General features: G+C 45.2%; 2 protein-coding genes across 2 annotated transcripts; both read left to right on the top strand.

Annotated features, from left to right (window-relative positions):
- Positions 1 to 7,397: 7,397 nt before the first annotated feature.
- On the top strand, positions 7,398 to 8,258 carry LOC309551682 (taste receptor type 1 member 3-like; the record flags this gene model as incomplete). The annotated part of the gene is made up of 1 exon (XM_082252358.1): positions 7,398 to 8,258. One exon carries the CDS (start codon positions 7,398 to 7,400, stop codon positions 8,256 to 8,258), a length of 861 nt encoding a protein of 286 aa, XP_082108484.1.
- A 7,695-nt stretch (positions 8,259 to 15,953) lies between these two features.
- LOC309551598 (vomeronasal type-2 receptor 26-like) lies at positions 15,954 to 63,813 on the top strand (the record flags this gene model as incomplete). Its single annotated transcript, XM_082252247.1, has 5 exons — positions 15,954 to 16,153; positions 30,469 to 30,580; positions 47,632 to 47,856; positions 62,112 to 62,235; positions 62,906 to 63,813. The coding sequence occupies 5 exons, from the start codon at positions 15,954 to 15,956 to the stop codon at positions 63,811 to 63,813; spliced, it is 1,569 nt and encodes a 522-aa protein (XP_082108373.1).
- Positions 63,814 to 72,089: the final 8,276 nt, after the last annotated feature.

Below are 72,089 nucleotides of genomic sequence, written 5' to 3'. Positions count from 1 at the left end.
GTGCAAGCCACAGCATTGCCCCCAATGCCCAATGATTGCAGAGTGCCAGCCACAGCATTGCCCCCAATGATTGCAGAGTGCCAGCCACAGCATTGCCCTCAATGATTGCAGAGTGCCAGCCACAGCATTGCCCCTAATGATTGCAGAGTGCCAGCCACAGCATTGCCCCAATGATTGCAGAGTGCCAGCCACAGCATTGCTCCTAATGATTGCAGAGTTCCAGCCACAGCATTGCCCCTAATGATTGCAGAGTGCCAGCCACAGCATTGCCCCTAATGATTGCAGAGTGCCAGCCACAACATTGCCCCCAATGCCCAATGATTGCAGAGTGCCAGCCACAGCATTGCCCCCAATTATTGCAGAGTGCCAGCCACAGCATTGCCCCTAATGATTGCAGAGTGCCAGCCACAGCATTGCCCCCAATCATTGCAGAGTGCCAGCCACAGCATTGCCCTCAATGATTGCAAAGTGCCATCCACAGCATTGCCCCTAATGATTGCAGAGTGCCAGCCACAGCATTGCCCCCAATTATTGCAGAATGCCAGCCACAGCATTGCCCCTAATGATTGCAGAGTGCCAGCCACAGCATTGCCCCCAATGATTTCAGAGTGCCAGAACACAGCATTGCCCTCAATGATTGCAGAGTGCCAGAACACAGCATTGCCCCCAATGATTGCAGAGTGCCAGCCAAAGCATTGCCCCTAATGATTGCAGAGTGCCAGCCACAGCATTGCCCCCAATGATTGCAGAGTGCCAGCCACAGCATTGCCCCTAATGATTGCAGAGTGCCAGCCACAGCATTGCCCCCAATGCCCAATGATTGCAGAGTGCCAGCCACAGCATTGCCCTCAATGATTGCAAAGTGCCAGCCACCGCATTGCCCCCAATGATTGCAGAGTGCCAGCCACAGCATTGCCCCCAATGCCCAATGATTGCAGAGTGCCAGGCACACATTGCCCTCAATGATTGCAGAGTGCCAGCCACAGCATTGCCCCCAATGATTGCAGAGTGCAAGCCACAACATTGCCCTCAATGATTGCAGAGTGCCAGAACACAGCATTGCCCCCAATGATTGCAGAGTGCCAGCCACAACATTGCCCCCAATGCCCAATGATTGCAGAGTGCCAGCCACAGCATTGCCCCCAATTATTGCAGAGTGCCAGCCACAGCATTGCCCCTAATGATTGCAGAGTGCCAGCCACAGCATTGCCCCCAATCATTGCAGAGTGCCAGCCACAGCATTGCCCTCAATGATTGCAAAGTGCCATCCACAGCATTGCCCCTAATGATTGCAGAGTGCCAGCCACAGCATTGCCCCCAATTATTGCAGAATGCCAGCCACAGCATTGCCCCTAATGATTGCAGAGTGCCAGCCACAGCATTGCCCCCAATGATTTCAGAGTGCCAGAACACAGCATTGCCCTCAATGATTGCAGAGTGCCAGAACACAGCATTGCCCCCAATGATTGCAGAGTGCCAGCCAAAGCATTGCCCCTAATGATTGCAGAGTGCCAGCCACAGCATTGCCCCCAATGATTGCAGAGTGCCAGCCACAGCATTGCCCCTAATGATTGCAGAGTGCCAGCCACAGCATTGCCCCCAATGCCCAATGATTGCAGAGTGCCAGCCACAGCATTGCCCTCAATGATTGCAAAGTGCCAGCCACCGCATTGCCCCCAATGATTGCAGAGTGCCAGCCACAGCATTGCCCCCAATGCCCAATGATTGCAGAGTGCCAGGCACACATTGCCCTCAATGATTGCAGAGTGCCAGCCACAGCATTGCCCCCAATGATTGCAGAGTGCAAGCCACAACATTGCCCTCAATGATTGCAGAGTGCCAGAACACAGCATTGCCCCCAATGATTGCAGAGTGCCAGCCACAGCATTGCCCCCAATGCCCAATGATTGTAGAGTGCCAGCCACACATTGCCCTCAATGATTGCAGAGTGCCAGCCACAGCATTGCCCCCAATGATTGCAGAGTGCAAGCCACAACATTGCCCTCAATGATTGCAGAGTGCCAGAACACAGCATTGCCCCAATGATTGCAGAGTGCCAGCCACAGCATTGCCCCCAATGCCCAATGATTGTAGAGTGCCAGCCACACATTGCCCTCAATGATTGCAGAGTGCCAGCCACAGCATTGTCCCCAAGGATTGCAGAGTGCCAGAACACAGCATTGCCCCTAATGATTGCAGAGTGCCAGCCACAGCATTGCCCCTAATGATTGCAGAGTGCCAGCCACAGCATTGCCCCCAATGCCCAATGATTGCAGAGTGCCAGCCACAGCATTGCCCTCAATGATTGCAGAGTGCCAGCCACAGCATTGCCCCCAATGATTGCAGAGTGCCAGCCACAGCATTGCCCCTAATGATTGCAGAGTGCCAGCCACAGCAATGCCCCCAATCATTGCAGAGTGCCAGCCACAGCATTGCCCTCAATGATTGCAAAGTGCCAGCCACAGAATTGCCCCTAATGATTGCAGAGTGCCAGCCACAGCATTGCCCCTAATGATTGCAGAGTGCCAGCCACAGCATTGCCCCCAATTATTGCAGAATGCCAGCCACAGCATTGCCCCTAATGATTGCAGAGTGCCAGCCACAGCATTGCCCCCAATGATTTCAGAGTGCCAGAACACAGCATTGCCCCCAATGATTGCAGAGTGCCAGCCACAGCATTGCCCCCAATGATTGCAGAGTGCCAGCCACAGCATTGCCCCCAATGATTGCAGAGTGCCAGCCAAAGCATTGCCCCTAATGATTGCAGAGTGCCAGCCACAGCATTGCCCCCAATGATTGCAGAGTGCCAGAGTGCCTGTTTAATTTATTCATAAATGATCTGGAGGAGGGGATATCTAGTACAATCTCAGTATTTGCAGATGATACTAAATTAGGCATGCCAATATCTTCTATGCAGGATTTGGAAACCTTGCAAGCGGACCTGAACAAAATAACGGGGTGGGCAACTACATGGCAGATGAGATTTAATGTTGAAAAATGTAAAGTAATGCACTTGGGGGCCAGAAACCAGAAAGCAAGCTACTCACTAGGGGGGGAACTTCTGGGCGAGTCTAGGATTCAAAAGGACTTGGGGATACTGGTAGACAACAGGCTTGGCAGTGGCATGCAATGCCAAGCAGCTGCAAGTAAAGCCAACAGAATACTGGGATGTATAAAAAAGGGGATTCACTCCAGAAATAAAGAGATTATACTCCCGCTCTACAAGACTCTGGTCCGGCCACATCTGGAGTATGCTGTCCAGTTCTGGGCACCGGTCCTCAGAAAGGATGTGCTGGAACTGGAGAAAGTCCAGAGAAGGGCAACAAAAATAATTAGGGGAATGGAGGACATCAGCTATGAGGAAAGACTACAAGCACTGAACCTATTCTCTCTGGAGAAGAGACGATTGAGGGGGGATATGATATCAATGTACAAATACTGTACTGGCGACCCGAGCATAAGGAACAAACTATTCAGGGAAAGGAGATACAATAAGACACGTGGCCACTCACTAAAACTTGAGGAAAGGCGGTTTAACCTTAAAGTGCGTAAGGGGTTCTTCACTGTAAGAGTGGTAAGGATGTGGAATTCTCTTCCACAAGCAGTCGTATCAGCAGGGAGCATTGATAGTTTCAAAAAACTATTAGATGGACACCTTAAAGACCACAACATACAGGGGTATACAATGTACAACATACAGGGGTATACAATGTACAACATACAGGGGTATACAATGTACGGTTAAAAGCAAACACACACACACATCATAGGTTGAACTGGATGGACTGATGTCTTTTTTCAACCTCACTAACTATGTAACTATGTAACTATGTAACAGATTATTGCCCCCAATGATTGCAGAGTGCCAGCCATAGCATTGCCCCCAATGATTGCAGAGTGCCAGCCACAGTATTGACCCCAATGATTGCAGAGTGCCAGCCACAGCATTGCCCCCAATGCCCAATGATTGCAGAGTGCCAGCCACAGCATTGCCCCCAATGATTGCAGAGTGCCAGCCACAGCATTGCCCTCAATGATTGCAGAGTGCCAGCCACAGCATTGCCCCTAATGATTGCAGAGTGCCAGCCACAGCATTGCCTCAATGATTGCAGAGTGCCAGCCACAGCATTGCCCCTAATGATTGCAGAGTGCCAGCCACAGCATTGCCCCTAATGATTGCAGAGTGCCAGCCACAGCATTGCCCCTAATGATTGAAGAGTGCCAGCCACAGCATTGCCCCTAATGATTGAAGAGTGCCAGCCACAGCATTGACCCAATGATTGTAGAGTGCCAGCCACAGCATTGCCCTCCTCAATGATTGCAGAGTGCCAGCCACAGCATTGCCCTCAATGATTGCAGAGTGCCAGCCACAGCATTGCCCCCAATGATTGCAGAGTGCCAGCCACAGCATTGCCCCTAATGATTGCAGAGTGCCAGCCACAGCATTGCCCCCAATGATTGCAGAATGCCAGCCACAGCATTGCCCCTAATGATTGCAGAGTGCCAGCCACAGCATTGCCCCCAATGATTGCAGAGTGCCAGCCACAGCATTGCCCCCAATGATTGCAGAGTGCCAGCCAAAGCATTGCCCCTAATGATTGCAGAGTGCCAGCCACAGCATTGCCCCCAATGCCTAATGATTGCAGAGTGCCAGCCACAGCATTGCCCTCAATGATTGCAAAGTGCCAGCCACCGCATTGCCCCCAATGACTGCAGAGTGCCAGCCACAGCATTGTCCCCAATGCCCAATGATTGCAGAGTGCCAGCCACACATTGCCCTCAATGATTGCAGAGTGCCAGCCACAGCATTGCCCCCAATGATTGCAGAGTGCCAGCCACAACATTGCCCTCAATGATTGCCGAGTGCCAGAACACAGCATTGCCCCCAATGATTGCAGAGTGCCAGAACACAGCATTGCCCCCAATGATTGCAGAGTGCCAGCCACAGCATTGCCCCCATTGATTGCAAAGTGCCAGCCACAGCATTGCCCCCAATGCCCAATGATTGCAGAGTGCCAGCCACAACATTGCCCCCAATGATTGCAGAGTGCCAGCCACAGCATTGCCCTCAATGATTGCAGAGTGCCAGCCACAGCATTGCCCCTAATGATTGCAGAGTGCCAGCCACAGCATTACCCCAATGATTGCAGAGTGCCAGCCACGGCATTGCCCCTAATGATTGCAGAGTGCCAGCCACAACATTGCCCCTAATGATTGCAGAGTGCCAGCCACAGCATTGCCCCCAATGATTGCAGAGTGCCAGCCACAGCATTGTCCCTAATGATTGCAGAGTGCCAGACACAGCATTGCCCCTAATGATTGCAGAGTGCCAGCCACAGCATTGCCCCCAATCATTGCAGAGTGCCAGCCACAGCATTGCCCTCAATGATTGCAGAGTGCCAGCCACAGCATTGCCGCTAATGATTGCAGAGTGCCAGCAACAGCATTGCCCCAATGATTGCAGAGTGCCAGCCACAGCATTGCCCCTAATGATTGCAGAGTGCCAGCCACAGCATTGCCCCTAATGATTGCAGAGTGCCAGCCACAGCATTGCCCCTAATGATTGCAGAGTGCCAGCCACAGCATTGCCCTCAATGATTGCAGAGTGCCAGCCACAGCATTGCCCCCAATGATTGCAGAGTGCCAGCCACAGCATTGCCCCTAATGATTGCAGAGTGCCAGCCACAGCATTGCCCTCAATGATTGCAGAGTGCCAGCCACAGCATTGCCCCTAATGATTGCAGAGTGCCAGCCACAGCATTGCCCCTAATGATTGCAGAGTGCCAGCCACAGCATTGTCCCCAATGATTGCAGAGTGCCAGACACAGCATTGCCCCTAATGATTGCAGAGTGCCAGCCACAGCATTGCCCCCAATCATTGCAGAGTGCCAGCCACAGCATTGCCCTCAATGATTGCAGAGTGCCAGCCACAGCATTGCCGCTAATGATTGCAGAGTGCCAGCAACAGCATTGCCCCTATGATTGCAGAGTGCCAGCCACAGCATTGCCCCTAATGATTGCAGAGTGCCAGCCACAGCATTGCCCCTAATGATTGCAGAGTGCCAGCCACAGCATTGCCCCTAATGATTGCAGAGTGCCAGCCACAGCATTGCCCTCAATGATTGCAGAGTGCCAGCCACAGCATTGCCCCCAATGATTGCAGAGTGCCAGCCACAGCATTGCCCCTAATGATTGCAGAGTGCCAGCCACAGCATTGCCCTCAATGATTGCAGAGTGCCAGCCACAGCATTGCCCCTAATGATTGCAGAGTGCCAGCCACAGCATTGCCCCCCATGATTGCAGAGTGCCAGCCACAGCATTGCCCCTAATGATTGCAGAGTGCCAGCCACAGCATTGCCCCCAATGATTGCAGAGTGCCAGCCATAGCTTTGCCCCCAATGATTGCAGAGTTCCAGCCACAGCATTGCCCCCAATGATTGCAGAGTGCAAGCCAAAGCATTGCCCCTAATGATTGCAGTGTGCCAGCTATAGCATTGCCCCTAATGATTGCAGAGTGCCAGCCACAGCATTGCCCCTAATTATTGCAGAGTGCCAGCCACAGCATTGCCCCCAATGATTGCAGAGTGCCAGCCACAGCATTGCCCCTAATGATTGCAGAGTGCCAGCCACAGCATTGCCCCCAATGATTGCAGAGTGCCAGCCACAGCATTGCCCCCAATGATTGCAGAGTGCCAGCCACACATTGCCCTCAATGATTGCAGAGTGCCAGCGATCCCCCCGCACTTCCCTCTCTCGCAGCTTCTCTTCAGTCCCCGGCTCCCGACGTCTCCGAGTCTTCAGTCCTCCCGCGGCGCCTCCTCCTCGTCCAATGGCACGGTGTTTGCCTTTCAGCCAATCAGGAAGCGGGAGGACCCGCTCCCTGATTGGCCAAGAGGAGGATCGGTGTGACAATAGCAAATTCTTATTCGCTATTGTCACAGAATGGGCAGGTCGGGGCGCACTGCTCCGCTCCCTGGCCGCCACGTCGGCGGCTGCGCGGTCCGAGCGCGGGACATTCAATTGTACTGCGCTCGGACGCGCAGAGGGATTCAGCTGGTTCTGCGAACTTGCAGAAAGTTAGTAACCGGTTCTATGGAACCGGTGCGAACCGGCTGAATCCCACCACTGGTGTATGGCTGAATTCGCATTCGCACATCCGATCACATGTGCGAATCCGAATTACTTGCGATCGCCGCACTCGCAATAATGTGAACCGGCCCTAATAGAAAGCTCAGATGACAACTTCTGATTGTTACTCTCCAAAAAACATGAAGACTTTTTCTAAGGTTTTCTTCTGTTCATTTAGATGTTAGGATTTACACATTATTTATACAGATGGCTTTCTTTCTTCCTAGATTAGTTTTGGAGCCAGAGACACTTTACTGAGTGATAGAAAGATGTATCCAAACTTTTTCCGGACAGTTCCGGATGATGAGATGCAATATGTGGCCATAGCAAAGTTACTGGAAAGGATGAAGTGGAACTGGGTCGGGATCCTTACATCTGATGATGAATACGGAGAGAGGGAGATCCGACAACTCAGCAAACATTTATCTAATCATGGAATTTGTATTGAATTCAAGATTCTGGTGTCTGTAAAGAATTATGATAAAATTCCTCCAGAGCTGCAAACCTCAACTACAGAAGTTCTTATTATTTGTGGCTCAGTTAGTATGACTTATTACAAGTTTTTGTATAATAATGTCCCTTATTACACGGAGAAAACATTTATTCTACCAGATTCTTGGTCAGTAAGTGATGCGCTTTTTGATTTCACTAACTGCAGCTTGGTATTTAGGTATTCCTTTTTCTCCATTAGGGGATTGCAAGAATATTTTGATAGTGTTAATCCATCCAGCCGTCCAAATGACCCCCTGATGGAGGATATTCTCATAACTCAATATGGATGCTTTTCAAAAAACCAAATGAAAAATTTCCTTATTCCACTCACATCTGGAAATTCTCTTAGGAACTGCAATTTGGAGACACTTCCATTTGATTTAGATTCTCCAGAGGAGAAAACATCCTTTAGAGTGTTTAACGCAGTCTACATTTTGGCTCAAGCATTACATGACATGGATTTCTCTTTAAAAATAAATAACAAAAAAACTGAAATAAATCCACACACACTAAAGTATAAGGTGAGAGGGTTCAATAAGGATGGCCGAGGGGGTCACTGCCTCCTTCTGAGGTCACATGTCCAGCATGCACCAATCTGTGATGTCATGAGGGGTGGTGCCACCGGGCGATGTAGCTAGGTGGCCCTGCCCCTTAACTATATAAGAAATGTCAAAGTGCAGAGGAGGCATTTGGAGGGAGACCTCCCAGGAGGTGGGAGCAAGTTTTCATTTTTTTATTTTTAGGGTCCAGCTGGCAATGTGATTGATGATGGATTTACATTGAGGAACACTTTTTATTTTTTATTTTTTTAATAAAGGAATTGTCAAAAAGGGTCTTGTGTGTTTATTACTGTTTGACATTTTTTTGGTGAATGGGTATACTCATTCACATTAGGGGGCAGGATCTGGTGCCCCCCTTGTTAAAGGGGGCTTCCAGATTCTGATAAGTCCCCCACCCGCAGACCCCGACAGCTACAGCTCAGGGTTGTTAGAAAGAGCCCACCTCCCCCATGTTGAGTGCATGTGGCCTGGTATGGGTCAGGAGGGGGGTCAATCACTCTACCCCCCCTTTCCTGACCTGCCAGGCTGCATGCCTGAATAAGTGTCTCTTATGAAATGGGCGGAGGACCCCACAACATTTTTTCCTTTATTTTTAATAGCGCCAGCAATTGTAACTGCGAGTCATTTTAAATTCAATTTGACATGTTTTTTTTTTTTTCTTTAGAAATGTTGTTTTGCTGCAGCATGTTTTTTTTTTTTAAATGTTTATTGGAATTTTAACATACAGAATCCATACCAAAATAAGCAAGTACAAAACGACAGTGGTAGTGCAAGCAAATACAAGGGGGAACGCCCCAAGGTAATGTATAAGTAATTCAACAATGAACAAAGAATAGGTTAGAGTAGGGGGGTCTGGGAAAATAGAAGAGGGGATGGAATGGGGAGGGGGGAAAAAAAAGAAAAAAAAAAGAAGAGGGGGGTAGGGAGGAGGGGGATGAGCCTGCAAATGAAGCACGAAAGAGAAATATATAAAACTATGGTACAACGCCTGACAAGAGACAAGTGAAGAGAATACGTGTTAGGCAACACAGTAACTACAAGGGTATAATGACATACAGGTATGCAGATGCCTATAGAGAGGACGGATGTGACAGAGTTCAGTCTGAGCCGATTTGGGGGAGCAACCTTTAATTTGCCAAGGGAGTTGGCTATGTCTCTAGTAAGATACCATTCAGTGAATCTGAAAGGGCGTATCATTTCCGCCAGGGCCTCTCCAGAGAGTGTGTGTTTCAAAAATGATCTCCATCTGATAAGGAATCTGGGGGTGGAGCGAAGATTAGATAGCATGACATCAAGTCTCTCCAGTTGACATAGGGATAGCAGGGATCGTTGAACCTGTGAGAGGTTTAGGGGGGGGGGGGGTGGGGTTGATCCAATTGGCCATGATGGTCCTGCGTGCTGCCAAAAGACATAGGTGGGCCCATTGTGTGAGGGTGGTGTCGCTGGGGGCCGCCCCAGAGGTAGGGGAGGGTATGTAACTGAAGAGACAAGTAGTAGGGACCTTAGGTAAACATGTACTGGAAATAACACAGCTATAGTCAAGCACTCTATCCCAAAAAATGCTGATATGGGGGCAGTCCCAAAGTCGATGTAGAAGGGTAGGCTGCATGGATTTGCACCACAAGCATTGAGCTTGGGTGGGGTCGTCCGGATGATGTCGGAATGGAAAATAGGCTCGATGCATTATTCTGAAGTGAGTTTCTCGCCAGGTTTCCGAGATGATGTTGGCATGTACACTTTTGTAGCTCTTGAGAAGCTTTTCTGGTAGCGTTTCGTCCCCGAGAATGTGGGACCATTTTTGGAATAAAGTCCATTGGATCTTGCCTGAGGAATGGGAGACAAGATGTGTGTATATAGTGGAAATGGAATAGTCTTTTCAGTGGAGCACTACATCAACAAAAGAGGACTGAAGGGGGTTTGTTCGGTGTACACAGCAAGTCCGCAGAAAGGAGATGATTTGTAAATAGAAGAAGTAATGGGTAGGAGGTAGAGAGAATTCCTGGCTCAGTGTTTGAAATGGCTTGAAGTGGTTGTTAGAGTTCTTGTACAGCGAAGAGACTTTAGTTAAACCAAGAGATGACCATAGTCTGAAGGCTGCTTGTGACATTGAGAGAGCGAACATAGGGTTACCTTGAATAGTGAGGTGACTGGAGATATTAGAGGGCAGTCCTAATATCCTCCGCACCTCTTGCCACGCCACCACTGTGTCTCTGATAATAATATTATTTTTGAAGTGGGCTGGTAGCACCCTAATGGAAGAGTGGAGGATGGCCAGTAGGTTGCACGGAGATACCAGTGCGTCCTCGAGATCAAAATTGGAATATCTTGATGCTCCTGAGAGCCAGTCCAGCCCCTATCTAAGTAGACATGCTAAGTTGTAAAGGCAGATATCAGGGAGACCCGCCCAACCCTCAAACTTCGGGAGAGAGAGTTTTTGCAAAGCAATACAAGGTTTTTTCGAAAGACCACAGGAAAGTGTTCAATGCTTTGTGTATTTTCTGCACATCAGAGTGCTTCAGCAGTAAGGGGAGTGTCTGCAGTGGGTATACCAGACGCGAAAAGGAAACCATCTTAAATAAGTTACATCTCCCGAAGAGTGAGAGAGGGAGGGCCGCCCAGGTCTCCAGTTCAGAAACAATTCTAGAAATGAGCGGTGGGTAGTTAAGGGTGTACAAAAGATGACGGGTCCCTTCCTATGTGTATGCCTAGGTACGTTATAGATTAAGAGGCCATCGCAAAGGGCGATGACCTACGCCAGTGAACAGGTGGGGATGTAGGTCCAGGACCTCGCTTTTATCTAAGTTTATCCGGAAGCCCAAGCAGAGATGGAAGGCCGCAAACAAATCTATAAAGTATAGAGAAGTCGGAAGGAGGATTAGAAGAAAAAAACAATATATCATCCACGAATAGAGCGGATCTAAGGGTCTGGTTCCCTATGGGGATTCCGCTAACACCCTCTGGTGAGTTGAGAATTCTGGATAGAGGTTCAAGGGCCAAATTAAAGAGAAGTGGGGAGAGGGGGCAACCTTGGCGTGTCCCTTTTGTTAGGGGGATAGTGTCCGAGGTAAAGTCAGGTGTAGAAAGTTTGGCAGTCGGTGATTTGTACACTTGTCGGAGAAACTGAAGGATAGGACCTGAGAAGCAATGCTTCCATGACTTTGAAGAGCCAGGTAAAACTGATGTTGTCAAAAGCCTTTTTGGCGTCTAAGGATATGATGGCTGCGTCTGTTTGGGGGTGTCTTTTAGCATGTTCGAGTGCTAGAAGAATCCTGCGAATATTAAGAGTCGCGGAGCGGCCCGTGACAAATCCTGACTGGGCAGGGAGCAGAAGGTAAGGGAAGGGAGTAGGCGGGCAAGGCGTGAAGCAACTATTTTTGAGAGGATCTTGGCATCAATGTTTATAAGGGATATTGGACAGTATGATCCCGGCAGGAGAGGGTCTTTCCCTTTCTTAGAAATGAGTTTGATGTGAGCAAGTGATCCCAAAGGGACCACCTGACCACATTGATTGGATAGAGCATAGCAGTCTACCAGCGTCTTGCTGACTTTCGTCGGCGATAAAGCGAGGGTACCATCCTTTGTTTTAAGGGCAGTGATGCGTATCGGGCGGCGGGTATCCGAGCATTATTTAGCAAGCAGTTTGCCAGCTTTGTTGCCGAATTTATGATAGCGTAGAGAGTAATATGACGACTTAGACACTTTGGGTGTGCGGCCCATAAGTCAAAGGAATTTTTAGCCCTCTGCCAGGTTTTAATGGTGGAGGGAGTGCGGCTTAATGTCAGAGCCTCCTGAGCATGACGCAGTTCGCAGCTGGCCTTTAAGAACTGTTGATGTACATGTTTTTTTTTTAAGAGGTGTAGGATATGACCTTGCCCCTTAACAAGGCTTTACCTGCTTCCCAGAAGAGATTGGGATCAGAGGTGAGGTGGGAGACGTTATGTGAAGTATATTTCTCCCATGCGGATCGCACCGCGTGAAGGAAGTCCTCATTGTCCTTTAAAAAGGATGGGAAACGCCATATAGGCGTGGGTGTAAGGAATTCAAAGAGAGGAAAATATTTTGCTATAGGACAGTGGTCCGACATAGCCATGTCATGGATAACTGGGTCTCGAAGTAGGGGGGCAAGGGAGGACAAAGCAAAGAAGTAGTCGATACGTGAGAAAGACTGGTGGGGACAAGAGAAGAATGTAAATTAACGATCGATAGGGTGAGTGGTGCGCCATACTTCTATAAGGCAGGCTGAGGAGATATGTCGGGCTAGCGGCGTAGGGTCCAAGGTAGATTGTCGTACAGTATGAGGGGACATGGGGTCAGTGGTTGTACAAACTTTGAGTGGGTGCATGACAGAGTTAAAGTCCCCGCCTACTAAGTGTAAAGTAGCAGGTACCTGTAGTATCCAGGATGTCATGTCATGAAAGAAGTGAGTGTTGGGAGAATAAGGTGCATAGATATTAGTAACTGCCAGGTCACCCGACGCTAGGGTAAGTTGAATAGTGAGTTTGCGACCCTCGGTGTCCGCTCGGATTTGTTTGAGATTAAACTGTAGATTTTTGTGTATCCAGCTTTACGATCTACAGCAGAATACACTGTACCTACCCACAGTTTAAGTAGGCGGTGAAGATCGTCTAAGGAGAGATGGGTCTCCTGGGGGAGCGCGACATCTGTCCGCAGACGTTTAAGGTGTCTAAGAACCTGCATACGCTTACTTGGGGACCGGAGACCTTTGACGTTCCACTATACAATATTCAAGTGATGCCTGTTAGTGAGAGAAGCCATGACCGTGGATGAGATGAAGACGGTAAGAGGGGGAGGCCATGTTCACTCCCAGTGGATCTTGGGTTGAAAGAGCAGGTGGATCGGCTCAGGCAGAAAGGAGCTGAAAAAGAAGAGATAATTTCACAGGCAGGGCAGGTCAGGAGGGCAGAACAAGAGAGGGGGAAAGGAACAATGGAAGCAACAACGTCCTAATATAAACACACACTTCACCTTTTTCCGTATGAGAACTAATCTCCATGCAGGGCTCCCGCAAACTAGACATCTCCCACAGCAATAAAGCCCCAAGGATGGGCGGGGAACCTATAGAGGGAACAAATAGAGTTATGATGCCCCCTAGAGATAATTTGTAGAATGGGAAGTAGGAATCAGGGAATTAATGCTGTGGATGAAGGTCCAACTGCTGGATGGCAGAGAGAAGATATATGGCATGAAACAATTTGCCAAGTAACTTAAAGGGCATATGGGCCCTAGGTTAGACCAGGAAGGTGCCGGGGGGGGGGGCACACCTGACAGATAAACATGGCTCAAAAAACAGGGTAGCAAAGGTAACACAATATGACCACAGTGCAAAATTACCAGCCGTAAAAGTGTTGAGGTGACCAGCAAATGTACATGTAGGATCAGTGGGGTTCAGAGCGTTTGGGTGTCCAGAGAAGCAACCCCGTTTGGTGGCCTTACTGGCCTGGGCTGGGGCTGAGAGACTTGAAAGCAGGATCTAGGCTCCTAAATAGGGGGGTCGGAGGCCAGATGTTGTTGTTGAGTGTCCATCTCAGATTCCTTGTTTATGTAGTGCTCAGCTTCTTATGGAGAGGAGAAGGACCAGTAGGATCCATTGGGCATCTGAATGCAAAGAATTGCGGGATATACAAGAGCAAACCTGATATTTTTGCGATGGAGTGTTGAGCATGCAGTGTTGAAGGCCTTGCGACGATTCATGACTTCAATGGAATAGTCTGCAAATATAAGCACTTCATGATTCTCGATTTGTAGCAGGTGGGAGCGACGATATTGCTGCAGGATGGCGTTTTTGTCCGCATAATTGAGATACCTAACAATCACAGGCCTAGGCATGTCAGAGTGTTCTTTATGTCTGCAATGCGGTGCACCCATTCAATGGTGCAGGGGGAGCGCAGCCTCAGTTGTGAAGGGATGGTGGAGGCGCAGATGTCCATGAGCTGGGTGGGAGAGAAAGACTCTGGCAGCCCAATAATTCAGAGATTATTTCTGCGGGACCTATTCTCTAGATCATCGAATTTGTCCCAGATCTCCCTATTAGAATGATGTAGCCTTGCAGGGGTGGCTGCAGCCGCGGTCTGTTCATCTTCAATAGAGGAGATGCGTTCCTCGGCGTGGAAGAGTCTCTGCCCCTGATCTGTTAATTCCTTCCTGAGCTGCTCCCGGCCCCTCTGTACAGCCTGGTCAATCGTGGCAGTCAGTGTAGGGGTAAGGAGTGCCACCAAAGCTTGGGCTATGTCCGCCGGGAATGTGGAGGAGTCGGTAGCCACCATCTGCGGCTGAAGGGATGATGGGGCTGCCGCTTGAGTGTCTGGGGCCGGCGCCATATTGGCTGCGCCGGACACCGCATCCCCCGGCATCAGAGAGTCTGCAGGAGCAGTACGGGCCGGATTCCGCTCCACAAAACGGTCCATGAGGTGATCCTGGTCAGGTAGGGAGAGGACGAAGGGTTCCCCGGGCTTGTAGCTGTTTTAATCAGCGGATGTTAGGGGATGGAGGGAGCGAGAGGATCTCTGCCTACCTCTTTCACATACGGCACCGGAACCGGAAGTCACAGCATGTTTTATGCATGTTACAGATGGACCACTTTACTGGCAGACTAAGGGGACCCCCCGGGCACTATAGTTAAAGGATTTTTTCATTTTCATTTTTATAGTTGCACTTTAAGCATCAGTAAAATCACTGCTCCTGAAAAAAGAATAGTTTTTATTTTTTTCATTGATACATGTTCCCAAGGGCAGTACCCGGACACCCATACCCCTTTTATGGCCAATTACTTGCATATAAGCCTTCAAAGTGGGCACTTTTGATTTCTCCTGGTTGGCTCCCATAGACTTCAATGGGGTTATCTGTTTGGGTTAGAACATTTCCCCTGTTTAGGAGTTCTGCTGCAAACCGGACAGGGGGGTGTTCGGCCCATCTCTAGCATTTAAAGAAGGTTTACTCATATTTTTTTTAACACATTCAATTTAGTACTAAAACACAATGTAGCCAGGCACATCTTTCAACACAAAAATGATGCCCAGATTAGGTTCGTGCATAGTTTAGAGGTATTTAACCCTTTCCTGGTTGGAGCTTTTTTTAAAAAAAATTTTGCACACATGTTTAAAAAATTATTTTAGACCTGAAGATTATGTAAAACCCCCAAATAGTATAAAGTATATTTTCGGAAAGAGACCCTGTAGAAACAATTCTTGCAGTTTTCATTTTTTTTTTTTGTCACATGATACTAGTGTAATGGTTTACCAAATGCAGTCTTTTGTTTTAAGTAAAAAATACAATAAGTTAATTTTAGGGCATTCATATGTAATTTATTTCCCACTTACTGTTTTTGGTAAAATATAAAAGATGAGGTTGCACTGAATGAATAGATCCCCAGTATGTCATGCCTTAAAATGATCTGTACCTTTAAAATGGTAACAAACTTTAGTACCTTAACTTTTCCATAGGTAATGCTTAAAGGCTAAGTTCACCTTTTGGAACATGTTAAACAGCACATTTGTATTTAGGGTGTAACATGTTCCAGCACATGTTTCCTCACTCCCCAAATGCCCCCAGGACAGTGGGTTCCTCTCTCCCACAACTGGGCCACGTTTAAAGGTCTCCACCCACACAGCCATGTCAAGCATCTGTGAATGAATAAATTACAAGTCCTGGGGGGCGTGGTCTGACTGCCGAGGAGTATGACTGCCTGACCTTGGAGCTCTGGCAGCCAGTGGGGTTAACTGATGGGCTTTACAAGCGACCCAAGCCGGCAACAACATGGAGAAACCCTGCAACAGCTCTCCCTCACATTCGCGATCTCCATGGGAGCCTCAGGAGCCAGAGGACACAATTAAGCTGCCAGAGACCAGAGGTCTCCTGGAGGCAGTGCTCCAACATTGTGGCATCCTCCCCAGCAAGCACACTGACCTTAGGACATTCTGTTTCCCAGCAGAACCCACCAGAATCCAGCTGCACCGGTAAGCAATCCCCCCCCCCCCCCTTCACCTACTGCCCGCAGCTCAACACACCTCTCCCAGCCTGCAAGATCTGCGCACAGTAGCAGCAGACATTAATAAGTGCAGTAAAAGGTGAGAATTAGAGTTGAGCGGACACCTGGATGTCCGTGTTCGGCGGGTTCGGCGGAACTTGAAAAAAAAAGTCCTGGTCCGTGTCCCGGACTTTTTCCGAACTTTACCTGGACACCGAACCCCATTGAAGTCAATGGGGACCCGAACTTTTAGGCACTAAAATGGCTCTAAAAAACCAATGGAAAGGGCTAAAGTGCTGCAAATGGCAGCAAAATGTAGTTAAGAGCATGCCGAGTGCTCTGCAAACAAATGTGGATAGGGAAATAACTTAAAACAACAAAAAAAAACTGAAAAATAAAACAATTTTCTTCATCTGTGGAGGACGAGGCCCATATGGAGTAGGAGGGAGGTTGAGGTGGCGGTGGATGTGGTGGTGTAGGTGGAAGCGGCGGTGGAGGAGGACGAGGTAGCCAACACTGCTTTTTTTTAGTCATTTTAAATTAGGGTACACCCCAAAAGAGTGAGAAAGATCAAAAATATAACAATGGCAGGGTAAGGTCGGTATCCATCTCTATTCTGCACAAGGTACGGAAAAGTCCTGTGGGATCCATGCCTGGTTCATTTTAATGAACGTGAGCTTGTCCACATTGGCTCTGGACAGGCGGCTGCGCTTGTCTGTGATAACATCCCCAGCCGTGCTAAATACACGTTCAGATAATACACTGGCTGCAAGGCACGCCAGCACCTCCAAGGCGTAAAGGGCAAGCTCAGGCCATGAGCCCAATTTGGAGACCCAGAAGTTGAAGGGGGCAGACCCATCATTCACTACATGTAGGCGTGTGCACACATACTGCTCCACCATGTTGGTAAATTGCTGCCTCCTGCTAAGACGTTCCATATGAGCTGCTGGTGCAGCTGTTTGTTGTGGCGTGCTGACAAAGCTTTTCCACATTTCGGCCATGCTAACCCTGCCTTCTGAGGTGCTGGCAGTGCCCTGGTTGCGTTGGCGACCTCTGCCTCCTCCTCCTCCTCCTCTGCCTTGGCCTTGTGCTTCCAATGTGGCCCCGCTGTCAGGTGGGAATGCCAGCAGCATCGCGTCTACCAGCGTGCGCTTATACTCCCGCATCTTGCGATCATGCTCCAGTGAGTGAATTAAGGACGGTACGTTGTCCTTGTAACGGGTATCCAGCAGCGTGGCCACCCAGTAATCAGCACAAGTTAGAATGTGGGCAACTCGGCGGTCGTTGTGGAGACACTGCAGCATGTAATCGCTCATGTGTGCCAGGCTGCCCAGAGGCAACAGAAGGCTGTCCTCTGTTGGAGGTGTATCGTCTGTGTCTTCTGTATCCCCCCAGCCACGCACCAGTGATGGCCATGAGCTGGCCTGGGTGCCACCCTGTTGTGAACATGGTTCCATCTCCTCCTCCATCTCCTCCTCCTCATCCTCCTCATCCTCCAGAACTGTGCCCCTGCTGGACAATTGTGTACCTGGCGTTTGTGGGTGCAGGAACCCACCCTCGGAGCCACTTGTGAATGACTGCCCTGAAAGCCTTGGAAATTATCCCTCTTCCTCCTCCTCCTCCTCCTCTTGTGCCACATCCTCTTCCATCATCGCCCAAATCGTTTTTTGAAGGAGGCATAGAAGTGGGATAGTTAAGCTGACAACAGCAGCACTGGCCATGTTGGTGGAGTACTCAAAACAGCGCAACAAGGCACACAGGTCTCGCATGGTGGCCCAGTTATTGGTGGTGAAGTGGTGCTGTTCCGCAGAGCGACTCACGCGTGCGTGCTGCAGCTGAAACTCCACTATGGCCTGCTGCTGCTCGCACAGTCTTTCCAGCATGTGCAAGGTGGAGTTCCACCTTGTGGGCACGTCACATATGAGGCGGTGAGCGGGAAGGCTGAAGTTGCGCTGCAGCGCTGACAGGCGAGCAGCAGCAGGGTGAGAACGCCAAAAGTGCGCACAGACTGCCCGCACTTTCTGCAGCAGCTCTGACATATCGGGGTCATTTTTAAGGAACCTCTTTTAAGGAACCTCTGCACCATCAAATTCAGCACATGCGCCAGGCAAGGGATGTGCGTCAAACCGGCTAGGCCCAGAGCTGCTATGAGATTTCGCCCGTTATCGCAAACCACCAGGCCGGGCTTGAGGCTCGCTGGCAGCAACCACTCATCGGTCTGCTGTTCCATACTCCTCCACAACTCCTGCGTGGTGTGTGGTTTTTCCCCCAAACAGGCAAGTTTTAAAACTGCCTGCTGTCGTTTACCCCTGGCTGTGCTGAAGTTGGTGGTGAAGGTGTTACGCTGACTGGATGACGAGGCGGTAGAGGATGAGGAAGTGGAGTAGGAGGAGTTAGGAACAGGAGGCAAACTGAAGCGCCCTGCAATCCTCGGTGGTGGAAGGACATGCGCCAAATTGCTATCCGCCTCAGGCCCATCCGCCACTGCATTTACCCAGTGTGCCGTTAGGGAGATATAACGCCCCTGACCGTGCTTACTGGTCCACGTATCGGTAGTTAAGTGGACCTTGCCACAGATGGTGTTGCGCAGTGCACACCTGATTTTTTCCCCCACTTGGTTGTGCAGGGAAGGGATGGCTTGCCTGGAAAAGTAGTGGCGGCTGGGCACGACGTACTGTGGGACAGCCACCGACATAAGGCTTTTAAAACTGTGCGTCTCCACCAGACGGAATGACAGCATTTCAAAGGCCAAGAATTTTGAAATGCTGGCATTCAGGGCCAGGGATCGCGGGTGGGTAGGGGGGTACTTCCTCTTCCTCTGAAGTGTTTGGGAGATAGAAAGCTGAACGCTTCCACGAGACATTGTGGAGATGGTTGGTGACCCAAGTGGTGGTGTTGCTGACAGATCCTCTGTTTGCGGGGTGGCAGGTGACGGTATCACTACCGAGGTGGATGAAGAGGCCGAGACTGCAGCAGAAGAGGAAGCAGGAGAAGCCAGAGACCTTTCTTGGTTTTAAAGGTGTCTACTCCACTGCAGCTCATGCTTTGCACTTAGATGCCTGATCATGCAGGTTGTGAGAAGGTTTATGCCTTGCTTCTGGCTCTGATTGCACAGGGTGCAAACCACTCGTGTCCTGTCATCAGCACATTTTCTGAAGAACTTCCACGCTAGAGAACTCCTTTGAGCTGGCTTTGCTGCGCTCGGTCCCTTGCTGTGTTGGGCAGTAGCAGGCGTAGTGTCTAGGGCACGGCCGCTCCGCTTCTGCACCCTTCTCCCTCTTCTGCTGTGCTGGTGGCTCTGTGCGACCACCGCCTCTTCCTCCAAACTACTCAGGTCACCTGCATGACCTTCATTCCATGTGGGGTCGAGGACCTCATCGTCCTCCACATCATCTCCCACCCAGTCTTCACCCCTGCCCTCCTTGTCGGTCTCCACAATTCTGAGTGCCGCAGCAGTTGGCACCTGCGTTTCGTCATCATCGGAGACGGGCTGCGATGGTCCTTCCATGTACTCATCTTGAGAAATAAGTGGTTGGGTATCGCTGCACTCAATCTATTCCACTTCTGGGGCAGGGCTAGGTGGATGGCCCTGCGAAACCCTGCTGACAGAGTCATCAAAAAGAAGAAGAAACTGCTGCATGACTTGGGGCTCAGACTGCTTGCCTGATTTGCAAGGGGGTGAGGGGAAAGACGGTTGGACATCGGCTGCAGGTGCAAACTCTGACCTTTCTGCAGTAGACTGGGTGGGAGACAATGTGAAGGAACTGGAGGCACTGTCAGCAGCAAACCAATCTACTATCGCCTCTACTTGTTCTTGCCTCAACACTTGTAGAGGCGCATGATGCCCTACCAAATACTTCTGCAGGTTCCGTCGCCTACTCACACTTGAGGAAGGTGTTTCACTTGTGCGTGTAGCTTGCACAGATCGACCACGTCCTCTCCTTGCAACAGGAGCTCTACCAGCAGCACCACGACCCAGGCCACGGCCCCTATTTGACGTTCTCCTCATATTTCTGTAATTTATGATCTTGCCCTAGATAGGTGTTTATTGAATAGCGGAACAAAACAACAACAGTATCGCACGCGTGTATCTCACAGTCAAATATGCAAACTATGCCGCAATTTAATTTTTTTATCCCAAAGGGGTGTTTATTGAATAGCGGAATAGAAAAAAGGATATAAAACAGTGTATCTCACACGTAAAAACACAGACTAGTCCCCAATTACAATTTTTTGTACCCTAAAGGCAGGATGAGGATGAGGAAGAGGAGTAGGAGGAGTTCGGAACAGGATGCAAACTGAAGTGCCCTGCAATCCTTGGCGGTGGAAGGAGATGCGCCAAACAAATTTAAAAGGTGTATCTCACACGTACCGATATAGACTATGCCGTAATTTAATTTTTTACACTCCAAAAGGGTGTATATTGAATAGCGGAATAGAAAAAAATGTATAAAACAGTGTATCTCACACGTACAAACACAGACTAGGCCCCAATTACAATTTTTTGTACCCTAAAGGGAGGATGAGGATGAGGAAGAGGAGTAGGAGGAGTTCGGAACAGGAGGCAAACTGAAGCGCCCTGCAATCCTCGGCGGTGTAAGATGTGCCCAAAAAATTGGAAAGGTGTATCTCACACGTACCGATACAGACTATGCCGTAATTTAATTTTTTACACTCCAAAAGGGTGTATATTGAATAGCGGAATAGAAAAAAATGTATAAAACAGTGTATCTCACACGTACAAACACAGACTAGGCCCCAATTACAATTTTTTGTACCCTAAAGGCAGGATGAGGATGAGGAAGAGGAGTAGGAGGAGTTCGGAACAGGAGGCAAACTGAAGCGCCCTGCAATCCTCGGCGGTGGAAGATGCGCCCAAAAAATTGGAAAGGTGTATCTCACACGTACCGATACAGACTATGCCGTAATTTAATTTTTTACACTCCAAAAGGGTGTATATTGAATAGCGGAATAGAAACAATTTTATAAAACAGTGTATCTCACACGTACAAACACAGACTAGGCCCCAATTACAATTTTTTGTACCCTAAAGGCAGGATGAGGATGAGGAATAGGAGTAGGAGGAGTTCGGAACAGGAGGCAAACTGAAGCGCCCTGCAATCCTCGGCGGTGGAAGGAGATGCGCCAAACAAATTTAAAAGGTGTATCTCACACGTACCGATACAGACTATGCCGTAATTTAATTTTTTTCACCCCAAAAGGGTGTATATTGAATAGCGGAATAGAAAAAATGTTATAAAACGGTGTATCTCACACGTACAAACACAGACTAGGCCTAAAGGGAGGATGGGGATGAGGAAGAGGAGTAGGAGGAGTTTGGAACAGGAGGCAAACTGAAGCGCCCTGCAATCCTTGGCGGTGTAAGATGCGCCCAAAAAATTGGAAAGGTGTATCTCACACGTACCGATACAGACTATGCAGTAATTTAATTTTTTACACTCCAAAAGGGTGTATCTTGAATAGCGGAATAGAAAAAAAATTATAAAACGGTGTATCTCACACATACAAACACAGACTAGGCCCCGATTACAATTTTTTGTACCCTAAAAGCAGGATGAGGATGAGGAAGAGGAGTAGGAGGAGTTCGGAACAGGAGGCAAACTGAAGCGCCCTGCAATCCTCGGCGGTGGAAGATGCGCCAAACAAATTTAAAAGGTGTATCTCACACGTACCGATACAGACTATGCCGTAATTTAATTTTTTTCACCCCAAAAGGGTGTATATTGAATAGCGGAATAGAAAAATTTTTATAAAACGGTGTATCTCACACGTACAAACCCAGACTAGGCCCCGATTACAATTTTTTGTACCCTAAAGGCAGGATGAGGATGAGGAGTAGGAGGAGTTCGGAACAGGAGGCAAACTGAAGCACCCTGAAATCCTCGGTGGTGTAAGATGCGCCCAAAAAATTGGAAAGGTGTATCTCACACGTACCGATACAGACTATGCCGTAATTAATTTTTTTTTAACCCAAAAGGGTGTATATTGAATAGTGGAATAGAAAAATGTATATAAAATTGGTGATTTTTCAAAAGCACATGTGAACACAGCAGTGTATTATGTTTTATGTCACAGTCAGCAGCAGGCTATGAAGGGAAAAAAAAAAAATTCCCCTTTAACTTTGTAATTTTTAAATAGCAGATTAGAACAGCAATCTGTAGTAAAATATAGCTGAATGCTGCACACAACAGACTGATAAAAATATATTTTTTTCTCCCTCCTCCTCCTCCTCAGTGGGCTCAAGTGAGGGCAAAAAGATTGTTCACTGCACCACCCCCCACACAGCAAAATTGATGTAGATCGCTAACGGACGATTGTTCTGTCCTATATCTCCTATCTGTCCCTGCCTAATCTCTCCAGCCTGTCCCCAAAATGCTCAAATATCTTTCCCTGCCTACGCTTCGACCTGTCCCTGCATTCTTTTCGGGCACAATGTTGTTTTTCCCTGTCTGTCCCTAATCAGCAGCAGCCAGCACCATTATGTGTGCTCTCTCCCTACACTACAGCAGACTGACGCACCGCGCTGTGGCTCGCTGTGGAAAGGTGTATCTCACACGTGCCGACACTGACTATCCCGCAATTTAATTGTTTATACCCAAAGGTTTAGATTGAATAGCGGAATAGAAAATATGATATAAAATTGGTGATTTATCAATAGCACATGTGAACAGCAGTGTCTTATATCAGTCAGCTCTGCTGCAGGCTATGGAGGGAAAAAAAAAAAAAAATTCCCCTTTTAAGTTTGTAATTTTTAACTAGATTAGTACAGACTATGCCACAATTTAATTTTTTTAACCCAAGGGTGTATATTGAATAGTGGAATAGAAAAAAAGTGTATAACTTTTGAAATCACTCAATAATAGCACATGTGAACACAGCAGTGTATTATCACAGTCAGCACAGCAGCACTGAAGGAAAAACGCTGCACACAACTGACTGATAAAAAATACTTTTTCTCCCTCCTCCTCAGTGGGCAAAAAGATTGTGTTCACACCACCCCACACACAGCAAAATCAATGTGGACCCCTGACACCTGCCTATCTCCAGCCTCTCCCTAAAAGGATCGATAAGATCGGTCACTGCCGGCACTGCAAACCCCCCCCCCCCCTACACAGCAAAATCGATTGTAGAACACTGACCCTGCCTATCTCCAGCCTCTCCCTAAAATGCCTATATCTCGCCCTGCCTGCAGCACTCCGACCTGTCCCTCAATTCTATTTCGGACCACAATATGATTTTTTTGCCTGTCTGTCCCTAATCAGCAGCCAGCATGTATGATGTGTGCTCTGTCCCTGTACTACAGCATAATGACGCAGCGGCGCTCGGTCTCGAACTTATAAAGACTTGGTCACATGCTTCAGATGGCCAATCACAGCTACTAATAGATTAGTAGGCATGGCTGGGATGGCTTAAGGCACACCAGTTAAACGCTTGTTGATTGGCTGTTGAAAGCCCGCGATTAAAAGCGCGCCATTACATACAAAACAGGAAATAAAATTACCAAACACGGATTTTAAACCTGAACATACAGTAAAGTTTTCGGGTCCGTGTCCGGGTAGCAAAAATCCAACTATCCGGTACGGACCCGAATAATACAGTCCGTGTTCGCTCAACACTAGTGAGAATTTGTTGGCTCACTTCACTGGCCATATATCAGCCACATCCCTATTGAAACAATATTTGAAAAAGGGTGGTTGGGAGCAGTCCAAAGCAAACCAATGTCGATGGACTGCAACCCATCCAGAACATGGTATTTTCTGGGGCTGTAATATATTCTGTAGTAGTACATATACATAGACACACTGTTCATAAAACTAACAAATTTATTTATTAACCTCCCTGGCGGTATGATTCTTTTGGATTTTAGGTGCTGAAAGCGGTACCATTATTTTAGGTGCTGAAAGCATGTAATTCTTGTGAATGAGCAGCCCAATCCAACTGTATACATTTATTATACATATTATATATATATATATATATATATATATATATATATATATATATATATATATGTATGTATACATATATTATGTATACATATATTATATATATATATATATATATATATATATATATATATATATATATATAATGTATACAGTTGGTTTGGGCTGCTCATTCACAAGAATTACGTGTGTATATATATATATATATATATATATATATATATATATATATATATATATATATATATATATATATATATATATATATATATATACGTGTGTATGTATATATATATATACGTGTGTATGTATATATATATATATATATATATATATATATATATATATATACATATATATGTATATATATATATAATATGTGTGTGTGTGTATATATATATATATGTATATGTGTATATATATATACGTATATATATATATATACTGTATATATATGTATATATATATATATACTGTATATATATGTATATATATATATATACATATATTTACATAAAAAGTACAGTAAAACTGCAGGAAAGGGCACTGGGGGGTAATGTAATGTGATTTTATTTTATTTTGAACGATATCAGTGTGTTTGGTGCATTTTACATTCGAATTTGCCGCCGGTTCCACCCCCCGGCGGACGTCACGTCGCCGGAGACGGAAGCCGGGGCTCGCAGACGATCGGGAGAGAGCTCCGCCGCCGCACACCGCTCGCAGACATCGCTGGATCCCGGAGAAAAGGTAAGTAAAACCTCCTCCAGCATCCAGCGATCTTCCTAGCGCTACCCCGAGTGTGACTCGGGGTTACCGCTTTTGGCACTAAAATCTTACCCCGAGTCACACTCGGGAATACCGCTAGGAAGGTTAAAGTGCAGACAATAGATACATTAAAATTAGTATCAAAAGGTACACATTGGATATTCGACAACAAGGAATCAATGGAATGGATAACAGGTCCTACATGTTTCACCAAGGTGTAGTCCCTCATAAAGCGGCTTCTTCAGGGACCAAATTATGTAATCCATTAAAGATTCTAAATAAAGATATAGAGTAAGTAATGCTCAGAGGAAGGGTAAACAGAGATATACGCAATAAACTAATTTTCTAGACATCACAGATACACAATCTCCCCCTGAATGAACTTATACAGGTTCATAAATATATCTTACCATTTTATCCAAGAAAGGAACATCTGCTGAAGGAGAGAGATGCGGCGCCCCCTAGTGGCCAAAAGGGTCTTATTGCTCACCTGGCGAGGCCAGACAGAGAACTCCAGCAAGGTCGGGGTGCCCAGGGAAGGGTGAACACTGGACCGGACCCAGCACCGCGGCTAGAATATTAGGCCTCAGGGCAGGTATGAGATGCCTGAAGCATCTAACTGTAAAGTTGAAAGACAAGAGGGAAGGGGGACACAAAAATATTTATGTGTCCTAATCAAGACCTTATGATATGCATATTCATACATGTGTTTCTTGATCTTGGATAGAATAAAATGGGCAGAGTAAGCCATCAACCGTGGTCAAATCAAGTCCCCACAACTTCTCTTAATGAGAGATATGGGGGAGAGGGGGGGAGAGGAGGAAAAACCCATGGATACACCATGAAAGCTATCGCCAAACACCCACACAGTGACCACAGATACGTTGAAAACAGTCAAATAGGTAGTGAGCCACATGCCCCAAGGACGCCCAGATAGTCAAGGATAAGTATGTACAGGTAGACACTTAAAGCGGAGTTCCGGGCACAGAAGTCATTTTTCAGTAAACATACCCCCGGGACAGTCAGGGCTAGTACATTCCACAATGGCTAGCCTCTGATCTGTCCCGGTTCGCACTTACCTGCAAGATGAGATACTTACTTATAAAATTTCTTCCACAGCGTTTCCATCTCTCTTGTGGGCAGCTGAAGCCGGCGCGGTCCTCTTCTGCGTCTTCTTCCGTGTCCTCTTCTCCCAGAATGCGCCTGCACCGGCCCCTCTCGTCACTTCCGGTGCGGCGCCGCATTCCTCCACAGCTTCTGGGCATGCCCAGAAGCTGTTTAGTAGGGGAATGCGGCGTCGCCCGGAAGTGACGAGCGGGGCCGGTGCCGTCGCATTGATTCCTGGGAGTGATGACGTTCAGCTCCCTGGAATCATCGCGAGACAGGAAGTGACGGGTGAGCCGCGGCGCTGAGGGAGGAAGTACACTGAGGTGAGTATTTACGATCTTCATTTACAAGGTGAGTAAACAAAAAAAAAAAAAACCTAACTATCCAATTCCTTTTCAGGTGATGTCTAACTAGCGGAGGGGCACAAAAAAAAAATATTGATTTTGTGCCCGGAACTCCGCTTTAAGGTGAGTAAGCCACCACTATTATCTCACCTGTTGGTATATAACAAGCCCTTCAAGAGATGAATAAAGTAACCTGTCTGCGATCCGCCGTGCAGAGGAAGCCAAGGGCGGCTTTCCACTCAATCGCGGGCTTATAACTAGGCTGGTCCCACCGGAAGTGACATGGCCAATACCGGCCTCTGTATGTCACTTCCGGTACGAGCGCCATTTTGCGGCCGACAAACAAGCCTGAACCGCACAAAGGCGGTCACAAGCTGGACAACCAGCAGCAATAAAGTCAGCAAAGGGGGAAGTAAGGATGGAAACGCCTACCCTGCCCGGCTTGGCACCCGAATGTCCACCAAAATAAGGGCCAAAGCAGACGATCCTAACGAGGCCATGATAGGGCGCAATTAATCTCCCAGTCAGCAAGATGTTTTTACAAAAGAAACAATTTTTTTAAATTAGTTAACTAGCAGATATGACAATTTATACAAAAAACAATTATGATATATATTACATGTTATATCAAGTTAGACATCTAGTTACAAATTTAAGTATTAGATAATACACAAAATATTTGTATAACCTATGTCCTCAGGTATAAGCTATACATATATTTTGTGTATTATCTAAAACTTAAGTTTGTAACTAGATGTCAAACTTGATATAACATGTAATATATATCATAATTGGTTTTTATATCCCCCCCATTTCTGGGGGGGGGGGTATACCTCTTACCCCCTGTCTCCAGAACAACTACTCCTACTACCTACCTTCCCACTTTTTTTTTTTCTCCCTCTCTCTCTCTCTCACTTTCTCCATCCTAATACTGGGTAGATTATTTTAGAATAGAGCACTCCACTGCTCAGTTTCTACTCTCACCTTACTAATGACAGCTCAAAAACAATCTCCAGAACCCTGACATTATTCTCCATAAATGCACAGGGCTTAAATGTCCTGAAAAAGCATTCCAAGCCTCTAATATTGATGGGAAAGCTGAAAGCAGACATCGTTTTTATCCAGGAGACTCACTTTCTGGCTACTAGCATACCAAAACTGACCAATCAGTTCTTCCAAAGTGCCTGCCACCAACAGTGTAGCAAAGACCAAGGGCGTCTCCATCCTGGTCTCCAAAAATCTCCCACTAATCGTTACGGATATTATGGATGATTAGAAGGGCAGGTTCATATTTTCAAAAGGCACCCTTTATGACAGGCCTATTATTTTAGCGAACTCAGACTCCTTGACTCAGTCGTAAGCCACCTAATTACTTTCCAATCAGGCATACTAATACTTGGGGGAGATTTTAACATGCCATTACAACCCCTTTTGTACACTTCTACTGGCACTTCCTCCTTGTCCTATAAAGCTCATAAATGTTTAAACCTTCTCTTACAGCAAATTCTAGTTTATGATGTCTGATGGACTCTCCACCCTGACACTAGAGACTCCACCTACTTCTCTGCACCCCACAACATTCAAGACTTAAATACTTTTTTCTGTCACAAGCAGATCTTCATTTTCTCTCAAAAAGTACCATCGAACCCATGCTCTTACCGGATCATAACCCGATTACCATGACTTTGACCTTTCCGGAACAGGCCTCACGCACCAAACTTTAGCATCTTGATGTCTCTCTTCTTACAGACAAAAAGCAATTATCATGGCTCTCTTCCTGTCTCCATGCATACTTTCAGGAAAACATTTACCCTGCTTTGTCCCCACTTTCTATCTGGGAAGCTTACAAATGTGTAATTAGAGGGGAACTTATAGCTCTAGCCCCGCGCAGACGTAAGGAAAAGCAGGCCTGCATAGATAACTTAATGAAACAAATCCAAGCATTGAAAGCAACACACAAACAAACACAGGCTACACATTGCGAGAGTTGCTTTCAGTCAGGAAGGACCTCTTGCGAGAACTAGCCTGGTACAAGGGGCTTTTCTTTTGGTTCGGACAGGAAACCATCGTGAAGATGAATGTACTTTCACGCCTCTTATATGTCTTGCAGATAATCCCTATTAATTTGCCTAAAGCATTCTTTACAGCTTACTGCAGAACTTGTACTCTTTTTGTATGGGGCCGGAAATGTCCCAGAATTAGTTACGACATACCTACGCAACCAAAACTGAAGGGAGGCATAGGTTTCTTGTCTACAAATATTACTTGGTATGTAATCTCACGAGAATAGTTGACTGGAACCTACACTAAAAAGTTAAAGCATGGGTCTTCCTATAGCAGCTTGATCTTAACCTCACAGAGGAAGATTGGGACAGGATTCTTTACCACTTACATAAGGGCTCAAAAAATTTAGCAACCCAGGAAGCAGAATACAAACTATTTTCAGGGTGATATAGTTTCTTCTCTATGCTGGAGATGTAAATCTGCACCTGGTTCTTTGTTACACTTTTGGTGGTCATGCAAAAAACTATAACCGCAGACATAGCCAAAATATCCATGTACAATCTTGATTTCAACCCTGCTCAATACTTGCACCACTCCTCTTTGCCAAAATTCACTTACCACAAATCCCTAGATCTAAACCTTGTAAATGCTGCCAGAAGATGCATTTCCTCACATTGGGGCTCCAATACTCCTTTTGCGTGTACTTATTGGTAACATTGTATTCATCAGACAGCAGAGATGGAGGAACTGATCAGTGTAGCGTGTGATGATCCTTCCAAATCCGTCAAGGGCATGAATTTCAAGGCTTATTTTATGCTGTTGTGCCAGTTTACACCCGGGCTGATGCCTGTCACCGAACAGATCCCCTAAACCCCATGCTGACCCAAGATGGAAACAGTGAGGCCCTCTCCTACTCCCAATGTCTATGTATTATAATTTCCACATTTTCCAGTTATACTACAAAGTGCATTGAAATTGACCCCCTTGGTCTTGATGGGATAGGGAGTTCCTGGAGCAACCCCAAAGGAGAAACTTGGGGTGTCTTTCTGCGTGCACAGGTCAGGAACGAGGCTACGTAACATTTATCATCTTTCTTGTACCCAGGCCTCCAAAAGGAATGTGATAAAAGTTCCTCTGTTTTGTAAACTCCAAAATGCCCAGCAAGTTTTGAGTCATGAATCAACTGGAGGACTTCAACCCGAGCAGATTCAGGTACATAGAGGCCATGTGTTTGAGTCCAAAAGCCATTTTTGTACTCAAGGATGATGTCCATAGGAGGATTATTGAGGAGTGAGTCATTCTTGTACCCTTCCTTGAGGAGATTTAAGAATGTCTTTAAACATGTGGCCCCTAGGAAGTTCTTTTGAGGCAGAATTGTGCATTCAGAGTTGTTTTCCTGGAAAGGCCCTGAAAACAGTCGTGATAAGGTATCAGCCTTACCATTTCTTGACCCAGGTCGATACGACATAATTAAAATAAAATATAGAACAGCGACCAATGTGCTTGTCTAGAAGACAATTTTTTGGCAGAACAAATGAATTCTAGATTTTTGTGATCAGTGAGAATGGTCACAGGATGCTTAGTATCTTCCAGCAGATGCCTTTATTCAGAAAATGCTTCCTTAATTGCCAGTAACTCTTTATTCCCTATGTTGTAATTCCTCTTGGCTGAAGACATCAAAGCGAGAGAAGTAAGCACAAGGATGAAGCTGCATCTTTTCACAGCTTCGTTAAGAAATGATAGCTCCCACAGCAAAGTCAGAAGCATTCCACTACAAAAGTTCAGGATTGGGATGTACCAATACTGGTGCAGAAGTGAAAAGATTCTTTAACTTAGCAAAAGCAGCCTGAGCATCAGGTGATCACACGAAAGGCACCCCTTTCCTTGTTAGTAATCAGAGTTATCACCTTAGAGAAATTTCTTATGAATTTCATGTAGAAGTTGGCAAACCCGACAAATCGTTGAATTTCCTTAATGTTTCCATGGACAGGCCAATATACTACTGCTTTAATATTCTCAGGATCCATCTGGAGAAATAATATACCCCAGAAATGGGTGTGTTCAAACTCACATTTCTCCAATTTGATGTAAAGTCTATTCTGCCTTAATCTTTCAAGGATAGTGGAAGCTACTTGTGATGCTCCTCCAGGTTATCGGAAAAATGAGAATGTCATCCAGATAATCAATTACAAACTGGTCCAACAGATCTCCAAAAACATAGTTGCTGAAGTATTGAAAAGTTGCAGGGGCATTGCAAAGACCAAAAGGAATAAGCAAGGACTCGAAATGTCTGTATCTGATTCTAAAGGTGGGTTTCCATTCATCTGCTTGACGAATACAAACAAGATTTTATGCCCCCCGTAAGTCAAGCTTTGTAAAAATTTTGGCAAAGCAAAGTCTTTCCAACATTTCAGATATCAAAGAACAGGGCTGCTCCAGCAGGAGATGTTGAGTTTTCAATAAACCCCTTCTCCAAATTTTCATCAAGCTACTTCCTGAGCCCCTTTAATTTAGGTTCTGACAAATTGAAAAGATATTTTTGCCCTTGGGAGAAGCTCAATGGGGCAATCATATGGGTGATGAGGAGGTAACTGGTAGGCATTCTTCTTACCACAGACATCCCAAAACTCATGATACTGTGGAGGCAGGTTGAGATATGACTGTGTGGTAACTACATCCAACTGTGACTCATTGATCGGTGGAGAACTAGTTTGACAAGGCTCTCTATAGTATTCTTCGCAATAGGGGGGATGTAAAATATATAACCCGTGCTTCCCAATTGATTGAGGGATTAAGGATGGAGAACCAAGGAATGCCCAAGATGACAGGAAATTTAGGTTACATGATTAGCTGAAAACTGATGGTCTCACAATGGCCAACCTCAAATTGGAGAACCAAAAGAACTGTTTCATGGGTAATAGGTCCTGAAATTAAGGGTGAACAATCCACCATTTCCATATCGATAGGGGCTAATTTATTTATTGTTTGAATATTATTGTTGTTGGCAAAGTCTATGTCCATAAAGTTCCCCCCTGCACCAGAGTTCAGCATAGCAGAGCAAGGAATTTCAATGCCCTCAGAGATAAGTTTAATAGGGAAGACAAAATGAGGTAGTGAAGAATTTACTTTATTTCCTTACTGGACCAATGGGGAGATAGACTGACTAATGGAGTTTATTTGTTCAGGCATGATCACATTAACCGACACAATTGTTCTTCTAACTTTGTTGGGACAGTCACCTGCGTAATGACCAGGATCTCCATAGTAAAGACATAGGTTCTCGGAAAGTCTTCTTTCTGAATGGAAATGAATCTCCTAATTGCATCTACCTGCATTGGCTGACTGAGGAGTGTTAGAATCCGGAGAAACTTTGAAAACCTACTAAACAAATGGAGTAGCAGAGAAATGCATGCCACCCATACTTGCAAACATTCCCAGCCTCATCTTCCTCCTTTCTGTAAGTCTCTGATCAATTCTGATACATAATTGGATAAAGTCATCAAGATCATTAGGAGTCTCAACTCTAGCAAGCTCATGCTTTACCTGTTCAGAACGATCTCGGCGGAACTGGCTCTTTTGTGCTGCAGGGTTCCAAGTAGTATCTGAGACCCAACACCTGAATACTGTGACAGAGCGTGTACTCAGCGACAGAACGTTTACTCTGCCTCAGACTATGCAGCTTTGCTTCGGCAGTAGCTCAGAGGTTGGGATCATCAAAAACCTGATTCATTGCGGTCAAAAAAGTCTGCACTGTCCAGTGGCACTTTCCAGTTCAATATATAGGGAGGCCCAAGCTAGAGCTTCTCCAGTCAGAAGTTCGAGAATAAAGGTTACCTTCCTTTTCTCAGAAGGAAATGCCTCAGGGTGCATTTGGAATTATAAATAACACTGATTTAGAAAACCTCTGTAATGATGGCAGTCTCCATTAAACTTAGATGGTAGAGGCTGAGGCATATATGTGTTAATATCACCTCGGTCCAGTAGTAGTCTCTGCAGAGTATGAATCTTTTCCTGTTGACTTTTCAATATACCTTCTAGTTTAGCAACTTTTTCTTGGTAGGTAACACCAAATTCTTGCAGCTCAGCAATTTGCTGCCTAAGAAGAGTCACAAAGCTTTCTATAGTGGCCTCCATGTTTGTGACAGAATATTTTGTCACGATCAGGGGTCAGGCTCAAAGACCAGTAGCTATAGCAGTGGAAGCTCACACAGGAACCAGCGGGATAGGAACATAGGCAGGTCACCCTGGCAGATGACGTAGGCTCACCGGAGGGGCGGAGATGGATTTTGCTCCATGTTAGCACTAGGTCGCAGTCCTCAGGATCGCCCCACCAGGAGGTGAGCAAGCTAGGGTCCAGTAGCAGATATAGCAGGTAGAGATCAAGCAGAAGCGTAGTCAAGGAGTAGCCAAAGGTCGGCAACGAGTAGTTGCAGGTTGGGATTAAGCAGAAGCATAGTCGAGGAACAAGCCAAAGGTCAATAACGAATATTTGGGAAGATACTAACGGCAGCAGGAGAGACAATCGAGATATTGGCTGGTGAAGGCACAACTGGGAGATGCAAAGACATGGATTAAATCAGGAAGTTCATGAGAGGAACAAAGGGTTCAAAGTTCAAGGCAATTAAGATTCATGGCAGGATCATTCAAGGATTTGTCCAGGGAACTGTCAAGGGATCTGTCCAGTATTCCAGGTGGCTCAGCAAGTAGAGTCATTGCCAGACACAGCGGAGATCCCAGGTCCTGACAGAAGGACACACAAGTTTAAGAGTCATGTGAACAGGAATTCTCTGTCAATAGATTTGGCTAATAGGTTTTCTCCTTCTGTGGATTTGGCTAACAGAGATTCTCCATCTACACATAACTATGTACCTGTGCTTATTTTGTCTTCTCTGGCACTGCCCCCCCCCCCCTCTTATGGGCAGCCTCGAGATGCTCAACTGAGTAAATTTACCAGGGTACCTGCAGCGGAAAGCCTGAATTAGTTCCTGGGCATGAACATTCGATTCTGGTTGCCACGAGTTTTCTTCTAGCCCTTCCATTTGATCAAATATTGGAGCTGATTCCTTCTTTTCCTACAGTCTAAAATGGCCTCTACCTCATATTCCTCTTTGCCATTAATGACTAGGGATGATTGAACTTTTCAAAAGTTTGGTTCGACCAGAACACCCGAACTACCCGAAAATTCGGCCCGGATTTCAGAACCCCATTGAAATCAATGGGACCCGAACTTCGGTAATCAAAAAACCCAATTTTGAAGCCCTAAAACCTAATAAATGCCCCTAAAGAGTGCCTAGGGTTCTGAGTCATGCCCCAGGGACTATTTTTCACACAAAAAAAAGTTCTTAAAAGTTGTCATTTTTGATAGAGAGCCAATTATTGAAAAAATTATTGGAAAAAAAAAAAAAAGAGATTTCTTTGGATTTAGTGTCTGGGGGGGGGGGGGGGGTCTAAAAAGTGTACCTGTGAAGTTTCAGCTCTGTAGCATGTCCAGAACCAGAAAAAAAAGTTTGTTTGTATTAGAATTAATATAGAACAGGGATATGGCTCCGCTATTTTCACACCTTGCCGGTTTAGTAGCAGGCTTTTTTTGGGCATTTTTTGGGGGTCTTTGGAGGCAGGCATAACATCTGAACTTCTGTGTAGAGGTATATATACACACACTTATATGTATATATACACATACACATATATAGGTGTGAAAGTAGCAGAAACCTATGCTTGCGCTAATGAAATAATTAACACCCATATGGCTTCTCTGCTATAACACCTATATATGTGTATAAATACATATAAGTGTGTGTGTATATATACCCCTATACAGAATTTCAGATGTTTTGCCTGCCTCCAAAGACCCCCAAAAAATGCCCAAAAAAATGCCTGCAACAACACACCTGGGCGTTTTTTTTGGCGCAGGCGTTTTTTTGGGCATTTTTTGGGGGTCTTTGGAGGCAGGCAAAACATCTGAAATTCTGTATAGGGGTATATATACACACACACTTACATACACATATGTATTTATACACATACACATATATAGGTGTTATAGCAGAGAAGCCATATGGGTGTTAATTATTTCATAAGCGCAAGCATAGTGTTCTGCTACTTTCACACCTATATATGTGTATGTGTATATATACATATAAGTGTGTGTGTATATATACCCCTACACAGAAGTTCAGATGTCATGCCTGACTCCAAACATGTCCTCAAAAAAGCCCTATAAACGCCTGCAGCAAAAAGCAGGCTGACAGGGGAGAAGCCACTACCCGGTTCTATATGTGACCGAAGAGAAACGATCTTTTCTCTATAGCGGTCACCCTGACATGGAAGGGTTTTGTCACCCTGCCATAGCAGTCAGAGTCAGTTAACCCTACACTACACTACGGTCCCCTTACACTTAACACTTTCCCTACAGAAACTAGATTATTAAATCTAACTATAGTGGAAAATAGTACCCTAACTACACTAGATATCCCTTTCCTCACAATAATAATTGCTAAATGACACTTTGAGAGCAGAAGTAACAGAACTGCTTCCACTCTCTTCCAAAGCCCTGTATTAAAATGGTAGAGATTTGGCGGGGGCTATCTTATATACTGGGGGGCGTATTCACTAATGATTGGCCTCTGGACCCCCTAGTCACTCCAATCACATTCCTAGCATTCTCCTGCCCCCTCAATTGGCTTTTACTGATGGTTCTGGTCCAATCACGGGCTTTTAAAGCCCAGTTCCTGTCCCATTGCATTTTGGTCGGTTCTGGTTGCCGAATTCCTAACTTTTTCAGCAAAAAGTTTGGAATTCGGCCGAATTTCGAACGGTCAATGTTCGGGTCGAACCGATGGTCGACCCGAACCGTTTGATCATCCCTATTAATGACCACTAGTTCAGGAGGACCCGAGTTCCATTCTGGAAAGGGATTAGAAACTGTGGGTTTTAGTAGAGACACATGGAACACAGGATGAATCTTTAGTGAGTCTGGCAATATGTTTATAGGAGACCTCTTTATCTTACTCTTTACTGGAAAAGGTCCCACAAATTTGGGACCAAGCTTTTTCATAGGACAAGGCAACTTTAGATTGCTCACCTGCTTTTAAAATCAAATCTCCCCTATTCTTCTTATGAAAGAATCTCAAGTTGTCCTCCTGTGTCTTAGAGATTGTCTCCCGCAAGATTCTGTTATGTTGGATGAAGCTTTTGTAGCAGTGTCTTGAGTTATTGTATGCAAAGTCGGCCAGTGGTAATAATAAAACCCAGTCACCCAGAGAAAAAGAAGTAAAACAACGGATATACTGTTCCAGGGTCTAATTAGTTCTTTCTGTTTGACCGTTAGACTAAGGGTGGTATGCAGAGGAAAATGAAAGTTCTAGCTTTAGTGTTTCGCAGAGAGCCCTCCAAAACTTTGACGTAAATTGTACTGCTCGATAACAAACATAGTTTCCAGGAACACCATGGAGCCTCACAATTTCCTTTAGAAAGACTCGGGCTGTTTCTATTTGCAGAGGGTACCCCTTTCAAGGGCATGAAGTGAGCCATTTTAGAAAACCAGTCCACCACAACAAAGATGGCTGAGCACCCTTCAGATGTTGGCATTTCTACAACAAAATCCATTGATATCATCTTCCGGGGTCGATCAGGGACTGGAAGGGGCCTAAGTAAACCCCAGGTCTTATTTCTGCTACTCTTGTTATGAATACAAATGGTGCAAAAACTCACGTATTCCTTACAATCCTTGTCCAAATTAGGTCACTAGAACAGGCGCTGTATTAGGTCTGTGGTCTTATGAACTCTGAAATGTCCTGCCAAGGGATGATCATGGCAAAGTCCCAGAACTACTACTCAGACACTTTCTGGTACAAATATCTTATCCCCAGACCACAGTAAGCCTTCTCTTGCAGCTAGCGTTGTCCCAGGTGGAGAGGGAACCCCCAATGAGGCCTGCTTGATTTGTGACAAGAGATCTGTTTGCAGCAACAAAATGTTCCCTGCAGAAAATGTAGTATCTGAAGTAGGTGGATCTTTGGATTCATCAAACATTTGGGACAAAGCATCAGGTTTTAAATTCTTTGATCCTGGCCTGTAAGTTATATGAAACTTAAATCTTGAAAAAAAAAAGTGCCCACCTGACCTGTTGAGGCTTCAAACATTTGGATGCCTTCAAATACTCCAGATTCTTGTGAACTGTATACATCAAAATGGGATGCGCTCCCCCCCCCCTCTATGTGAATGGGTATCGGGTACATCATACCCCTACCCATTCACCAAAAAAAGTGTACAAAAAAAATAAACACAAAGCCAGTTTCTGACAAGTCCTTTATTTAAAAATAAAAATAGAAAAGTGTGCACCCCCCCAATATAAATCCATCATCAAATGCGATGCCCACCGCACCCGAAATATAGAAAAAAAAAATCAAAGACGCTTCCGCCTCTTCAGAGGTCTCCCTGCTAATGAAGCTCTCGAGCTTTGACAGCTCTTTTATAGGCAAGGGGCTGGGCCACCCGGTTACGTCACCCGGTGTCGCTGCCCCGTCTGATGTCACGTGACATCATTAAAATCTGTACTAGACCCGCAGGGCCTGGTTTGGACTGGGGTGAACCCCACGCCATTTTTTACATTTTTTTAAATCTGTATTGCCGGGAGCCGAGAATACATTATAGCTGCGAGCAAGTTTAAATTACATTTTTTCCTTTAGAAATGTCAGTATTGCTGCAGGAGGCTCCATACATCGTACAGATGTGCCACTTTACAGGCACATTAAGGCCCCCCCCCCCCCCCCCAGGCATGATATTTGAAGGAATTTTTCATTTTTATTGTTTTACTTGAGGCATCATTAAAATCATTGTTCCTGTAAAAACTATCATTTAAAAAAAATGTTTTCTTGCATAGATACATGTCCCCCAGGGCAGTACCCAGGTCCCCATGCACTTTTTATGGCAATAACTTGCATATAAGCCTTTAAAATGAGGACTTTTGATTTTTCATGTTTGTGTCCCATGGACTTTAATAGAGTTTGCATGTTCGCTAGAAATTTTTTCCCTGTTCGGCAAACACACGAACACTCAATCTTCGAGTCCAACTTATGTTCGACTCCAACATCCAGCCCATCCCTAATTGCAAGCAGTTCACAATATCTCACATCGTAATTTCTTTCAGCAGGGGACATTTTACATGAAAAAAAGCCACTGGGTGTAACAGAGTCTTTGGGCCCTGGCGTTGTGACAGAACTGCCCCAATGCATTTTTAGATGCGTCTACTTCCAAGACAAAAGATAACGCTGGATCTGGGTGGCTCAGAATGGGTGCTGATGTAAAGAATCCTTTTAAAGTCTCAAAAGCAGCTTGTGTTTCAGGTGACCAACAGAAATGAATGCCCTGCTTGGTCAATTGAGTGATGGGGCAATAATGACAGAAAACCCCTTAATACATTTCCAATAGAAATCTGCAAGTCTGACAAAGCGCTGGATTCCTTTCTTGTCTGATGCACCATCAGACAAGAAAGGAGTCCAGCGCTTTGTCGGTTTTGCAAATTTCTATCGGAAATGTATTAAGGGGTTTTCTGCCATTATTGCCCCCATCCCTCAATTGACCAAGTAGGGCATTCAGGCCACACTAATATGGCAGAAACTTTCTGTGGGTCCATTTCGATGACTTCAGTAGAGATTAATAACTCCAAGAACTGAATGCTCGCACTTTTCGGCTTTGGCATAAAGTCCACGTACCCTGAGCCGACCGAGGACCTTCTTGACACGACCTCGGTGAAGCTCTAGAGAAACAGAAAAAATCAGAATGCCATCAAGATAAATAATAACAAAAATGTCCAGACAATCTTTGAAAATATCGTTAGCAAAGTGTTGGAAGGTTGCCGGTGCGTTACATAGTCCGAAGGCCATTACTAAATAGTGGAAGTGCCCAAATCTGGTATGAAAGGCTGTCTTCCACTCATCTCCTTTGTACCAGATTATAAGCTCCCCGTAAATCCAGCTTGGTAAATACTGTTGCCCATCTAGGTATCTGGAACAATTCTGGACCTAACAGAAGGGGGTACCGGTTCTTGACTGTAATTTTATTAAACTCATGGCAATCCACACAGGGCCGGAGAGAGTGGTCTTTCTTTTCAAACTAAAAATATACCTGACCCTGCTGGTGATGTGGAGGGATGGATGAAGCCTTTACTCAAGCTGTCATCTATATACTATTTCAATGTCTCTAGTACACATTCAGACAGAGGAAAATTTGTCCGAATGGGATTTCAGCCCCAGGCAGCAGCTCAATTGGGCAGTCGTAGGATCTGTGTGGCGGAAGTGTGTCAGCTCTGCATTTGCTAAATACATCCAAGAAGTCATGGTAAACTGCTGGGGCGACTTGGTGTAATTCAACATCAGAGTCCATGCATAGAAAGGGCAAAGGTGGATCTGAAGGTCCTAGGAGGCAGTGTTCATGACAGTATAAAGATTGAAAGTCCACTTTGCCAGTCACCTAGTTAATACTGGGGTTATGTGCCTGTAGCCAGGGTATACCCAAAGTGACTGGAAACAGCGGGGATGAAATAGCATCCAGACATAACAGTTCCTTATGACCAGATGGTGAGGTCAAGACTGTCAAAGGTATAGTCTTTTGAGTGATTGTTCCAGATCTTATGCTGGAACAATCAGCCGGATACACAGAAAGTCCCTGGGCCTTGGCCTGCAAAGGTATCTGATGCAAAAGTCAAAGTGTGGCAAAAGGCAAATCAACAAAGCAGCTGCAGGCTCCTGAATAAATTATAGTGGAGACTGGAATGGTTCTTCCCGAAAGCTGGAACGAGATAGGGAGAGCAACATGAGTGGAACTAGAAGGCACTGGTGGCAGATTAACAGGTAAGATGGTCAGACACTTACGCGCCTTTGCTGGACAGTTCCGCACATAGTGTCCCGCTTCTCCACAGTAGAGTCACTGGTTCAGGTGCTGTCAGCACTCCAGCACCTGAACTCTGTCACATAATCTTCCACTGTTCTGTGATGTTGTTGAAGCGAGTGAAGGGCCGCCTCTGCTGATGGGGATCACTGAGGATCATCGTAGAGTTGTGCCATAGTGTCAAAAAAGAGAGTCAGGGTGGACAGCTTGGCATTGTTTTTCTCCAGCAGATGGTGAGCCTAGGCTTGAGGTTTGCCTTGAAGTATTTATATGACAAACCCCACCTTTGTTGCCTCTAAGAAAAAGGTGCGAGGTTGTAGAGCAAAAAATAATTCACATGCATTGCAAAATTTGCAATTTGCTACAATCACAAGAAAATCATTCAGGCATAAGAACTCTGGGTCCTGGAGGCAGCATCAGGACTGTGGGTGCAGCTGTGGCTCCCAAAGAAGCAACTGGAGTAGAAGAAGTGGCATCAGTTGCTAAAGTCGCAGGTGCAGGAAGTATCTGGATTCAGTTTTCCAGTTGCGTGTACCCTTCTTGTAGGTCCTTAACAGCTTGTGTCAATGCTGTGTTGTTTCGGGAGATCTCATCCAGGGGAGATGCCCCTCTCTCAGGCTCTGACATGGCCTTATGGTACTTTCATGTACATGGTAATGGAGCCTGATGTGAAGGGGAAGGCAATCTCTTACACCTCCAGCCTGGGATCCCAGATAAGGTAAACAGGAGGCACGGAAGCCTGGAGTGGCACGAGTGCCTAGAAGTTCAGATGCTGAAGGCTGCAGATGTGAGGCTTGTGCATACTTGGATGCAAGCTGGATCATGATGCAGGGCAGCAGGTACCTGGCAGGCTGGCGGGTGGCAGACAGCAGGTACTTGCCAGACTGGCTAGCCACAGGCAGGTCACAGGCAGCAGACACTTGGCAGGCTGGCAGGAAGCACACAGCAGATGCAAGGATGGCTGGACGCACAGCAGGGTCAGGCAAGCTGGGTCAGTAGGAGCAGGCACATCAGGAACAGAGCAGTAGGCAGCAGAGTAGTCAGGTTCAGGCTGGAATTGGCAACGGAAAACAGGCAGACAGAGGGATCAAGCAGAGACGTGGTGGAAGAGCAAGCCAGGGTCAGTTCAGGCAGAGTACAAGCATGGTCAGATGGATTAGGATGGCAGCAAAGTTTAAACACCAGGAACAGGTAGCAGAACGCTGTAAACCATAAGGTAAGGTCCTAGTGCAACAGAAGTGTTTATATAGCCCACTTGGCAACACTTAGTGGCGGGCTTGAATGCTGGTGCGCACACGCATGTTCGCCAGTCATGTGAACAGGAATTCTCTGTCCATGGGTTTGGCTAATAGGTTTTCTCCATCTATGGATTTGGCTAACAGATATTCTCCGTCTGCACATAACTTTGTGCTTGGGCTTATTTCTTTCCTGATACTCTCTCCCTCGCCTAACACCAGTATCTACTCGTGTCAGTTCCTGCACATCAGACCATAAGGTCAGTGCTGAGTACACACAAGTACCATCCACCATCTTGCTCCTCTCTCTCTCACTGCAAGCAAGGCAAGTTGGGTCTCCTTGGGGGCATGGATCCACCCCAAGCTTCCAGACTGGCTGGCGTCCACAACTCTGATATCAGGCCTTTTCCCACACGCTCTGCAATAATAGCTTGTTGACTTGACTGAAACTTTCAGAACTTGTCCAGGCATGCCGCTCAGCAGGGCCGCACTGGCCTACCGGGATACCAGGAAATTTCCCTGGGGCATCTTTGGACTGTGGGCAGCTGCTGCGGTGCCCAGGACCAATCCCGGGTGGTGGGGGGTGGCCGGGTGCACAGAAGAGCGGGATGGTGCGCCGTGAACTGAGACAGAGGGGAGGAGCGTCAAAGTCTTCTTCTCCCTCCTCCCCTCCTTGTGTATGACACAGTGGTGTAATTATAGCAGCCTGCAGGGGGCCCGCACAGGTCCTCTGTCAAGTTTGGACATAGCTTGCCTTAGCCGGAGCTGTGGGCGGAGCTGGGGGGCGGTCCTAGGTACGGATAACTGCTTGTCACTTGTCCACACTGTGGATAAAGCTAGCACGAGGGTGTATAGGCGGGCAGGAGGGGCAACATATAGGAGAACCGATCTCCTCCATTCTCCTCCAGGCTCCTGCAGGGCTTTCAGTGGCTGCAGGGGCGGGATCATTTCTACCATATGCCTCCCCACCGGACCTCCTATCCAGCCTGGCGCTAGCTGTATTTACGATGTTGACAAGTAGTCATCTGTTGCTAGGACCGCCTCCCAGCTCCGCCCCCCGACTCCGGCTTCAACTCTCGCTTCTTCTTGTATCAAAGCTGTTCCTGCCGCTGGTCAGGTAGGAGAAATGCTCCCTGCCCCGAGGTCGCTCAAGTAGATACAAACACAATCTCTGCCACAGCTGAGTGTCAGGAAATACACTGCCCAGCAAGTATAGTGTTCCAGGTGTCCAACTGACTGTCACTCTGCTCCCCCCGCCCCATACTGCCCCCCTCCCCCATACTGTCCTCCATTGTCCCCCTCCCATCATGCTGCCCCCCCATACTGTCTCCCTATACGGCTCTCCACTGCCCCCCTCCCAGCCACCCCCCTCACCACCACCACCACGGCTGCCACCGATCCCACCCCCCTCACCACCACCACCACTGACACCGATCCCACCCCCTTCATCACCCCCACCACCACCGCAGCCACTGATCCCACCCCCCTCACCACCACCACCACCGCAGCCACCGATACCACCCCCCTCACCACCACCACCGCTGCCACTGATCCCATCCCCCTCACCACCACCACCGCTGCCACTGATCCCACCCCCTTCATCACCACCACCGCTGCCACCGATCCCACCCCCCTCACCACCACCACCACTGCAGCAACCGATCCCAACCCCCTCACCACCACCACCGCTGCCACCGATCCCACCCCCCTCACCACCACCACCACTGCCACCGATCCCACCCCCCTCACTACCACCACCGCTGCCACCCCCCCTCACCACCACCACCGCTGCCACCGATCTCACCCCCCTCACTACCACCACCGCTGCCACCGATCCCATCCCCCTCACCACCACCACTGCTGCCACCGATCCCACCCCCCTCACCACCACCACCGCTGCCACTGATCCCACCCCCCTCACCACCACCACCGCTGCCACCGATCCCACCCCCCTCATCACCACCACCTCTGCCAGACTTTGATTATTTTTTATTCTGGTAATATATCACCATCGCAATAAGTGGACTGTTCTTGATAATTGGGATGAAAGTAGGGAAATGGCGCTGCCTAGTTAGGAAGATGTAGTGGGAGATAGTTAACGTGCAAATATGCTGAGGTAGGAGAATGATGCACTGAACAAAAATGTAATGCTCTTTCCAGAGAAAAGGAGGTGTACTCTCTTATGGTAGATAAGTAATGTAAAGTGTGAAGTGCAAATTAAATATAATACACTGTGGTGCAGTGTGAAAAAACCACTGGTGTGGATATATTGTGACAAATATGGCCTGTGGTGTCACCAGAAAAGGTGTGCATAAATGTGGTGGTATAAAATGGTGCTCTAAACAAATATAAAATGTAGGCAATGGGTTAAATGAGCTACTATGGCTAGAAAATTATAAATACATTAGAACATGTTAAACAACACAAATGTGACTACACAATATCTAAAATAATAAAATCAATAAATATGCTCGATTGTAAAGTGCTGATGTAGGTAGGGAAGAGGTCTATCTCAAAATATCAAAATATTGGTGACACATAAGTAGAATAAATAATAGTGACTGGACTCAAATATAAGTGACAAATAAATAAATATGGTGAAAAATAAATAATATAAATGGCGAAAAAATGTCCAAAGTGAGGCCAGTGCCCATGTGGGTATATAAAACACGGTAAAATATGGAATAAGCAAGCAAGTCCGTTATTAACAGCAAATGACAGTTTTCAATAGTGAACATGCAGTGGGTAACCCCGTGGTGGGCGGTGAGGTACTCTGTGACCCCTCTAGTGAATGATACACTCACCAAAGATACCCACCCCACACAGGGGTATAGAGCGGGTATATATGGGAATCCAATGTATGGCTCCTGATGTCCTCAGCTGGTCCTGGGATTGGGCGTCTGCAGAGGAGGATTCCTAAGTGGGGAGCGCCTGGGGTCTATGTGGAAAACTCGCCCGTAGACTGTGTGTATACTCTATTCTTTCCCCCTCCGATTGTTTATAAGGCTAGCTATTCCTCTTGCTGTTATCCCATGTCTGGTGCTTTGATGAAGGAGCGCGGCTGCCTGTCCGACGGGAGCACGCACGCTCGGAAACGCGTCGCAATCCAGTGACGTCATCCACATGCTCCTGCTGACCAAGCCTCGCTTTCAACATACGGACGCTTCCGCTTCAGCTTCGCCGCTTACTGCAGGCTGCGGCGAAGAGGAGACCGGCTCCCCAGCTGGCAGCACGGACTGGATGACTCTTTCCAAACCGGATCCATCTTGGAGTTCCCCAGGAGGATATCCCACACATGTTTTCTACATACGCACAATGTGAGTGCATATTTTATGGAATAAATATGTTTGTTTTAGCCTGCACTTAGAGGCGCCTCTTTCTTTCCTTTTTTTTGCATACAGTTTGGAGAACCTTTGGCTCACTGGTTCTGGACGGCTGCCCTAATTGTTGGACATTTTTAGTGCCCCCCTCCCCCTTCATCCTAAATTATCCCACCTATTTACTCACACGTATTGGACAATATATGGACTTATATGGACTCATGTTGTAATATGTGGCTAAGCGCCTGCTATATGTTTTCATTTAACCCATTGCCTACATTTTATATTTGTTTAGAGCACCATTTTATACCATCACATTTATGCACACCTTTTCTGGTGACACCACAGGCCATATTTGTCACAATATATCCACACCAGTGGTTTTTTTCACACTGCACCACAGTGTACTATATTTAATTTGCCCTTCACACTTTACATTACTTATCTACCATAAGAGAGTACACCTCCTTTTCTCTGGAAAGAGCATTACATATTTATTCAGTGCATCATTCTCCTACCTCAGCATATTTGCACGTTAACTATCTCCCACTACATCTTCCTAACTAGGCAGCACCATTTCCCTACTTTCTTCCCACTTATTTTATAGCTTGCTGCTATAGTATAGGGAGGCTGCAGCCTAGTTTTATCAATTTCACCAATTTTACTAATTTTATCCATCTACTTTATTTTACTAATTTTATCCATCTACTGTATTTTACTAATTTTATCCATCTACTGTATTTTACTTATTTTATCCATCTACTGTATCTATCTACTTTTATTCGAATAGTCCTAAGCGCTGAGTTTTTTATATTATTATTGTTCTTGATAATTGCTCCACTTTTACCTGGAATTTGTTCTTATGTACAGTATGTATGTATCTATCTATATACATATATATATATATATATATATATATATATATATATATATATATATAACCCTGTGTGATTTCATACCTGTCTTATCTACATATAATACACACTTCACATGTGCTTTAAAATGCATGGTTTTCCCTTTTAGGAATAGGAAAATAATGATGCTATGCTGTTGGGCCAGTATAATAATGCTATGGGGCTGGTATGAAATTATTTCCAGGGCTGGTTTTTATTCCCAGTCCGGCCCTGCCGCTCAGGACCGACTGTGCCCAAGCAACTGGGAGCAGGTGGCAGCAAGCATTTTCTGTGGTTGCCATAAGCAACAGCAAAGTCTGTAACACACATCACACTGAAGTTAGCAGAGTTAGGACAGTCCTTAACATTAGCCATGGTTGGACAACTAACAGACTCCCTCCTATGGGCACCTGCAGGCTTACCCCGATCACTATTGGCACCAGCAAACATTCCGGTGCACACTTTAATGTTCTCAGCAGGACATTGCAGCATACAGTCTCTTTACCCAGCTATAAGCAGCCCGCTGGGCATTTTGTAATCCATGATTGTGATCTACAACTGTGGTTGCCACAGGTGACAGCACATTGCACAGTTCACTGAACAGCAGGTTTTAACACAAGTGTCCATCACTGTTGGGATGGGCTACCTGGGTAAGCAGGGCAGCACTAGTTTCCGTAGCAGCTCCCATTGATTGCTAAGGACAATGGCACTTGGTTGCAGCAAACAGTCACAAATAAGCAGAGCACATATGTCCATTTCCCCATTTTGTAACCCTCAGTGGCCTTGGAGCAAAGCACAGTTCCCCGGCTCAATGAATCTCTAGTCTAGTTGCTAGGAGCAACTGGCGTGTATTTTGAAATGGACAACATTCCAGATGAGCCCTCAAATGTAGCCCACCCCTTTAAGAACTGTAGGTGAAACAGGATTCCCTACTCTGCACAATCAGAGGCACCAAATTTTCACAGTCACTCTTGAGTCAGTGAACCTATTGCAGCTTGGTTTTTGTGGCTTATTGAGGGTTAATAAAACTTGGATGGGGATGGGAAGTTTATGGGATGCCCACTTGACTTCAAAAGTTAGTAGTGATGGCTCATTACTGACAGGGACCTTGGGCCCCTATACTTGTGGAAAAATAGAGTAACACCACTAGCACATTTATAGCACTCCCTCCCATGGTCACTGATCCCAGCACTACCTCTTCAGCCCTCCTGGCTATGGCAGCCCCTTTCCTAACCCTTCAGGCTACTTCTCTTCAAAGTCCTCCCAGACTCTCAGGAGATCTCCCGGACGTGTTGATCTGCTCTTGCTGTCCTCTACTTGCTCCTGTGCCTCCAGGAAGGATGTACTCTGTCTGTTGAAGAGGGTCCCTCCAGCATCTAAGCCCCAGACCCAAGGTCACCCCCCCCCTCCCCCAGACTAGGGGGCTTCCTCAAGGGCCTCTGACAGCCTCTTCAGCACTCCATCTCCAATGTTTCACCCAACACTTACTGTCCCTGTGGGCCTGACCCATGAGTATTTATGAGGTTCCCTGCCCCCTGACAGCCGTACCGGTTGGGGAATGGCTGGGGCCCTCATCAATGCTCCTCCTAGACTCAACCCTCTACTTCTGGAAGCTTCTCTAAGGTTCCAGAAGGCAGAGGGAGTTTACAAGGGATGCTGCCTACTGAGTTATCCAACCCTTCTTAGTCACTTAACCCTGACCCAGATTCAACCCATACCTGGCTCCCAGCCAAGCCATAATGTGCCTACACTACAGCTCACAAAAAAAAAAAAACTATCTACATCTAGCACACACTAGAGGGTGCTACATTAATAACATCCAATTACAATATCACTTGAGCAATTATATACGCTATTCTATTATTTTTTATTTTTTGATTGCTGATTTGTTTCTCACAAGCGTCGAGGTACCCTTTAAGTGACTCTTCTCCAGAGTGAATAACTGTAATCTATCAGTCCTCACAGCTGAGCATCTGTGTCCTCCTTTTTAATTTTTCTGCCCTTTTATGAACCCTTTCTGACTCATCAACATCTTTCCTGAGGATTGGTGACCAAAACTGAACTTTATATTCAAGATGAGGCTGAGCCAGTGTATTGTAAGGGGTCGAATTATTGATTTATCTCTGGAATGTTTGCATTGGGATTGTAGACAGCAGTGGATCACTGCAATAAAAGACCCAGACAAAACCATGGTGGAGTTCAAATGGCCACAGCCTTTTATTATTGGTATAACGTTAATGCATAACGTAAAGCTGTTACAATAACTTAGTAGAATGGTACTCAAAACACATCCAATAAAAAACACAACATAGTCACTACGACTCATGTTGCCATACTAGTAATACATTACTTTTATTTTAACCGTTCCCCTTTCCAAACAGAACGGTGACCAAAACCACATAATATTCAGGCCACGACAGGGATGGGGGAAGGGGAGCTTACAGGCAGGAGGTCCTCTGAAGACTGGTAAAGGGAGCCGTTGTGAGTTGCCTTTTATAGGGGCTCAGACCCCTTCCAGAATTTTCCAAAGGTCATGTGACATGTCCTACTGGCAAAATTCCTAACCCATCAACTGACTTATTAGAAGTCAGTTGATCCTAAGGACTCTACCCTTATCCTTTATACCTGCTTATACCTAAGCCTCACCTACTTGCCTAACTGCCTAGCAAAAGAGGGGAGGGAACAGGGAGCCTAGCAACTGCTCCACTGTCACCATCCCATGAGTTTGGGGGTACAGGTACATCCAACTGTCATTCTCAAAGCAAATTGTTTATAAATAATCCCAATTAAATGTATCTGATTATAAATGCTCAGCAAACAGGTCATCACATCCCAATGGCATTCTATAAATGAGATATAACTAGATAAACAATCTATAATCAATAATATTGTTAAATGTTCTATATACTTGTTACCTATAATCATTTCTGTCATTTGTTAAGCTGTCCCGCTATATAAAGAAAGTCCAGTACAAGGATCCGAATGGCAGGGTTATAATTTTTAAAGATAAAGGAGAACGGTCCATCCCATTGGAAATTATAAATTGGATTACAAGAACTGAAGAAGAAATTACATATTTAGAGCATGTGGGCCACTTTGATGGGTCCCTTTCAGAGGGTCAGCAGCTTACACTAGAAACAGAGAAAATATCATGGAAAGGAGACAAGGTGAGTTACACTGGAGAACTGATTCAGAACTTATAAAAAAAAAAAACATACTAGTTTTGACCCTAAAGCCCATCTCCAGACAAAACCTAACCTCCTCCTCAGGGCCAGACTGGGCGGGGGGCAGGGAGGCGATTACCCTCCTCTGATGCATTGTAAAAAGGCCGCTTGCTCCGCACTGCTTCCACCACTGCAAACAGGCATGACACCCGCCGGACACTGCTACACTGTGTTGTACTTGCAGAGCTGCAGCGGAGCGCTGCAGATATGTTGTGTGCATTCCTGCACCCGGCACAGTGACTTCCCTGTCAGGCATAGTGATCTCCGCCCGACAGGAGCTTCCTAGTCCCGGCCAGGCATGATGTTATCCAGAGGCCGGGAGGTGGGAAGAAAGAACAGAGGAGAGTGCTGCTGCTAGGACCTGCCAGGAGCCAGTGAAGCCCTGTGCAATAGTTCAAGTGAGTTTGCAGGGGTTAATAACACTGTTGTCTTAGCTGTGTGAACTGGCTGAAGGGATTACCTCTTTGGGGGGGGGTGGGTTAATTTACAATGCTATTAGTGGCAGTGGCACCAGTGTCAGTGTTAATTAACCCCTGTATGGTGCAGCATGAAATGGTTTATAAACACTGACATTGGTGCCACTAATGCAGCACAAAGGGGTTAATAACTGCCACTGGTCACTAATGCATCAGTAGCCAGTGGTGTATTTTATTTTTGTGCTGCTCTAGGCAAGCATAAAATGAGGCACCCCCCCATGTAAATTTATCCCACCCCAGCCGCAGTGTACTGTTCTTGTCTCAGGGTCTGATGAGGAAGCCACAACTGTTTACAGTGAATGGGTGCGGCTTCCTCATCAGATCCTGAGACATGAGGGCAGAGGATGGGGTCAGTGGGACATAGGATGGGGTCAGCAGGGCAGAGGACGAGGCAGCACTGATGAAGCTGAACTAATATGCAGCACTGATGGGCATTAATAGGAAGCACGGAAGGTCACTGATAGGGGGCACTAATAGGCTGCACCAATGAGGCTGAGCTGATGGGCACTGGTGAGGCTGCATTGATGGGCACTGATCAGGCTGCACTGATGGGCACTGATGAAGCTGAGCTGATGGGCAATGGTGAGGCTGAATTGATGGGCACTGGTGAGGCTGCATTGATGGGCACTGATCAGGCTGCACTAAAGGGCACTGATGAGGCTGAGCTGATGGGCAATGGTGAGGCTGCATTGATGGGCACTGATCAGGCTGCATTGATGGACACTGGTGGGGCTGCATTGATGGGCAGTGATCAGGTTGCATTGATGGGCACTGGAGAGGCTGAAATTATGGCCACTGGTGAGGCTGCATTGATGGGCACTGGTGAGGCTGCATTAAAAGTGTCAAAAATGTCAGTTAGGGGTCCGATCTGTCCGCCCCAATGTCACAGTCCCGCAAAAAAAATCGCATATTGCTGCTATTACTAGTAAAAAAAAACAATAAAAATGACATAAATGTCCCGTAGTTAGTAAACGCAATAACTTTTGCGCAAACCAATCAAAATACGCTTATTGCAATTTTTTTACCAAACATATGTAGCAGAAAACAAATTGGCCAAAAATGTTAAAAAAAAATAGATTTTTACTTTTTTTTTTTGGGGGGGGGGGGAATTTCATATAAAAAATGTGAAAAATATTGTTATTTTTTCAAAAATGTCGCTCTTTTTTTGTTTATAGCGCAAAAACTAAAAATCGCAGAGGTGATCAAATACCACCAAAAGAAAGCTCTGTTTGTGGGAAAAAAAGGACTTCAATTTCGTTTGGGTAGGGCTTTGCATGACCGCGCAATTGTCCGTTAAACTAACGCAGTGCCAAATCACAAAATATAGCCTGGTCAGGAAGGGGGTAAAATCTTCTGGTCTTAAAGCGGTTAAAAATACGCTCATTGAGAATTTGTTTGTCAAAGACATGTAGCTAAATACATTTTGGCGTAAATATATGACAAAAATTGAATATATTGGATATTTTTTAACTTTCAAATTAGAAAAATATTGTTATTTTTTTAAAATTGTCACTTTTTTTATTAATATCGCAAAAAATGAAAAGGGCAGAGGTGATCAAATACCACCAAAAGAAAGCTCTGTTTGTGGGAAAAAAAGGACGTAAATTTTGTTTGGGTATGGCTTTGCATGACCGCGCAATTGTCAGTTAAAGTCACGCAGTGCCAAAACGCAAAAAGTGGCCTTGACGTAAAGCAGTAAAATCCTCCGGTGGTAAAGTGGTTAATGTGCACTAATCAGGCAGCATTGATGTGCACTAATCAGGCCGCATTGATGGGCACTGATGAGGCTGCACTGATGGGCACTGATGAGGCTGCATTGATGGGCACTGATGAGGCTGCATTAATGGGCACTGGTGAGACTGCATTGATGTACTATTTTTGTTAAACCTCCTTTGTTGCTATTAACATTAAATTGTTTTACCACATTGTATCAATGCCTGTTATAAAACCAGGTGAGTATAGATAGTGAGCTGATTCGGTGATTCAATGGGCCACTTGACTGGACTTGCCCCCCAGGCCTAAGGCTCCCTTCCCTCCCCTGCCCCTCCTCCCATCCTGTTCTTAGACAGCCAACATCTATCTTGACTCATTCCATTGTGATTGGATGAAGGTGTCAGTGCTGGCTGTGTGGCTATAAATACCAGGGTATGTTTCCATCGCTCATTATAACTGAAGAAGTGGCTGAACTACAAAACATCTTCTACATTTCAGAACATGTCCAGCTGAATGTGACTGACTACTACTAGATACCCCCCTCCTCATCACACAGACCGGGACATAGACACTCATAGAAGGACCCTGACTCCTGTGTATAGAAGAAGATAAAAGACTTTGGACCAGGGGCGTGGTTTTGCCACTCGTGCATATGGCTGCTTGGCCTGAGAGCTCCGGCTGGGAGAAGCTTTCTAAAACAGACTACCCAGTGTTTCCAACCCTGCAACCGGGGATCTACAGACACCCAGTCACAGGGAACATCTGCCCTTCACAATATCGGGGTTTCTCGGCCCAAGAAGCTCACAGACTTCTTCCTGAGCAGAGAGGAGGTACAAGATGGTGACAGGGGACACATGGACCTCTCTCCCTCTCCCACCACAGCACCAGCCGATTCTCTCTAATGCAGCCATAAAAACCAACTGCAGGGACAAAGACAAGAGGACAAGCTTTCTTACAAGCATAGGTGTGCACAGCTTATTACAATAGGGTGTGCACCCAAAAGTTGAAACACACGTGTGTGTATATATTTATATATGTTTAGACATTATGTTATACATCATAGACATTATGTTAGACATCATGGGCCCCATACAGCCTACCTGACAAAGCTCCATCCGCCTGACAGACCAAGGGCATAAGCCTGACCATCCCTCCCCCTAGCCCCAGGCAGCCAGCAGAATAGAAGGAGGCAACACACACTATCAATTGTTGAAAGTGAGACATTTTGAAATGTCATGCCAAATATTGGCTCATTTTGGATTTCATGAGAGCTGCACATTCCAATAAAGTTGGGACAGGTAGCAATAAGAGGCCGAAAAAGTTAAATGTACATGTAAGGAACAGCTGGAGGACCAAATTGCAACTTATTAGGTCAATTGGCAACATGGTTGGGTATAAAAAGAGCCTCTCAGAGTGGCAGTGTCTCTCAGAATTCAAGATGGGCAGAGGATCACCAATTCCCCCAATGCTGCGGCGCAAAATAGTGGAGCAATATCAGAAATGGGTTTCTCAGAGAAAAATTGCAAAGATTTTGAAGTTCTCATCATCTACAGTGCATAATATCATCCAAAGATTCAGAGAATCTGGAACAATCTCTGTGTGTAAGGGACAAAGCCGGAAAACCATACTGGATGGCGGTGATCTTCGGGCCCTTAGACAGCACTGCATCACATACAGGAATGCTACTGTAATGGAAATCACAACATGGGCTCAGGAATACTTCCAGAAAACATTGTCGGTGAACACAATCCACCGTGCCATTCCCCGTTGCCGGCTAAAACTCTATAGGCCAAAAAAGAATCCATATCTAAACATGATCCAGAGGCGCAGGCGTTTTCTCTGGGCCAAGGCTCATTTAAAATGGTCTGTGGCAAAGTGGAAAACTGTTCTGTGGTCAGACAAATAAAATTTGAAGTTCTTTTTGGAAAACTGGGACGACATGTCATCCGGCTAAAGAGGACAAGGACAACCCAAGTTGTTCTCAGTGCTCAGTTCAGAAGCCGGCATCTCTGATGGTATGGGGTTGCATGAGCGCGTGTGGCATGGGCAGCTTACACATCTGGAAAGGCACCATCAAGGCTGAAAGGTATATCTGTGACGGTATCCTTGTATCTCACCACCTTGTAATTCCTTAATCCCCAATAGTTGAAGAATCCCCAATTCGCCAAATAAGAAATTGCTGGTATCACTGAATAATTCCACACATGAGCCAAAGCTGAATGCTCGAACGCCTTTACTGGAAGCCACCACAGGCATTTTAAAACTACAATTTCTTTTATCCCCTGCCCCCATGCAAGGGAGACACCCACAACAAATACACATTAACCAATAACACAAAGGTTACAATCCACATAAAATCCCCTCCCCCTCTGTCTGTGAGGTAATTATGGTAAACAATGGTTAACACAATTATCACAGGCTGGAAAAATGAAGTTTTATCCACATTCTGTAACTTTAAAACTATACATCCAATCTTTATACAAATACATATTCACAATCAATCCATTCAGGGGAACAACATATTAAAAAATGGCACGAATCAGGCCAGGGGTTCCAAAGTTAGTACAAGTCTCTTTGGCCTGGCTGGACTCATTGTTTGTCTGCCCAAAACTGGTTCTACACAGTCTTTTGTCCTGGAGACAATTGAGAAGTGATCCACTCATCTCCCAAGGACAGAAAAATACATGATACTATATAACTATGCAGCTTATTGCATAACACAGGTAAATTCAACATATCCCCAGATAGCTCAGATCTGAGCGCACATTATTACTGAATGGCAGATCACATACGTACAGATTCAACAGCAGGGGAAAAACAAGTGTTCCAACATGGGACCATAATCATATGGTAAGAGGCTGACAAGTAATCCTCTCCAGGTATTCTTGGCAACTCAAAAGAGGGGAATTTTTCACAGACATCTGAACGAATACTCCATATGGTCTTTTAACCTGGGAGAGGAAACCTGCGAACAGACATAGAAGGGCATCCTTCTATGGTTTAGGTTCCTGGAGAACTGGGCTGACTTCTCAATCGGCTACCGGCTCTTTAGTAAGGATGGGCTGCACCTTAATGGGGGCGGTACAGCTCTTTTGGGGAGAAAGATGGCCACCAAGTTGGAGGAGCTTTTAAACTAGGAGACGGGGGGAGGGCTCAGAGGTAGAGTCAGTTAGGAGGGAGCAAAGGACTGAAGGCAGTTGTAGGGTCAGCAGCGACAGTAGGTCCACAACGTCAATCGGTAGGTCTCTGCGGGAGAACCGCAGACCAAACAGGAATAAACATAACCACCAATCACGTTTAACTTCCGTAAAACTAAGAGGGGTATATTCTAATGCCAGGAGCCTAGCTAATAAAATGGATGAGTTGGAAATGTTAGTACATGAGGAGGACATAGACCTAGTGGGAATAACGGAGACTTGGTTCGACCCCTCACATGACTGGCTGGCAAATATCCAAGGGTATTCAGTGTACCGGAAGGACAGGGTAGGAAAAAGAGGGGGAGGAGTATGTCTCTACGTCAAGAATAATGTAAAGGTGATTGAGAGTAGGGATGATCGAACGGTTCGGGTCGACCATCGGTTCGACCCGAACATTGGCTGTTCGAGGTTCGGCCGAATTCCGAACTTTTTGGGCAAAAAGTTCGGAATTCGGCAACCAGAACCGCCCAAAATGCAATGCTTCAGGAAATGGGCTTTAAAAGCCCGTGATTGGACCAGAACCATTAGCAAAAGCCAATTGAGGGGCAGGAGAATGCTAGGAATGTGATTGGAGTGACTAGGGGGTCCCTAGACTAATCATTAGTGAATACGCCCCCCAGTATATAAGATCGTCCCCGCCAAATTCCTAGCATTGTTATACTGGACATGGAAGAGAGTGGAAGCAGTTCCGTTAATTTTACTTTAAAAGTGTCATTTAGCATTTATTAGTGTGAGGAAAGGGATATCTAGTGTAGTTAGAGTGCTCCTTTACACTTAAGTTAGCTTCAAAAATTTAGTTTCTGTAGGGAAAGTATGAAGTGTCAGGGGACCGTAGTGTAGTGTAGTGTAGGGTTAACTGACAGTGACTGCTATGGCAGGGTGACCAAACCCTTCCATAGCAGGGTGACCGCTATAGAGAAATGATCATTTCTCTAAATAGCTTCGGGACAGGAATATGGCTTCTCACCAGCAAGGCATTTTTTATGCTGCAGGGGCTGCCACTGTCAGTGCTTTTTTGAGGACATGTTTGATGTCAGACATGACATCTGAAAATGTGTATAGGGGGTATATATATATACATATATGTCTGTATATACACCCCTAGACATATATAGGTGTGATAGTAGCAGAAATAAATGCTTGCGCTAATTAAATCATTTACACAGATATATTTCTGCTACTATCACACCTATATATGTCTAGGGGTGTATATAAATATATGTATGTGTGTATATATACCACTATACACAAGTTCAGATGTTTTGCCTGCCTCAAAAGAACCCCAAAGAATGCCAAAAAAACGCTAGCGTCAAAAAAAAAAAATGTCCAGGTGTGTTTTTGCTGGCATTTTTTGGGGGGGTTTGGAGGCAGGCAAAACATCAGAACTTGTGCACAGTACCACTATACACAAGTTCAGATGTTTTTCCTGACTGCAAAGAACCCCAAAAAAATGCCAAAAAAAACGCTAGCGTCCTAAAAAAAAATGCCCAGGTGTGTTTTTGCTGCCATTTTTGGGGGGTTTTGGAGGCAGGCAAAACATCTGAACTTGTGCACAGTACTACTATACACAAGTTCAGATGTTTTTCCTGACTGCAAAGAACCCCAAAAAATGCCTTCTATTAATATTAAACCGGCAGCGAAGCCATATTCCTGTGTTTAAAGTGACCTAATACAAACAATCTTTTTTTTTTTCTGGTTCTGGACATGCTACAGAGCTGAAACACATGTACACTTTTTAGACCCCCCAGATACTAAATCCAAAATAAAAATCAAAAAATCTTTTTTTTTTTTTTTTTTTCAATAATTGGCTTTTTTATCAAAAATGACATTTTTAAGAACTTTTTTGTGTGATTTTGTGTCTGGGGGGTCTAAAAGGTGTACCTGTGAAGTTTCAGCTCTGTAGCATGTCCAGAACCAGAAAAAAAAGATCATATAGGTGTTAAAGGAGGCTCCCACCACATCCCTGCTCTACTGAAAATTTATCTTTTTTTTCATGGTTCTGGACATGCTACAGAGCTGAAACTTCACATGTACACCTTTTATCTCTCTTTTTTTTTTTTCAATAATTGGCTTTTTATCAAAAATGACAATTTTTAAGAACTTTTTTTTGTGTGATTAATAGTTAATGGGGCATGACCCAGAACCCTAGGCACTTTTTAGGGGCATTTATTGGGTTTTAGGGCTTAAAAATGGTGTTTTTTGATTACCGAAGTTCGGGTCCCATTGATTTCAATGGGGTTCTAAAATCCGGGCCGAACTTTCGGAAGTTCGGATGTTCTGGCCGAACCGAAGTTTTCAAAAGTTCGATCATCCTTAATTGAGAGGAGTGACATTACGGAAGGGAGGAGTATGGAGTTAGAATCCGTATGGGTAGAACTCCATAGGGAAGGAGAAAATGGAAAAGTAATTGTGGGGGTTTGCTATAGGCCACCTAAACAAGGGGAGGAGGTAGAGCTGGAATTTTTAGCACTTTTGGGTAAAGTGGCAAAGCTAGGATCAGTCATCATATTGGGGGACTTCAATTATCCCAACATTGACTGGGGAGAGGGGACTACACACTCACATAAGGGCCGTCTATTCACGGAAACCATACAGGATAATTACATGTCACAGTTGGTGGATTCCCCTACCAGAGAAATAGCAATCCTGGATCTATTGATCACTAATGACCCAGACCTAATCTCGGAGGTAGGAGTCCAGGACAACCTGGGCTCTAGCGATCACAGGATGATCACATTTAGTGTAAATAACAATATAAAAAGGCAAGTGGGGAACATAAGAACCCTTAACTTCAGAAGGGCAGACTTTCCAAAATTGTACTCGTTGATGGAAAGGGTAGACTGGGACCAAACCCTGGGATCACTGACCACAGAGGAAAAATGGGAATGCTTTAGGAACATATTAAGCAAAGGCATCTTGCAGTGCATTCCTATGGGAAATACATTTAGAAGGGACAAAGCCAAACCTGGCTGGCTAAACCGGAGCGTTAAAAAACTTATTAGGGGAAAAAAATTGGCCTTCAGGAAATATAAATCAGAGGGCACAGTATTGGCTTTCAACCAATACAAGGAGGCAAATAAGAAGTGTAAACACGAAATCAAGATGGCTAAAATAGACTTTGAGAGACAAATAGCGGAGGATAGCAAAAAAAACCCAAAGAAATTCTTTAAGTATATCAACAGCAAAAAAACTAGGGCAGAGCATATTGCACACATAATTAACGATGATGGGAGGATGGTTACAGAGGACACTGAAAAAGCAACCGTGCTGAATGCTTTTTCTTGTCAATCTTTACACAGGAAACGGAGGGGTACACTGACCATGACTGTTTGGTTAGTAGTAATACACAGGACTTGCCACTATGGCTAACAGAGGGTGAAATCAGGGAAAGGCTGGATAAACTTAACACAAACAAATCACCAGGCCCGGATGGCGTACACCCGAGAGTACTCAAGGAACTCAGTAAGGTTATATCCAGACCACTGTTCCTGATCTTTGCTGACAGTATTAGGACAGGAGATGTACCAGGGGAGTGGAGGAAAGCAAACGTGATTCCGATATTCAAAAAGGGTCAGAGGCATATCCCGGGAAATTATAGGCCTGTCAGTCTGACATCAGTAGTATGTAAACTTCTGGAGGGGATGATAAGGGACTATATCGTAGAGTTTGCTAAAGACAACAGCATCATCAGTAGTAACCAGCATGGGTTTACAAATGGGCGTTCTTGTCAAACCAATCTCTTAACATTCTACGAGGAGGTGAGCTGTGAGATAGATAGGGGCAGACCAGTGGATGTGGTGTACCTAGATTTTGCTAAGGCGTTTGATACAGTTCCCCATAAGCGCTTAATTTATAAAATAAGGTCTGCAGGTATCGACAGCAGGGTTTGCTCTTGGATACGGAACTGGTTAAAAGGCCATGTCCAAAGGGTGGTAATAAACAGCGCATACTCAGACTGGTCTGAGGTAGTAAGCGGGGTCCCCCAAGGCTCAGTCCTAGGACCAACCTTGTTCAATTTATTCATAAACAGCATTGAGGACGGGATCAGTAGTTCAATATCAGTTTTTGCAGATGACACAAAATTGGGCAGGGCAATAACAGCACAGCATGAAGCAGATATCCTACAGGATGACCTGGACAAAATAACGGAGTGGGCAACGACATGGCAAATGAGGTTTAACGTGGAGAAATGTAAGGTTTTGCACTTGGGGACTAGAAACATAAAAGCACAATACACGTTAGGAGGGGAACCCTTGGGAGAATCAAAAATGGAGAAGGATCTGGGAGTCTTGGTTGATGATAGACTAGGCAACAGCATGCAATGTCAAGCGGCAGCTGCCAAGGCCAGCAGAATATTAGCATGCATAAAGAAAGGGATGTATTCCAGAGATAAGACTATAATCCTTCCACTTTATAAAACTCTGGTCCGACCTCATCTGGAGTATTCGGTCCAGTTCTGGTCACCAGTCCTCAGAAGGGATGTGTTGGAGCTGGAGAGGGTCCAGAGAAGGGCAACTAAACGAATTAGGGGATTGGAGGACCTTGATTATGAGGAGCATCTGCAATCGCTTGATTTATTCTCCCTGGAGAAGAGACGCCTGAGGGGGGACATGATAGCAATTTTTAAATATCTAAACGGGGATCTAGGCTTAGAAAAAAAGCTGTTCAGTCGAAGGGATTCCATGAGAACTCGGGGGCATACAATGCGATTAGAGGAGAAGCGTTTTAACCTCAGGCAACGTGGGGGGTTCTTTACTGTTAGGGCTACAAGATTGTGGAATTCTCTACCACAAGAGGTGGTTTCTGCAGGTAGTATGGTGGCTTTCAAAAGACTACTAGACGTACATCTCAAGGATCAGAACATTCAGGGGTATGCAAGATGATTACAGCCACACACACCTACACAGGTTGAACTGGATGGACTATTGTCTTTATTCAACCTCACCTACTATGTAACTATGTAATATTCAAGTTCTAGAACAACATATGCTCCCATCCAGACGTCGTCTCTTGCAGGAAAGACCTTGCATTTTCCAACATGACAATGCCAGACCACATATTGCATCAACTACAACATCATGGCTGCGTAGAAGAAGGATCCGGTACTGAAATGGCCAGCCTGCAGTCCAGATCTTTCACCCATAGAAAACATTTGGCACATCATAAAGAGGAAGATGTGACAAAGAAGACCTAAGACAGTTGAGCAACTAGAAGCCTGTATTAGACAAGAGTGGGACAACATTCCTATTCCTAAACTTCAGCAACTTCTCCTCAGTCCCCAGACGTCTTCAGACAGTTATAAAAAGAAGAGGGGAAGCCACACAGTGGTAAACATGGCCTTGTCCCAACTTTTTTGAGATGTGTTGATGCCATGAAATTTAAAATGAACTTATTTTTCCCCTTAAAATGATACATTTTCTCAGTTTAAACATTTGATATGTCATCTATGTTGTATTCTGAATAAAATATTGACATTTGAAACTTCCACATCACTGCATTCTGTTTTTATTCACAATTTGTACAGTGTCCCAACTTTTTTAGATTGCGTGTTTCAAACTTTATAATACCCGAGATGTTATAAAGAAGAACGCACAGTAAAAAAAAAAAAATCATATGTAAATAGTTGGTCTGGGCCGCTCGTCCTTAAGAATTAAAATAATTGTACCGCTTTCAGCACCTAAAATCAGAAACAATCATACCGCCAGGGGAGGTTAACAGGGTATCCCTGACTACACATTTATGGGCTTCTCATTGAATAAGGGGACGAGTGTCAGGTGTGTTGTTGAGTTTGAAAAAGTCAGAGAAATGATTGTTGATGATGGAAGTATGGATGGGGGGTTCGCAAGTAAGGACGAGCCTAATCTCCAGGTTTTAGTGCCCTGGAGGTGGTTGGGAAATGTTAGAGTGATGGTTATGGGGTGATGATCTGATAAGGATATTGGTTTGATACTAGCTTTGGAAAGGATGGGCAAGTCTTTTTGAGATAAGAAAATATAATCAATTGTAGAGTATTGGCTGTGGGGAGGGGAGAAGAAGGTGTAATCCTTTACATTAGCATATAGGGTTCACCAAGAGTCATATAGGGAAAGTTCCTGCAGGTGGATTTTAATTTGACGGAGAGCTCTAAATGGTAGTGAAGATGTGCCTGAGGATGTATCTTCAAGAGGATTAAGGGCTACATTAACCACTTTACCACCGGAGGATTTTGCTGTCAGGCCACTTTTTGCGATTCTGCACTGTGCGAATTTAACTGACAATTGCGCAGTCGTGCCATGCCGTACCCAAACGAGATTTACGTCCTTTTTTTCCCACAAACAGAGCTTTCTTTTGGTAGTATTTGATCACCTGTGCGATTTTTACTTTTTGCACTATAAACAAAAAAAGAGCGTAAATTTTGAAAAAATAACAATATTTTTCACATTTTTTATATGAAATTCCCCCCCAAAAAATGTAAAAATCAAAAATTTTAAAAATTTTTGGTCAAATTGTTTTCTGCTACCTATGTTTGGTAAAAAAAAAGTCACAATAATCGTATTTTGATTGGTTTGCGCAAAAGTTATTGCGTTAACTAACTAAGGGAAAGATTTCTGTCATTTTTGGTGTTTTTTTTTTTTTTTAAACGAGTAATGGCGGCGATCTGCGATTTTTTCTGCGGGACTGTGACATTGCGGCTGACAGATTGGACCCTTGAATGACATTTTTGACACTTTTGGGGGTACCAGTGACATTACTACAGTAATCAGTGCTATGAATATGTACTGTTACTGTAAAAATGACACTGACACTGGCAAGGAAGGGGTTAATTTTATTGGAGAGGGAGGGGTTAATGTATGCTGCCTGGTGCTTACTGACATGTGTGGGGGGAGGTGACTGAGTGACACAGGGACAGATCGCATGTTCAGCTATGCTGAACCCTGCAATCTGTCACTGTTTGTCACTTAGGAGATCCGCCCGCTCTGTTTACACAAGCGGGCGGATCTCCAGACTCGATTCCCCTCGTTATCACCGCCGCTCCTCCCCTGGCCCGACTCCCGCTGTGACTGAAAACAGTGGGAGCAAGCCTCCGACGGCACGCGAGCGCCGCCCACAAGGGGAGGAGTCCAGCTACGTAGTTCTACGTCGCTGGACGGAATGGAGCCACTTTGCCGCAGTACAGTCCCAGTGACTGGTCGGCAAGTGGTTAAAGTCCCCACCAAGGGTGAGTATACCTGATTGAAAGAAAGCTAATGTTGTTAGATTACAGAAGAAACTGACCTGAGCTACATTGGGGCTGTATATGTTGGCTATCTTGATTGGTTTTCCCCAAAGGGTGCCTTTTATGAAGGCGTATCTACCTTCTTCATCTAATAATGAATCTGAGAATTCTAGGGGGAGATGTTTGGATATAAGGATGGAAACCCCATTTGTTTTGGCTAAGTGGTTGGATGCATGGTACACTTTGGGGAAGTCTTTGTTAGCTAGTTTTGGGATATCGCCAGTCTTGAAATGGGTTTCTTGTAAAAGGATTATGTCAGCTTTTATTTTTTGCATGTATAGAAAAAGTTAGGATCTTTTTGTCAGGAAGATTTAGACCTTTCGCATTGAGAGAGACCTTTCAGGGTTCTGTCCTCTGTTATGATGAGTTCCATCTATTTCATTATCTCTCTTATCCCTTCTAGCGCTGGATTATATGAGGTTACCAGAGGTACACAGCTATTTGTTTTCTTCTCTTTGTATTATAAAAGATTTTATCTTTGGGTTTGTAAGGCAGCGTTTATACTTGTACTGATAGTTTGGTTGCTGTAACCTTTCTAATGAAAGGATTCTGCTAGTACTCTTAAATGTATATTTCTGTCTTCTGGTTCAGATCATATTCTGTGGTATCCAGACTAATAAAGGGCCACCTTCTGGAATGGTTCATGTGTTTCCACCACGGTATACATTAGACAGAATGGATACAATGTGTTTCATTTTGTTATGTTACTAATTTACTTTCATTATAGAAATTGTTTAGTTTGGTTTAGGGATTCATTTAGTTTTGTTTCGTTAAATTTCATTTTATTTTCATTAAAACTTGTTTTGTTTATTCATTTTCTAACCAATTCTAGCTTTTCAGAGCAATTGGAATTTAGATTGGTCGAAAAACGATCGACCAATTCAAATTCTGTGTGAAGAAATAGCTGTTTGTCAGTCGGCTTCCCCACTGAAAGATGAATGTAAAGAAAAGAATGCCGGCATTGCTTTGCAATAGAAGAATGTTAAAAAACAATAGGCGCGGGGTCCCCCCCCCCCCATCCCCATCCATACCTGGCCCTTCAGGTCAGGTATGGATTTTAAAAGGAACGCCATGCCAAACTTAACAAAAAAAAAAAAAATGGCACCCCTGTAAAATCCATTCTAGACCTTTATCCAAGCATGCAGCCCGATAGGTCAGGAAAGGGGAGGATGGCCGAGCGCCCCTCCTGAACCATACCAGGCCATATTCCCTCAACATGGGGAGGTGGGTTCTGTCACAGACCCAGCATGCATTGTTTGATCCGAATTTGAATTATAATCGTTCTGAAAAGTTGGAATTCTTTGGAAAACGAATAAACAAAACAGATGTTAATGGCTTTAAAGTGAATTCCTTACTATCCATTACTATTTCATTCGGACATTTGGATACAACCAAATCCCGGAACAATCAAAATTGTATCCGAATTTGTATTTGGACTGAAAGAATTGCAAATGTCTAGTACACATGTTACATCATTTTAAACACCAGAAGCTTCCTTACATTATTATATCTGTAGTTTTGCTCTTGAATAGTTCATATCTTTCCATATTATCTTAGGTCCCAAGGGGTCGATGCTCCGAGGAATGCCTTCCAGGGTTCAGAAAATCCATAAGAGAAGGATATCACCCATGTTGTTATAATTGTGCTCCATGTTCAGAAGGAGAAATATCAAACCAATCCGGTAAGCTTTATATTTCTTTAAATAGAAACTCTGATATTGAATTAGAAAATGAAAACATTTTAAAGTCCCTTAAATTGATTCTGTAACCACTTTACACTTTGCAGGCTGAACATCTCCCTACATTGTATGAAATTAATGATTACTGATGGCGCCTTTCTACCTTTTTTGGTAAAGATTACTGCACTTATCTTCTACCTCTCACCCTTCTGAGAGTGTTGGAGGCTTTCTCAAGCAAACAACAGGAATCCGCTTCCTCCAACTGTCTGCCTGAGAAAGCCTCCAACAGTTTTGCACTTACCTAAAAGAAATGGTCTGGAAAATGATTTCACTGAAGAGACCAACAAAGGTAAAATAAGGGAATGTGATTGTTACATACATGTTAGGGTTACAGATAGACTGTGTCATGGCCACCACTGAGGCTGAAGGTGCTTTTATTTTCAGTAGGTCATCATTACACTTTATTCATGACTAAAGTTTTCTTGAGATATTCACCATATATATTGTTCCAACATTTTCTTTTTGTTTTGTATGGTTTTCAATATTACATCCTAACTCCCAAAAACGTTATGGTAAATTAATAAAATTACTGAAAAAATATGCATAACTGTCAAATAATTTCATTCTCGGTGTAGCGTGCCTAATGTTATTTTCACTTATTTTTACTCTACAGACAGTGAACTCTGCAAGAAGTGTCCTGAAAATGAATGGCCTAACAAAGCTAAAAATATTTGTATTGACAAGGTCAATGAGTATTTATCATACGAGGAGGATATTCTAGTTTCATTTTTTTCTGTATCTTCAGTCATATTTGCTACAACATCTCTCCTTATACTTGGGCTATTCTTTTGGTTTCGGAGCACTCCCATAGTCAGAGCCAATAACCGGAACCTCAGCTTCACTCTGCTCCTCTCCCTCATACTGAGTTTCCTGTCTGTATTCCTCTTCCTTGGCCGTCCTGTGGATATTACCTGTATGCTGCAACAAGTCACTTTTGGAGTTCCCTTCACCATCTCAGCATCTTCTATCCTAGCCAAAACCATCATGGTCTTCATTGCTTTTAAAGCCACCAGACCTGGAAGCTCTTGTAGAAAATGGGTGGGAGTCAAACTTCCCAATACAGTCATGTTATTCTGCTCATCCATTCAGGTTATGAATTGCATTCTCTGGATTTGCATCTCTCCACCATTTCAGGAGTATGACATGGACTCCTATCCTGGGAAGATCCTCATTCAGTGTAATGAAGGGTCAGTTATTGGGTTCTACTCTATGTTGGGTTATATGGGGTTTCTGGCAGCTGTGAGCTTTGTTCTGGCTTTCATGGTGAGGACATTACCGGACAGTTTTAATGAGGCCAAGTACATCACCTTCAGCATGCTGGTGTTCTGCAGCGTCTGGATTGCCATGATCCCGGCCTATCTGAGCACCAGAGGGAAATACATGGTGGCTGTGGAGATATTCGCCATATTGACCTCCAGTGCTGGAATATTATTGTGTATGTTTTCTCCAAAACTCTACATTTTACTATTGAAACCTGAGCTTAACACAAGAGGAACAATGTTGGGAAAAAGAATGCTGTAAATGTAATACATTGATTCAATGTATAATGCTGTAGACCAGATTAAATTAGTTCAGTCATATTGTTACAATCATGATCATCCTCATCAATATGAAGGACATTATCCTCATCATTATGATTTTCTGGGTATATTACCTGCCTTCTGTTTGTCTGTTGCACATAAATGGATGGAAGGTGGATGTTACAAGGTGGGAGGCTATTTCAGAGTTTCCTTTTTTTATTGCTCTTGCATGCCCCCTAGCATGCATAAGCAAAGTACTGTGACTGCGCTGTCCATTGGTTTTGACAATCACAAAAAATGCTATGGCCAATCAAAGCATCACACAATGTAACCCAACACTTTGTTCTTACAAAGCATGATAAAAACAGCTTCAAGATCACCAGCCAGTTCAATCCAGTACAAGTGCAATCCAGTACTGGAACCATTAACAGCAGTACCAGAAACAGCTTCATACATCCCTCTACTGTCATTCATCTACAGCACAGATATCAAACACAAGACCAGTTTTTCAACCAGGAAAGTGGGGGAACTCCATTCTAGCTCTCATCCTCCACTCCCGCTCCTCACTGTCAGAAAACCTCAATTCAAGGTTCAGCCTCAGAGACGAAATTCAGGTGCACACCCTGGTTGCAACAGAAACATATGGAAGAAATGGACTAGATGGCGGCACTCCAAAAAATGAGTCCTTTATTGAAGAAAACAAAAAAAAAAACACAGGGAGGTACTAGAGCCAAGCCTAGTAGGGGAGAGAGATGCAAGGAAGCTTTTGGGGGGGGGGGGGGGGGGTTGGGGTTTTACACTGCATAGTGCACCCCTGAACTCTGCACTCTGTACATAATGCACTCCTAAACCCTGTATGTAGCACACCTCTAAACCCTGCACTCTGTAATCCAGAACTCTGCATTTGCTATGTAACGCACCTCCTAACTCTATACTCTGTATGCAGCACAACCCAGATACAACCGACCCATTGACAGTAACCATATTGCTGATTAGTGATGAGCCAAACCCCCCCCCCCAGTTTGGTTCACACCAGAACACCGCAAACAGAGGAAACGTTTGTTTGAAAAAACAAACTCCATTGAAGTCTATGGGACTTGAATTTCGAAAACAAAAACAAACAACCTAATTTTGAAGGCTAAATGCAAGTTATTGCCACAAAAAAAGTGTATGGGGGTCCGGGTACTGACCTGGGGAACATGTAGCAATGAAAAAAAAGTTTTTAAAAATGATCGTTTTTAAAAGAGCAGTGATTTACTGATTTTAATGAAGCCTAAAGTGAAACTATAAAAATGAAATATTCCATTACATATCGTGCCTGGGGGGTCCCCTGAATGTGCCTGTAAAGTAGCCCATCTCTATGATGTATGAAGCCTGCTGCAGCAATACTGACATTTCTAAAGGAAAAAATGTCATATACAAATATACATACAAATTTCAAATTGCATGTACTTGTCATACAGATGCAGAAAAATTGGGCCTTGGCTGTTGGTGGTGCCTGAACATTGTAACCAACCCCTCACAGTTACTCTTGCTGCGCACAAGAATGGGACCTGCTGGTAAGAATTACATACAAATTTCAAATTGCATGTACTTGTCATACAGGTGCAAAAAAATTGGGCCTTTGGTGTTGGTGGTGCCTGAACACCGTAACCCCTCAAAGTTACTCTTGCTGGGCACAGGGCACAGGGACAGGACCTGATGTTAAAAATTACTTATGACATTTAAATTGTATGCACCTGTCATACAAGTGCAGAAAAATTAGGCCTTGGGGGTTGGTGGTGACCTAAACCAAAAACATTGTTGGAAGCTAGCAGAATCAAGGTAGAGGAATAGGATAGGCAGCATATGCAGTCTTCAAGGGATGACAGACCCCTAGCAAATTCAATCAGTTACATCAGCATCAGGGGCTTGATAGCTCTTGTTGATCCAGGACTGGTTCATTTTGATAAAAGTCAGCTGGTCAACAGAGTCTGTGGACAGACGCACTCTTTTGTCTATCACAAAACCTCCAGCAGCACTGAACGTCCGTTCGGAAAGCACGCTGGAAGCAGGACAAGCCAGTAGCTCCATTGCATGTTGAGCAAGTTCTGGCCAGTGGTACATCCTCAAGACCCAGTAACCCAGTGGACGCTCAGCTGGAAATGTTTCCAAGTCTGCTCTTGCGCCTAGATAATCATGCACCATATGATAGAGACGCTACTGATGGTTTCTTAAACCTAACAGCCCTGGGTGCTGCTGAGGACTAAAGAACTGTTTAAAGGCATCGGTCAGCCGTCCGCCTTCTCCACCGTTCCTCCTTTGGCTGAACGATGCCCCAGAAACACGTCCAGAGAATGTTGACCTCACAAATTTTTTTTCAAGGCCTCCTCAAGATGTTTCATCCTCTGCTCCCTCTGCGAAGGCAGGATGAGCTCTGCAACTTTATACTTGTAATGTGGATGAGGAAGGGTTGCCAACTAATAATTATCCCTCTCCTTGATAGCACAAATCCTCGGGTCCTTTCACAGGCTTTGCAGAATCAGGGAGCCCATGCAACATAAGTTTGAGGAGGCATGAGCTTCTGAGTCCTCTGGATTCTCTGGATCGCTAAGGATGACATTGTCAGGAGCAACCTCTCCCCAACCACATACAACTCCTGGGGTTTCTGGAGAATCAAAACCATCCCTTGAAGACTGTTGTAAGCTATCCTCTATATCCATGTTGCCACAATCCTCCTCCTCCTCTATCTTCCTCCTGTGTGTTTTGTAGCCCTTCAGGAATGATATCTGCATAAGGGGGGCTTTGTGAGGAAAGGAAGTCCTCAAGTGCCCTGTCCATGATTCTATGCATATGTCACTGATGACATAGTGTCACTGATGGATGCATCGTCCTGGCTCACCATCCTTGTGGCCTCCTCAAATGGTGACAGGACGATGCATGCATCCTTTATCAAAAGCCACTGGCGTGGAAAAAAAAAGCCAAGCTCCCCTGACCCTGTCCTTATGTCATACTCACACAGGTACTCATTGATGGCTCTCTGCTGTGTGTGCAGCTGCTGCAGCATTGACAATGTTGAGTTCCACATTGTAGGCATGTCCTAAATGAGGCGGTTGGTAGACAGGTTGAATTCCTGTTCAATGTCAGATAAGCAAGCACTGGCATTGTACAAACGACGGAAATGGCCACAGACTTTTCTGGCCTGCCTCAGGAGATCTTGGAAGCCCGGGTATCTGCTCATCTGCACCACCTTATTCAGGACATGTGCCAAGCATGGAACATGTGTCAAGGGCGGAGAGAAGGTTGGTGCCATTGTCGCATACAACCATTTATGGCTCAAGCTGTCATTGCGTCAACCATTTCTGAGCCTGCCCCTGCAGAGCTGACAGAATCTCTGCATCGGTGTGACTCCTATCCCCTAGACAGACCAACTGAAGCACTGCATGGCATCTTTTAGCCTGACTGCTTGTGTAGCCCCTTGAACACTTAGGGAGCACTGCTGCTTCAGAGGACAATTGAGCAGAAGAGGACATGGAGGAGATGGAGGAGGAGGAAGAGGTGGTGGAGTAGCCAGTTGTGGCAGAATCAGCACCAGATTTGAAGGCGTGGTGGCAAAACAAGTTGCAACACGTAACCCTGTCCTGCATCCTTCCCAGCTGCCAGAAGAGTTACCCAGTGCGCCGTGAAAGAAATGTAACATTCCTGCCCATGCCTGCTGGACCAAGAGTCAGCAGTAATGTGCACATCCCTGCTGACTGCTCTGTACAACAATGGCCAAAACACTACCTTCCACTTGATGTTAGAGAGCAGGAATGGCCTTACGCAAAAAGAAATGCTTTTTGGTACCTGCCACTGTGGTGCAGCACATTCCACAAATTTGGGAAAGGGAGCCGAGTCTGCCAGATGAAAAGGCAGCAACTGTAATGCTAGCAATTTGGCCAAGCTAGCATTAAGATGCTGAGCATGTGGATGGCTGGGACAGTATTTCTTTCTACGGTTCAGCAACTGGGGTAGTGAAATTTGCCTTCTGATCAAATCAAGCAGTGGTGTACTGCTAGCAGATTGGGTGCAAGTCTCTGTGGCACTCATTGCTATACCATCATCCCTCTCAATGCTGGTATTTGAGAAAGCATGAGGTATAGTAGGGTTAGAAAAAAAGTTAGGACTTTATTGGCACTAGTAGTTCAAATTGTATATTTTATTAAAGAGTACTATAAAAAAATTTTGACAGAAAGCCAAGGAAAAAGAAACAAACATATAATATTAAAAAACAAGGCATAAGGCCTCAAATACATGTGCATATATAGTCACACATAGTATAATACATGTAAATGTTAAATAACAATAGCGGTAAGATACATCACATATTTGATATGTTCAAAAGATGGTTGCAGGAGGAAGTGTTGAACCGCCCCTGAAATCCGCCTATACAATGTTGATGACCAGACGTTGGGTGTATCCAGGTTGCCCTACATGTTTCGCTTATAAATATAAGCTTCCTCTGGAGCTAGTGGTACATGAAAAGTCTGAGTGAAAATCAGGTGATGAATAGGTACAAGGTAGGTAAAATAGACCTTATAAGTAGTGTTGAGCGAACACGGACTGTATTATTCGTGTTCGTACCGAATAATTGGATTTTTTTTACCCGAACACGGACACGGACACTTTACTGTATATTCGGGTAAAAATCCGTGTTCGGTCGTTTTATTTCCGGGTTTTGCATGCTTTGGCGCGCTTTTCATGGCGGGCTTTCAACAGCCAATCAACAAGCGTTTAACTGGTGTGCCTAAGCCATCCCAGCCATGCCTGCAAATGTATCAGTAGCTGTGATTGGCCGTCTGAAGCATGTGACCAAGTCTTTATAAGTTTGAGGCAGCGCCGCAGCGGCGTCATTCTGCTGTTTAGATCAGGGAGAGAGCACACATCAACGTGCTGGCTGCTGATTAGGGACAGACAGGCAGGAAAAAACCATTTGTGTCCGGATAGAATTGAGGGACAGGTCGGAGTGTTTTAAGCAGGGCGAGTTGTAGGCATTTTAGGGAGAGGCTGCTGCTTATTTTTAGGGAAATTGTGTTCTACAAACTACAATCGATATTGCTGTGTGGGGTGGGGTCTGCACTTAGTCCTGATCTACGATCTCTTATCAATCCTGTTAGGGATAGAGTCTGCTGAATTTTAGGGAAAGTGTGTTCTACAAACTACAATCGATATTGCTGTGTGGGGTGGGGTGCAGTCCCGATCTACGATCTCTTATCAATCCTGTTAGGGATAAAGTCTGCTGATTTTTAGGGAAAGTGTGTTCTACAAACTACAATCGATATTGCTGTGTGGTGTGGGATAGGAGATAGGCAGGTGTCAGTGATCCACATCCATTTTGCTATGTGTGGGCTGCATTGAACACAATCTTTTTGGGGTGCAGTGAACACAATCTTTTTGTGGAGCAGTGAACACAATCTTTTTGGGGTGCACTGAACACAATCTTTGTGGGGTGCAGTGAACACAATCTTTGTGGGGTGCAGTGAACACAATCCTTTTGGGGTGCAGTGAACACAATCTTTGTGGGGTGCAGTGAACACAATCCTTTTGGGGTGCAGTGAACACAATCTTTGTGGGGTGCAGTGAACAAAATCCTTTTGGGGTGCAGTGAACACAATCTTTGTGGGGTGCAGTGAGCACAATCTTTTTGGGGTGCAGTGAACACAATCTTTGTGGGGTACAGTGAACACAATCTTTGTGGGGTGCAGTGAACAAAATCCTTTTGGGGTGCAGTGAACACAATCTTTGTGGGGTGCAGTGAACAAAATCCTTTGTGGGGTGCAGTGAACACAATCTTTGTTGGGGTGCAGTGAACACAATCTTTGTGGGGTGCAGTGAACAAAATCCTTTTGGGGTGCAGTGAACACAATCTTTGTGGGGTGCAGTGAACAAAATCCTTTTGGGGTGCAGTGAACACAATCTTTGTGGGGTGCAGTGAACAAAATCCTTTTGGGGTGCAGTGAACACAATCTTTGTGGGGTACAGTGAACACAATCTTTGTGGGGTGCAGTGAACACAATCTTTTTGGGGTGCAGTGAACACAATCTTTGTGGGGTGCAGTGAACAAAATCCTTTTGGGGTGCAGTGAACACAATCTTTGTGGGGTGCAGTGAACACAATCTTTGTGGGGTGCAGTGAACACAATCCTTTTGGGGTGCAGTGAACACAATCTTTGTGGGGTGCAGTGAACAAAATCCTTTTGGGTGCAGTGAACACAATCTTTTTGGGGTGCAGTGAACAGAATCTTTGTGGGGTACAGTGAACACAATCTTTGTGGGGTGCAGTGAACAAAATCCTTTTGGGGTGCAGTGAACACAATCTTTGTGGGGTACAGTGAACACAATCTTTGTGGGGTGCAGTGAACACAATCTTTGTGGGGTACAGTGAACACAATCTTTGTGGGGTGCAGTGAACAAAATCCTTTTGGGGTGCAGTGAACACAATGTTTGTGGGGTGCAGTGAACAAAATCCTTTTGGGGTGCAGTGAACACAATCTTTGTGGGGTGCAGTGAACACAATCTTTGTGGGGTGCAGTGAACAAAATCCTTTTGGGGTGCAGTGAACACAATCTTTGTGGGGTGCAGTGAACACAATCTTTGTGGGGTGCAGTGAACACAATCTTTGTGGGGTGCAGTGAACAAAATCCTTTTGGGGTGCAGTGAACACAATCTTTGTGGGGTACAGTGAACACAATCTCATACTTCTGAAGATTTGAGGGTCCTGCCTTTTCCATACTCCTACTCCTCATCCATCCTTTTTGGGGTACAAACAATAGTAATTGGGGCCTAGTGTGCTTCTGTACGTGTGAAAAACAAACACTTTTTTTTTATCATATTTCCTATTCCGCTATTCAATAAAAAACCTTTGGGGATCAATTAAATTGCGGGATAGTCTGTGTCGGTACGTGTGAGATCCACCTTTCCAAGTTTTTGGGGTTCATCTCATACTTCTGAAGCTTTGAGGGTGCTGCCTGTTCCATACTCCTCCTCCTCCTTCTCCATCCTTTTAGGTGTACAAACAATAGTAATTGGGGCCTAGTGTGCTTCTGTACGTGTGAGATACATACACTTTTTTTGATCATATTTCCTATTCCGCTATTCAATAAAAACCTTTGGGGATCAATTAAATTGCGGAATAGTCTGTGTCGGTACGTGTGAGATACACCTTTCCAATTTTTGAGGCACATCTCATACTGCCGAGGTTTTGAGGGTGCTTCAGTCTGCCTCCTGCCTGCTCCTCCTACTCCTCTTCCTCATCCTGCCTTTAGGGTACAAAAAATTGTAATCGCCGGGGCCTAGTCTGTGTTTGTACGTGTGAGATACACCGTATTATAAAATTTTTCCTATTCCGCTATTCAATATACACCCTTTTGGAGTGTAAAAAATTAAATTACGGCATAGTCTGTATCGGTACGTGTGAGATACACCTTTTAAATTTGTTTGGCGCATCTCCTTCCCCCGCCAAGGATTGCAGGGCGCTTCAGTTTGCCTCCTGTTCCCAACTCCTCCTACTCCTCTTCCTCATCCTGCCTTTAGGGTACAAAAAATTGTAATCGGGGCCTAGTCTGTGTTTGTACCTGTGAGATACACCGTATTATAAAATTTTTCCTATTCCGCTATTCAATATACACCCTTTTGGAGTGTAAAAAATTAAATTACGGCATAGTCTGTATCGGTACGTGTGAGATACACCTTTTAAATTAGTTTGGCGCATCTTCCCCCGCCAAGGATTGCAGGGCGCTTCAGTTTGCCTCCTGTTCCCAACTCCTCCTACTCCTCTTCCTCATCCTCCCTTTAGGGTAGAAAAAAATTTAATCGGGCCTAGTCTGTGTTTGTACGTGTGAGATACACAGTTTTTTATCCTATTCCGCTATTCAATATACACCCTTTTGGTGTAAAAAACATTAAATTGCGGCATAGTTTGCATATTTGACTGTGAGATACACCCGTGCGATACTGTTGTTGTTTTGTTCCGCTATTCAATAAACACCTTTCTAGGGCAAAATCTTAAATTACATAAATATGAGGAGACCGTCAAATAAGGGCCGTGGCCTGGGTCGTGGCGCTGCTGGTAGAGCTCCTGTTGCAAGGAGAGGACGTGGTCGATCTGTGCCAGCTACACGCACAAGTCAAACACCTTCCTCAAGTGTGAGTAGGCGACAGAACCTGCATCCGTATTTGGTAGGGCATCATGTGCCTCTAGACGTGATGAGGCCTGAAGAAGTACAGGCGATAGTAGATTGGGTTGCTGACAGTGCCTCCG

This window comes from Pelophylax lessonae (genome assembly GCF_965119305.1).
Source record: "Pelophylax lessonae genome assembly, chromosome: 1".
Taxonomy (NCBI): Eukaryota; Metazoa; Chordata; class Amphibia; order Anura; family Ranidae; genus Pelophylax; species Pelophylax lessonae.
Note: the sequence above shows the minus strand (reverse complement) of the source record. Positions and strands in the feature narration are given on the sequence as shown.